Genomic DNA, 58796 nt, shown 5'->3' on the forward strand with positions numbered 1-58796 from the left:
ATGCTCGGGTATGTCTTCTTCTTCCTTCTTCTTCTTTCTTCTTTCTTCTTTTATCCTCTTAGTTTTTTTTAATTATTATGCTTCATGAATTTTTTTTTCCTTAGCTTCACTTACAAGTATATTAAGGTAAGATCTTTCTTTTTTCTTATTTTTTCATGATTTTTCACTATATTTGTTTTTTATTTAATTTTAAATATTGATTTTGTTCTTAATAATTGTATAAATGTTGTTGTGAGTTTTTTTTTTTTTTTTTTCATATGAGATCAATTTTTAGTTGATTTATTTATAGGATTTTTAATTTTTTAGCAATTGCAACTTCATTTTTTTCATATGAATTTTTAGTTGAATTAATTTTTTTGTTTTATTTATTTGTTACAAATTTGTTTGAGTTGATTTTCTTATTCTTTTTTCCAAGCATTTTGAGTATATATTATACAATGTTGATTTATGTTAATTTAATTATTTTATAATTTTATAAAATAATTTTTTTAAAATGTTTTTAAATAATTACCGACGGAAATTTTCGTCAGTAAATCCGTTGGTAAATCCATCGGTAATAAAAAAAAATTTACCGACGCGTCTGTTCCGCCAGTAAATCCGTCAGTAATATTATTACCGACGGAAAAAAAATTACCGAGAAAAGATTCACCGACGAAAATTCTCCGTCGGTGATTTAGTCGGTAAATTAATTACCGATGGAATATGTGTCTTACGCCGACGGAAAAAATCCGTCGGTAAAACTGTTAAATCTTGTAGTGTTTAATATGATAAGATGTGTTGTGATTCTTCATTAAAAAAAAAAAAACCCTAAGAAGAAGAGGAGGAGGGGGAGGGAGTGCATGATTTATAAACAATATTAACTTAAAACATGCAACTAAAAGGGACATGATTAATACGTTTAAGACCTTTATATATATAACACTGTGATGCGAACGTTGTAATAATGAGGTCCCACAAATAAGGTTGTCAGAAACGTTTTTTTAATACGATACGAAACATGTAATTTAAATTTAGATTGTAAACTCAAATTGTAAAATTATAAGCAAAATATTTTAATTAATTATATATTAATAATTTCAATCAAGTAGTAAATAATAACTTAATGTGGGGTTTAATGATTGTTTAATAATATGATAAATATTGTTTTTTAAAGTATTTTTAACTTTGAAATGTATTAAAATAGAATATTTTTTTATTTTTAAAAATTTATTTTTAATATTAATACATTAAAACAATTAAAAAAATTTAATTAAAACTTAAAAAATAATTAAGGATCAATCTCTATGACTTTACTAAAAAATCAACGCGTAATGTTTTTCTCATGTCTTTCCTTCTTAATTGATGTTTTTTATTCACAAAGCAATGGGCAGAATCCCAATCTCACAATAGGATAACAAAGAAAACATAAATGATAAAACCTTATATTTCACAATTTACAACCAATATCACCACCTCAGCCACAGTCAATAACCACTGGTTCACTACCTTATATTTCATATCCAACATCACCACCTCTGAATTTATCGACCAAATGGAACAACTTTAAATGTTTAGCAGCAATTAGCAAACAAGCCTAGCATTTCTTCATTGCAGTGTTGCCCAATGCCCACCATTACCACAAGATATACTTCAACTACTAACCGTTTGATCAAGAAATTTGTAGCATCATCACCGAAATCAACTACCCTTGATGCACTCTCTCATCTTCTCTCCCCTGACTCCACTCACCACCCTCTGTTGTATCTTCTCACTCTCCTTGTAATTAATAACTCAAGACTCATTAGATCTGCTTGGTAGGGACTTGATGTTGAGGGTTTTGAACAACCTCAATGCACGCAGCATGGCACGATGCACCGTCGTCTCTCGTAGCTGGAACCGTGTTGCTTTCAATAATCTTTTATGGACCTCCAAGCCTAGGTGTTTTTCTTTTGTTTGAGATGAACATAGAGATCAATAGAAAGTTGAAGAGTTTATCAGTTAACAAATACACAGAAAATTGAAGAATTTGTCAAACTCGTAAACTTGGTCCGAATGACCAAGTTTACTGGTTTTCGAGTTTCTAACCCGATTGTACATGGTATATATAAGTTAACTCATAAAATCAGGAGATTTTACGAGTAAACTCGCGAGTTTAACAACTTTCCACAAACTCATAATAAAATATGACAATAAATCTTGAAAACACTCGTAACATGATTAATAATACAAATGAAAACATGTTCTAATATACTATTATTTTTGGATTAAGAACTCTCCACACTCTATAAATATCAATTCATGAATGGAAAGTATATGAAATATACTACGAAACTAGTTAATCTTTGATAAGTTCATTTACTTTGTTAGAGAACCAAAGCATATAAGAATGTTTCTCACACAAGCTGAATAAATTTAGTAGTAATTATATTATCCAATTTGAAAATTTTATCCTTATAAAAAATATTTATACTCTTGAAAATAAAAACCCTAATAGATCTATCATTGTTCGTAAAATTAACCCACTTACAAAACTGACTAAAAATCTATACTAATAAACTCGAAAATATGAACTCAAACAAGCCTTCGGGCATAACTAAAAACTAATTTATAATTAATTTCATACAAGCCTTAAGCCTTCGCTGATTAATCAAACTCAAAAGCATAAATTAAGAACAAAAAGGTACATGTTAATATTCTCTCTAAGCTACTAAAACTTAAAGATGGACAAAATAAATAAAAGATAATTGAAACTAAAATATTCAAAGAGCCTATAGTCGCTGCACATATCATAAGAAAATATGAATTTTATTTTTTAATGAATCCAAACCACATTAAGAACCTTTATAGCCCAATTCATGCACAAGTTTAGTCCATAAATAAGCCTTGTTTAATCTTCATTTGTGGTCCAAAATTAACCCAATATTTAATTAGGCTAAAAATAATCAAGAAAAAAACACTTTGTTGGCAAATCTGTCAAAACAGTAACAACAACTTTGACCAATTTAAATAATATGTTCCCGAACTTTGATTGACCTGATATTGTACAAAAATATATTTACATGTGTCTAGCATCTCTTTATAACATTTCAGTGTGATTTGATATATAATTTGAAAGATATATTCAATCATGTAAAAGGGAACAATAAATATTTTAAGGTAAAATTCAAACCTAACATGGTTTCTTATCGCAATGTATACTATATAAACATTATTAATTTAAATACGTAGCTAAAACACACATTTTTCAAATATGTCTAAACAAATGACTAGTGATGGAGTAAAGTCATATTTTTTGCAATATTTGCATTCATTAAAAATTGTAATTCTAATTAAAAATATATATATATAACTTTTTTTATACAAGAAACATGAATTTTTATATGAAACATGAAAATGTGAAGATGTATAATTTATAAACATAATTAATTTAAAAAATATGATTGAAAGATAATTTAAATCATAATGAAAGAATATAAAATTTAAATAATATATTGTTATCAAATATAAATAAAAGTTTTGAACCAATTTTAAATAATATATAATGTATTTAACATGTAGAATATACATAGATTATATATATATATATATATATATATATATATATATATATATATTTCATTATATCTCAAAATTTACAAAATAGAAGGGGTGATTTTAGGAGTTCACAATAAATATAATTTTTTTTCTAATTTAAAAAAAATGTATAAAAAAAAACTATAAAATAAAAAAAAAATTCAATTAAATACTTTTTTAAAGTATAAAAAATTAAAAATCATAATTATATTTTTAAATACTTTTGTATCAAAAAATAAATTATTTAAATATTTAACAAGTCTATTGGTTTGCGCTCTAATGCTAGTCAGGCTAAAAGTTTTTTTAAATGAATGTCAAGGTCATGTGGGATTTTTTTGGCTATGTTATTAAACTCGGCCAAGCATGCAAATCTTGAAATCTCATGTCTTAACTCTTTGCATAGCTCAAGTTTTAAATTAAATTGTATGGAAATTGCCTCGACATGAATTGGTTGATTTCACATGTCCAAAAGGCAATTCTAATGATTAATAAAAACATGATTAGTTTTTTTTTTTAATAATTCAACAAGATGACCTTTTTCAAAAAATATTAAGATGATGGCATATTGGATGTCAACTTATGTCTTAAGTCTTAGACTCTACTAGGTTTAATAATTTTATTTTAAAAAAAACTAATTTTATTTAATTATATGATATAAAAATAAGCCCTTGCAAAATCAAGCACCAACACAATACCTAGATGTTTGTTTGAAACCACAATAACTCCATATATATATATATATAAAACAAAATAAAATGAAGTCAGATTCCTAACAAAATCAATATTGAAGAATGAAATAAAAATAAAAAATTAACATACCAAACTAGTTAAATCTTGGTTAATCCGCCAAACTCATGAACTAATTCATGAACTCTATGAAGTTTAATAACATGGATTTTTTTCAAAACTATTTTTTTAACTATATGATTAAAAAAAACACGATCACTAAATCAAGTTTAATTAAATAAAAAAAAAAGGCTATCCTTCCAAACACGAACCAAGGCAACATATGTTACCTTATCAAACCCTGCAAACTAGATCATGGATTCCACAAAGTTAAATAAATTGAATTTTTTAACAGTTTTTTTTAATCGTATTTTTTAAAAATAAAAGATCATAAAATCGAGCATCAACTTAATGTCAAGTTTTTTTTTTTTTGAAAATGTGAAAACCATGTAGAAAGCAAAACAAAACAAAACAAATTATGAAATTTAATTTTTAATAACTCAATATTGAAGGATGAGATTGAAAAGAAATAAAAAAAATCATTTTAAAAAAATTTATGGCTAAATCAAAGAGATTTTAAAAATCAAGGGACTAAATTGAAGGAAAAAGAAAGTACCCAACATGTAGAAAACATGCCCTTTGACGTGAAGAAGGCCTTATAGCCTCCATGCGGCGTATGATAATTCCTTTGAGCTCCAATCAATTTTGTCTTTGGAAACATCACAATATTTTTTTTTTATAAGGTGGTGCATGTTATAGAAGAGGAGGTTTGGTATGACTCAAACAACTCATTCTTTTTCCTTTTTTTTTTTTTTTTTTTTCTTCTCATTGCCTCAGGTTTCATGACTAGTATGCTATTCTTCCCTATGCACTTCAATGTTTTTTTCTAATTTTTTTTTAATTTTAGTCCCTTTACTCTTAATCTTTAGAAAAATGAAGAACCAAACAATATCTCACAAAATCAATCACTAACTCGATATCAGGACAATTATTTAATATAGTGGTGAGCATATAAAAAACAAATCTTAATAAATTATATATAAAAAATCTTAATCTAATTGATATAACATCAAAAGATAAAATTGAAATAAAAACTCGATGATTGATAAAAAAATGGAGGAGCAGACTTGGGAAACACTTTTTTTAAAAAAACAACAAAAGGGTTTTTTTTTTCTCTTTTTTAATTTGTCCCTTGATTTTAAGTTTCATCCAAACAACAAATGTTTTTATTTTTTGATAAAAAGCATCAATTCGATGCTAGAATTCTTTTTTAATATCAAAATAACTATATAAAAATATAAATTAAAACAAATTATCAAATGTAAATCCTAATAAACATATAAATTATGGACTAATTTAAAAAGAAGAAGAAAAGATCAAAACGAAAAGAAAAATAAAATCCAGCGTGTTATAGATGTGGATAAACAGTATTTCTCCACGCACTCTAGTTTTTTTTTCTTAATCTTAATTAATTAATTAATTAATGTGACTTAGGGAACCTAGATGCGGGGAGTAATTTGGGATGTTCCCCATCGTAGATATTATAATTAAACAATCGCAACCGTCAACAGTTTTAGAGAGCATCCGAACTCTAGATTGGAAAGGAACAATCGTAAATACCCGTTCTACCCCCCTCACCGTCCTCTTTCGCGCGCTCTCACTCTCTCACGAGTCACGTCTCTCTCTCCCTCTCTATTTAACTCTGATATTAACCTCAGTTTTTTGTATTTCAATTAATTTTATTCTCCTTAATCCACTCTTTCACACTGTTTTCTTGGTCGCTTCAGTTTATTTTAATATGCTAATGTGAGCTTGCTTCTGTTAATTAATTCTATTTTTCTTTAGCTTGTTTTGCAGCCACGCTGTGAAGGTAACCAAATTGTTTTGCTAGAAACCTACATAATTTATTTATTTTTTAACTGTTTGAGATCTGTTTATGACATTCTAAATTATACAAATCTTGATAAATATATTAATATTATTTAATGGTAGTTTGGGGGATTCTGATTTTTTTCTTCACAAAGTGTAGATTTCGGTTTATGGGTTCTTATTAAGGAATTGATTAAAGTAGTATAATAATCTATGTAGTTTCTGTTCATTATTGGCAATACCAGTTTATCTAGCAGCTATTCTTGGTCTAAATAGATTTTGTTTTTTTTTTTTTCTGTTTCTTGTTTCTGTTTCCAGGAAGTAAATTGGGCTCTTGTGCGATTGAGGAAAGGAACAAGCTAAATAATATTGTCATTGCTAAACCTTTCAAATCAATGGATTCTAAGGGTATCAAGAAACCTGATAACTGTTCCAAATCAACTTCTGTATCTCAGGTTCGTGTTCATGAAACCATTCTTATTTTAATTTTGAATGAAATAGTCTAACAATGAGATGATTTATCAAAGAATTATTTCTAACATGTATACTACACACTCATGAACGTGTGGATTCATATAGTTCAACCATTTAGGGGTTTCCCTTGAGGGCCATGTTTAAGTGCGTGTTTGTTAATGCGGTGCACCGTTAACGGCCTAAATGGTCTGAACGTGGTGGTTGTTGACAAATGAATGGGCGTGTCTTGTAGCTGGAGATGCTTCCACCCATGTTTTCAGCTTAAAATGCTTGATCTTCTTTATATTTCCTTGCTTCGTGTGGTAAAACCAGTTAATTCTCTTCAAATTTAAGTGATCCTTTTGTGGTGGTTTAGTTGCGTCAGTCTATGACAAAAGGAGAAACGATTAAATTGTTTTCTCTTGATGGTGTTCGAGTCAGCCGCGTTGGAACTTCACTTAATATACAGGGGACTTCGTTTCATATCCCTATCATCATCTACGCATTCCCTTTTGTTTATAGGAACACTACTGGTCACATGGCCGTTCTATATGTTTTATCATGGATGGGCTTATGGTGGATGTCATCTTCAATGCGCCCATCTTGTAAAACTATTGGCTCCTCGTCTCATCTTGTTCTCAGCTTCAAGCAGGGTGGAGTGGATTTGGGTCCCAGAGCCCTGTCCCTGCAAGAGTTGCAGGCTTGCTGTATAAAATCCATGCACCCACTGGCAGATTATTGACCTTGTTATCAGTCAAAATCTCTTGCCTCGCTTATTTCAATTCGGTTCTAAACTTTCTTCTTTCATATGTCACATCATGTGGATGTCAAGCACAAGAAAAAATTCCAGACCCAAGGGGGAGGTGGCTTTTTATGTTGGCTTCTTACGTTATCTGCTAACAATGTTCAGTACAGGTTTTACATTTCACCGGTACTTCCCGCTTCTTATATACAATTATGGCCTAAGACGGGTAGTAAACATGAAATAATTATGTGAAACCAATAATGCAAGTCTGCAAAACTCAGTCATTAGTTTTAATGATGATAGCTTAATGTATTCAACAAATCTTAGTGCAAGGTGATTAAACAACCTCATTTTTGGTAGGCGAGCAACTTGCTGGCAAGCCACTAGTCTCGTCAACATTTCTTAGAATGTCACTAAAAAGAGAGAAGAAAATAAAAGACAAATGTTGAGAATTTTTTTTTTTTTTAACTTCAGATTAGAACTTTTGGATTCTATATTCGAATACTGTCATTTGTTAAAATTAATATTTCAATTTTGTGTTTTGTATGATGCAGCGAGAATGTGAAAATTTACAAGCAATGGCTGTGGGATTGAGAACTGAGTGGTCTAAGCTTAAAGCTGAGATGGACAATCTTCTTAAGAAATGTGAAAGAGTTAAAGATGAAAATAAATCTATTATGGTTCACCCCCTAACCCAGCTTCTTTCATATTCTTAATCTGTCTGTTTTTTCTTTTTCAAATGAAGTCTATTACTCAGTACTAATGGGGCTTGGAGTTAATTCATTTGTTCGCATTCCCCCTTTCCCCTTCGACATCAAAATTAAATAAGTTGCTGCTGAAAGAATATGATTGATCAATGAAACAGGAGGAGCTAACCAAGATATATGGGCGAGACGCAATCTCAGATCTTATAGCCATGGAATCCGATGCTGAAACTGAAAGTGACAATGACGAGGAAACCACTTTAAGTGAACAGAACCAAACTGCTGACTCTCGTATGTTACTTGAAGTCAGGAGATAATTGTTTCTGTTGAGGCAAATCAGATATTAGATGAAGATTCAGGCATTCAGAATAAATTATGTAGATTTGAAACTTAATCCACTCAATTTGCTTTAAATTTACTATTTGGTGGGCTATGGTTTTTATTACTTATATACTAAAATGCTGGATTTTCATTGTATATTTGTTATTATGCAAATTTTTTTTCAATTTGATCCTTAAACTTTGTTTTCAGACGATCAAGTTCTATTTAAGGAACATTTGATTTCAAATTCTTATTAAAGGATGAGATTGGAAGAGGGAGGATCGAAATGAAAAATGAAACAAATATCGGTGATGTGTTATAAGTTTTGAAAACATTCACTTTGGTCCTTCAACTTAAACAATCATATAAATTATACAATTGCGGTCCCTTTAAATTGTTCCAATTCTATTTTGGTATATAAGTTTATTTTTGTTGTTTTTTGGTCCCTAGTTGAAAGAGGAGAGAGAGAGGAGTTGTTGGATTCTGGCTGTAGAGAGAAAAACTTGTTATTGACACTCATTTAGGTCACCAAAATAAAAGATTGTGGTGTTAAATTGTTTTATTTGATGTGGGAAGTTTATATTAGATTTTTTTATATCTTAAAAGTTCGTGAAAAAATAGATATAAACTCAGGTTGATTTTTTGTTTCAATTTGAGTTCGGTTTTTGGGGCTGTTTTTTGAAGCCATGAATGAGTTTGTCATGATTTTTAGGGTGTTTTGGGTTAAAAACAGGTTGCAAAAAAGGTTTTTGAGTTAAAACAACTTAGGCCTAGATTTTCTGGCCACCACTATGACCGGAATCTAGGCAAAACACATGACATGTCATCTACCATGACAAGCATTATATTTTTAACATATGTAGCTTTATATGTTTTTTTTTTATTTTATTCAATCAATTTAATGTTTTATTTTTAAGATTAAATATTTTAATCTTCTTTTATATTTAGCTTTTCAAGTTTTGTTTTTAGATATTATTAATGATTTTTTATTTATTTTAATAGTACACATAACTCTTACTAATTTTGATTTGTTATAATTTTTTTAACTACAAAAATACATTAAAGTTTTTTTTTTTTTTTGTATATATATTCTTTTATAAAAAATAAAAATATTTAAACCTTGATGTAGCGCAGGTCACGTTGATTGTCAATATCATAAATTATGTACCATAGGAACGTGCTTGTTGTCATCCATACAGTTTTTTATTCTATCTATTGAGGCATGAATACTGAATGATGATTTCATAGTCAGCAAGATTTATAAAAGTCGAAGTGGAAAGCAGTCAAAAAGCAAGCTACTCTATATCTTCTTTATGAAATTAACTCCATGTGATTATTTTGATGATCTAAGAGGGTCCATTAACGGACTTTAACATACCATATATTTATATATTATTCACTCATTCATCACGAAAACATAAAAACGATAATAAAATAAAATAAAATAAAAAAACCTTAATTACAAGATATTACCGTGTTGTAGGGACAACAATGTTGGAATTAAGTAGTGAAAGAAGCAGTCTCAAGCTAACCTAGAAGAAAGACAGCAACAGAAAGCAGCAGCAACGCCTCCTTTAATAATTATTTTTGTTTTTTTTTATTTTTCTGGCATGTGTTTCTCTAACAAGACAAGAGAATTCATGTTTTTATGGTAATTAAAATTAGGTTTATACATTCAAACAAGAATAGAAAGACACAATGAATTATTTTAATCATGATTTGTAACTCATTTGAGCCTACTTTAGGAGAAAATCAAGTGTTGAAACGGGACAGAGAGTAGCGGATGCAAATAAATACAAGTCAGTGACTGTGAAAGTAGTAGAGAGCAGAAAAGTGTTTAGAAGTGTGGATTCTTACCTCTCCTTGAAACGCCATGGAATTCGATTTGCAGAGACAGAGTGCGTGTTAAATGCAGGGGATGCAGTTTATACGCGAATGAAATCCAACGAAGAAGAGGAAAACTAAATTGAACTAATTAACTTACAGTAAATTTTAGCAACGAGAGGTGTCGTGGTGTAGTTGGTTATCACGTCAGTCTAACACACTGAAGGTCTCCGGTTCGAGTCCGGGCGACGCCAATTGTTTTAATTCACGTAAATAACTTGATTATCAATCTCTTCACTATCGCTCTCAGCATCACACACTCTTCAGCTGCCTTTTTTTTCTTCTTCTTTGGCTTTGAGGTATTCATTTCATTCACATAAAAAAATGCGGAAGACGAGATATTCTGGAGGCACATCAGTTCATGAAACAATTTTGTGCCCAATCAAAAGGATTTATCTATAAAATTCTCAAAAAACAAGGTGGTGTTGCTGAAGCATACAAAGCTCAAAAACAAGGTAGTGCAGCTGAAGCTTTGCGAAACCATGCTAAAACTGTGGCTTAACTCCTTGCCGAAGCATGTTACCACACTTTCAGTTTATAAAATGAGCATAGTATGTGGGAAGGATAGCCTAAATGTGCCGTTCAAAATCCTTGTGAGACTTGACCTCGGGCTTGGAAGAATTTCGAGTCCTAGAAACAGAACAGTTGCGATGGTTGCTTCTACACTAAACATCTTGCTCTACAGCATTTCTTCGTCTGGATGTTTGCTTTGGTTTCAGTGACAGTTCTCCTCAAAAGCTTCAGTTATTTATCTGTTTCAGAACCACCAAAATTAATTAAACTCCTACATGTTATTGTATCTGAAAAAAAAAAAAGGGTTATTTGAAGTACAAAACAATCTTACATGACTATTAAGATTGATATTACTCTGGTGGTAAGCCATCATTGACCAATGCACTACGGAGTTTGTTTCTTAGCATGCAGGGATAAAGCATCACGTGAGAAATCTGACACTGCCGTATGCACATACCAGAAGGGGCCATTGGAATTAGAACATGATCTTCTCATCCTTCCCAATAAAAGACAATCATGAAGTGCTCTCACGATAGACTAGCTTTTGAATATTTCAATATACCTGCTAAACATCTGCGGCTACTCGAAGTCTCCAACTCTTCATCCTCGGTGCAGGTTGTGCAAGCTTTTGAACCATGTTACCATGCCAACATTCAAAACATTATCTAACGGAACGCCCCAGCGATTTCATATAATTCTGCCATCAAGAACTCCAGCATCGAATAGATAGACTCTGCTTTTGTATGGGTTCTATCACCAGAGGTAAATGAATGGACTCCATTATCCAAGTATACCCAACTGCAACCAGCAAACTTCTTGGCCTCCTTTCCTCTCATCTCCCTCCTAATCCTCCCCATCTCAGCCCAGTTCCCTTCTGCAGCATAAACATTAGCCAACTGCACATAACGAGCTCCACTATCACCTTCAATATTTAACAATTTCTCCTCTGCCTCTTTTGCTAATTCTGTGTTATTATTTAGCCTGCATGCATTAAAAAATGCCCCAACGACAGCAGCATCCTGATGCTCCATTGGAATTCTTTGCATGAACAGTACCATCTTTTCTAGTTGGTTAACCCTTCCATAAAGATCAATCATGCATGCATAGTGATCAGTTTCAGGCAGTATGTGATAATCTTCTGTCATGGAATAAAATGTTTTTTCACCAAAATCAACCAATCCACGGTGACGGCAAGCTGACAGAAGTGCAACAAAAGTAACGGCATCTGGTCCAACTCCTCTCTCCAACATTTCCTGAAACAAATTTATAGCTTTAATCTCATGCCCGTGATGAGCATAACCAGCAAGCATAACATTGTAAAGGACTAAATCTCTTTCAATAACTTTCAGGAACAGTTTTTCTGCGTATGGTATACTTCCACATTTTGAGTACATGTCAATCATAGCTGTAGTCGTCTTCATGTCCATTTCAATTCCCATTCTGAATACATAACCATGGATTTGCTTCCCAGGACCAAGGGCAGCTTGGAATGCACACACGTTAAATGCACTGATAAGGATCAAAGCACCAGGAATCGTAGCTTCCTTGGCTATATACTCTCGTAGAAGTTCAAAAAAAGCTTCACATTGCTTCAATTTGACATAACCACTAAAAATTGCAGCCCAAACAATAGAATTCTTCTCTTCCAACGAATCAAAAAGCCTACAAGCTTCCACCATGTTTCCTTGTGACGAATACCCCACAACCATTGAAGTGATGGAAAAGGAACTTCTGACCCCCGTTGTCAAATGCAATGACTCTGCATACTTCATATTCCCACACTTGCAGTAAACATCAACAATGCCACTTTCTACAAAAGCACTCGAACCCAGTCCATTCTTCAAAATCCAAGCATGCATTTCCTTGCCAATCTTCAAGCTCCTTAAATCAGCACAAGCACTTAAAACACTACCAAAAGTATGTGCATTCCATTTAACACCATTCTCCCCCATACACACAAACAACTTCAGTGCCTCCACTGGATAACCATTTTGAACATAACCCGAAATCAATGTATTCCATGACACCGAATCACTCAACTCACTTTCCCTCCAAAACAACCTCAAAGCCATTTCCATATCCCCTTCTCTACAATACGCTGCCACCATCGCATTCTTTGAGACCAAATCAAAACCTCCTTCTCTTTCACAACCTTTAAATACCTGACAAGCCTCTTTAAAACACCCACATTTAGAATACATGTCAATCAAAGAACTCACAACAAACCCACTTCTATCATTACTGGTTTTCACCATATATGAATGCAATTGACTCCCATAACACGAATTACATAACTTAGCAAACAAGTTAACCATGCTTGTAATAGTAAGATCATCAATCTCAATCTCATTTCTTTTACTTTGCATTTCAACAAACAATTCAAGGGCATTTCTTTCATATCCATCCACACTAACATAACCCGATAACATAGAATTATAAGTGACCAAATCCCTAACAGAAGCAGAATCAAAAATGGATTTTGCTTTTGCTAAGTTTTGGGATTTTATGTGGGCAGATATTATAGTGTTCCAGGAGTAAGTGTTTCTTTGAGGCATTTCATCGAACAGTTTCTGGGCTTCATTTATAAGACAATGCTTGGAGTATAAATGAATGAGTTGATTTGAGGTTAAGATTGGTAGTGTGAAACCAGACTTTATGGATCGGACATGGCGCATCAATCCATCTTTTAAGGACCTCATTTACTGAGACGCATCGAAGAAGACAATGCATGAACGGAATTGCAGAAGCGATTTTGAACAGTTTAGAGAGTGAGGCTTAAGAAGGGGAAAACGATAGCTCCTGCTACACGTTGTCCAGTTGCGAACTAGGTGTCGTGTATGAAAAATGACACGTTGTTCATTATAAGCAAGAGGGTAACAATGTAGGGTTCCTCTGGGCTCCAACGGGTCTGGCCAGGGAGATCTTGTAAACATATTGGCCATATTTTCACTGATATGATTGAAAACGATAGCTTCGGCTTGTATGTTTAATGTGATGTTTTGGGCATAAACATATTGGCCAGATTTTCACTGATATGGTTGAGTAATGCTAATCTTACCCTCAATATTTTTTTTCTGAAATCACTTCCCCAAGTATTTTAATCCTTGAAATTATACAATTCATTTGTGAATTTCTTCATAATTATTGAACTCAACTTGGTCCACTAAATCCATAACTCAATTAACCAGCTATTCAAACAGACATAATCAAAGTCAATTTCAATGATTTTTTTGTATTTTTATTTAAAAATAAACTAAAACGTAAAAAAAGAAATAAAAAATTCTAGGAACAACATTGTTTTAGAGTCGACTCAAATTGACTGCACAATCCAAAAACCCAAGCTATTAACCGGTCTGACAACTAAGGATTCCAATCTTTGAATTTATAAAATCCACTTATTCAGTGCTTGAGGATCTTCTGAAAGTGATTTCAGTAGAATTGACATTACTGATAGTTGATGGGCTTGGCCCTTTCATGGTCTAAATAGTTAGATAGCATGGATCTGAGCAGGAAAGGGTGCTTTTTTCATTAGATTTCTAACTTCATAACCAGCATGAAAAGAAAACAGAAACGTTTCCCTTCATACAAATCAAGCAAGAACTGACTCAAAACTTGTGAGATTGACATCATTCTTAGAAAGGTGCCCTTACTGTGTAGGGCATGCTGAAGCTTCAATTCCAGTTTGATTTACAAAAATCTGAGTGGTTCACTGCTTCGACTTTGTGGTTTTTCAACATACAACAATAACTATCACATGGATTAAAGCGTTGATTGATGAAACGGAATTTTGGCAGCAGAATATATGGACCTTGCGTCTTCTGCACAAAAAGAAACTCAAAAAAATCACTACTTGCAGTCTTAATGAGATGATCTGATTCAAGATATTATTTGTAAAACCAAAAGGGAGTCGAGTTTATTGGTCAGATTGACTATCTGCACTGGGCTTGCACTGGCAAAGGAAGTGGATGCCCCTTGGAATGGTCACAGGATAGTTTCCTTGGCATTTGGAATGTGAGTGTTCTAACTTCTAAATGTGTGAAAATTATGCCTTGGATAACATAAGTGGCAATACCACCTATCTTCAGAATAATTTTGATAATGATTGCTATTAGAAAGTCATAAGATGATAATAAATATTTGTTTGATTCCTTTTACGACAAAATATATCATGAAACAAAATGATTCAGCTTAAAAAGCATACCTGTAATAGTGGCCAAACTAAATTCTGAAGGCACATTCGCCTCTCCCTCCACTGCAGATTTGGCTGCTGCTATACCGACTGCAATGCTCTGCATAATATCTAAACCTGAACAGAGAGAAGCAAGTGTACCACCAACCAAGCAGTCACCAGCCCCCGTAAGCCTCACAACTGATGCAGGAAGTGCAGGAAAATGCACAGAAAAAAGATGAGAGCTTCTCTCAATCTGCAGAGCACCAGAAAATCTACTTGAAGGGCAGCTGGATGCCACATTATCATATAACTGTCCACTGAATCCATATTTTTTGGTTCTATCCAAACTAAATCTCACTACGTTTGGTCCTCTAGAACATAAGAACACACCATCTGCACCAAGGGTCACAGCAACTATCTTGATACCCTTCTCTAGCAAAACCAGGATTGCCGGTTTCAAAAATTGGAACAAAGACTCGACTGAACACCTACTGTTGGAATCCCTTTCAATTTGACGAAACATATTTTCATGAGATAAAGCATTCGCCATGGCGATAAGCTCATCTTCATTAGGTGAAGCCAAAGTTACCTGTAAAAGTTTCCAAATCAGTTTGGGGTTCAATGTGTGATGAATAATAGAGGTATTGCAAATTCAAGAAGTTCCCTAACAATTCTTTCTGCTCTAAGGTATTAAATTACTGTTTCACTCATCAAGAATGATCAACCCTTTAATTGAAATGAGACAATAGACTGGTATTATTTTAAAAGCTTGCTGACACATAAGTTGAGGGTAGCCTTAATTTAGCAGTTACAGAGATTAGCTTCTGTTGAAAGGTAAATTAAACATGAGCAATACATCAAGGTGGAAGTGGATCAGAACTTACAATGTATCCTACCCAACCTACTGATCAGAATGTCTCCATCTATGTCCTACTCATTCTAGAAAGTAGAGCCTTCCTCAGGTATCCAAAAAGGATACTGATTACGAAATAGAAAGCAGCCAGTAACACTGATCTAGCTAATTTCTGATGCACAACAAAATATTACGAAGTTTTATTCACAAAGAAAAACAAAGGGGCTGACCTAGAAAGCACTATTGGTATTAATTGATGATAGGACATAGGTAATTGAAAACATTGAACCACTCACATAATTAGCAACTGAGACAATTCTTCTAGATTTAGCCACTGAAACAGGCTCAAACCAAACTGGGGTGTTGGATTCTGCTGCCACTGAGTGGAGAAAAAAGAGTAACAAAACAAGAAAGTAGAAACAGGGAGATTTATGATTAGCATAGAGTTGATCATTCACCAATGCCAAGGATAGAATGTGCGTAAGAGAAGGAAAGGAGGCGAGGGGAGGGGGGGGGGGTCTACAGTTATATGCTACAAGTACATTGGCAAGAAGCTTCTAAAGCTGCGAGACTTAGATTTGCATCAACCATCATGACAGGAGCAGAAAATATATTTTGCTTTGATTGCTGAATCCACGAAGAAGTTAGGAATTTTTCCTGGACAGAGTTATCATACAAGCAGTAAGTTTCTCAAGGTATTCTGTTCTTGAGCATATACAAGTTTGCAGCAAAAGAAAAGGAAAAAAAAAAAATTCCTATTTCAACACAATCCACATCAAAAAATCAACTCACAACTGCTTCCACACTAGCAACAGCAGCTGCCAACTCTCCTTCAGTGTCAAATATGTTGCATATGACAGGAGTCTTGATATCTTGGTGCTTCATAATGCCTACCCACAGATGATATTATGAAAAAATGGAGCAGATATCTTAAATTAAAGCATACCTAACTTTTCATTACTGTGCCAATTGATTTCCGAGAAGAAAGTTTAAAAAGAAATAAACTTGTCTGATTACTGTTATTCAATTCTTAAGTACGGTTGAGAGAGCTAGTACATTCATAGAAAATGGAACAGGTCTCAATAATGAAAATCTCTCAGACATACATAATTGTGGAACGACACTGAAGGCGCTTTAACATAGTTTTCCTTTATATTAGCTCCTGTGGTCTCTGTTTTTCTTTTTATTGCATTTTAATTCATAGCTCTCAAACACAAAAGAGTTCTGATGCTTAAATGACTTTTTAAAGTTTTTTCAACAGATGCATAACGGGCCAACTGATTTATTTTTTGAAATCTATGTCGTTTCCTCAGGCAAACAGTATCTCATGATGTGCCGTTGTCATTACAGATAATTTTGGTATATAAATGCAGTAAATATTAACAAACAGCAGTATATAATGTGCCATTGTCATTACAGATGATTTCGGTGGCAAACAGTATCTCATAACCAGCAACTATATAAAAGATTAGGAACATGAAATAAAACCAACAGTGCTAGCAAAGCTTTAGTCATTACAGATGATTTTGGAGGTAAATATTAAGGTTTAACCTTCTGTAGATAGGCTCGCAGAATTCCAATGCTCCAACAGCAGCTTGCCTGCCAAAAAGAAGATTTTTTTTTTTTTTTCACTTTGACAAGTTTTTTTGACCATTGAAACCACAAAACCTCTTCCAAAGAAATGGTTATAAGGCTCTAGCCATGCATCACAAGGAATAAAAAAACAGAGGTGGTATAATTACCTGCCATGTCATTGCCCAGGGCACTAATCATATAAGGCTTAGTTCCTAGCTTTGACATACACTCAGCAATATTCCTTGCTACACCCCCTAGTACATAATGGACCTGAATACAATTAAACCCTTCATGTGACAACGTTTTTCTAGCATCACAACCTCTACCAAAAACACAGATTATTATCAACATAAATAGAAAAGAAGAAAAGGGTTTTGAGAAGATAAATACAAACCTTCCCAGGAGTGGTGGTTCTAGGATTTAGAGGGAGTGAAGGGGTGGCATGTATATCCAATACCATGCCACCTATAACTACTGGGTCTCCTTCCTCCTCATGTTTTCTATGCCCACCTTTTATTAAAACCTTCAAAACAGAAACAACAGTAATAACCAAAAGTAGCAGACATTTTAGTCTACCAGAACACACAAGCAGAGACAGAAAAACACTAAAACATGAGTAAGAAAACAAAGGCAATGAAATAATCTAACCTGGGAAAGACCATTATTGACTTCAATCGGAGACAACAGGTGCCCAGAAACACGTTCCAATCTCCTCTGTGCACTGTTTTCCATTTAGTCTTTGTCGTTTCCTTGGATGGGTATTGGATTTTGTTCCACTAGCAAGAGTTAGGTCTTTTACCCGTCGGAACAAACTACCGAGTGCTGTCTTCGCACTGTAATTATGATTGCACTTTGTAGGTCTGTTCCATTTTTCCAGTCATGTGGAAGCCAGCGATGTTTTTTCAGCCCAGTAGTTTCCGGCCTGGTTGAGGAAGCTGTTTGGTTGGGATAGAAGAAAAGATCCAATCTTTGTGTTGGTATTCACTATTCAGCAACCCACAAAGTATGACATGTGACCTTCCCTGACTTCAATCCGTGGAAAATAATTAGTGTATATGTGCTTAAAAAAGCAATGATGGAGTCCATGATTCATCGACAAAGCTAGTATTCTAAAATATTTTCATTTTTAAGAATAGTAATTTTTTTTAAAAAAACTTATTTTTAAAAAAGATATTTTGATTTTTTTTAAACTTACTTTTTATTTGATAGTAAAGAATTTTATATTCAATAATTCAATTCAAGTATAAAAATAAAATATTTTATATGAAACAAAATAACATTGGTGTTTGAAAGTGTAATAATAATTGTTTTTTAAATTATTTTTTTATTATTAAAAAAATTATTTTTGACATTAACACATTAAAATAATATAAAAACACTAAAAAAATTTAATTTCAAACAAAAAAATTATTTTTAAAATTTAAAATACAAAAATAAACCGGTTTAAAAAAACCGTTTAAATAATCTAATAATGATTTCCTACCCAGAATTCTTCCCGAAACCAATTGTTGAAGAATTCCAATCATCAAGTTACCAAAATATATTGATTCACTTATTTAACATATGAAATTTTTTGAGAAAAAATATTTAATACAATTATCATTAATCATGGCATTATAATGTCAGACCAACAACCTGCCTAAAAGAAGTAGAGAAGACATTTTTTATTCGACTCGAAGGTGATTAAATAAATTCAAAACTAAATAAGTAAATAAATAAATTATTATTAACAATGTCTAAGAATAAAACTTAAAATATTAAAAGATGTAAGTAGATTCAGATATTTAATCTTTAAAAATAGGGTATTTATTTAATTGTTAAATTCGCTTGTTAAAATAATCTTTTATTCAAGCAAAAAATAATTAAAAAAAATACAAATTAAATTATATTGATAGAATAAATAAAAGAGGAAAATAACACATTGCAGTGCTGCTCATATAAGAAATAATGTTTGAAAATATTTTTTTTTTTATTTTCAAAAATAAATTTCATCTATACAAAAGATTTTAAAAAAATTATACATAAATCATAAAAAAAAAACTCTTCAAATTTAAAAGCATAATTAAAAAATAATTGTCATTTGAAAAGTATTATCCAAACAAAATAAAAGAGATAATGAGTACTAATTTTATTATAAATTTAAAAAATAAAAAAAAACCCATAAAAAACCATTAATTTAAAAAAAAAGAAAAAAAAAGAAGCAAAGGTCAGGTATTGTTGGATCTAGCATGTCAGGCCAACCCGTCTGGCCTATTTTTTAAGGGCCCCCATGCAGGCCTACCCTAGTAGGCTCGTGTGACTAGGTCTTGAATTTTTTTTTTCTTCTGCAATTGTTGTTCACCTCAAAATTTTTTGCAAAAAAATTTTAGATGACGCGTCATTGGATTTACCTAAATTCCAGCCGCTATAATGGCTGAAAAATCTTGGCATAAGTTTTTTTTAACCCAAAAAATCATTTTCCAACCCATATTTAACTTAAAAATACATATAAAGCACTATAAAAACCATGATGAACCTATCTATGACATAAAAAAACCACCTCAAAAACTGAAATCAACCTGAAACAAAAAAAATCAACCAGAGCTCAAATCGGTTTTTTCACAAGCTTTAAAGGTAAAAAAAAAACCTGGTATGAACTCTCCTCATCAAATAGAATCATTTGACATAAATATTGTCTATTTTGGTAGCCTAAACCAATGTCAACGACACTTTTCTTTCTCTACCACTTGAATCCAACAATCTCTCTCTCTCTCTCTCTCTCTCACTCTCTCACACACACACACACACACATCTCTCAACTAGGGAATAAAAGATAACAAAAATGAATTTTTATATCAAAATTAAATTGGAAACATATTGAGGTACTAGAATTGTATAATTTGCGTGATTTTTAAGTTGAAGGACCAAAGCGTATTTTTTGCGAAACTTATATCATGCCATTCATGTTCGATGCCCTTTTCATTTTGTTCCCTTTTTTTTCAATCTCACCATTTCATAAGAAATCAAAAGCAATTGGTCTTCGATTAAAACTAAATTGTCAGAAAAAAAAAAGTTTGAGGACCAAACTGAAAAAACAAAAAAAAATTACAAAGCCTATCCACAATAATGTGTGACAAGATGAATAATGGAGCCTTATATAGTGAAAAACCCATGTCTTTTAGAATTATACTTAATTAAGTAGAAAACTAAAAGGAGTATGTTTTTCTATGTAAAAGTTTGCGCTATTAATCATTTCAAACATTATTATGGATGGATTGTGCAAATTGTTTTATTTTTTAATTTGATCCTCAAAATTTTTTGTCATGCAATTGCATCTTTTGTGGGCCAAATTCATGGGCAATAAAATAAATTTTGTTGGATAAGGATGAAATTGAAAAATTGAGGATCAAAATAGAAAAGACGCTATAAATGGATGATGATTATAAAGTTAATACAAAAGGTTTAATTTGGTCCTTATGTTTTAGAAACTATAAATACTTGGTACCTTAATACTTTATCAATTTCATTTTGATATAAAAATTTATTTTTGTTATTTTTTAGTTATTGATTTGATAAAGAAGAGAGAGAGATCATCGGATTCTAGCGGTGAGAAAAAAACTGTTGTTGACATCAACTTAGAGCACCAAAAAGATCAATCTTTGTATCAGATGGTTCCATTTGATGAGAAGAATGCATATTGTGTCATTTTTTTTTACCTTAAAATTGCCTAAAATAATATATTTGAGCTGCGAAGATCTTTGATCTTTAAAGGTGATGAATAAATTTATCACGACTACTAGGATTTTGTTTCTAGGTGTTTTAGGTTAAAAAATGATTTAAATTTTGTTTTTGAGTTAAAAAACTATTTAATGGCTGGATTTTTTTTTTTTAAATAGAGGCATGTTGTTTAATTCTTTTTCTTTTTCTTTTTTTCAAAAAAAGGGATGACAGTCTTCCGTCGAAGATTGGAAGATAAAAAAAGGGCCATACATGTAAGCCCTAATGAAATGGGCTAGGTGGGCTGACAGGCCTAACAATATCTGATTTTTTTTTTTAAATAAATTCTGTTTAAAATTTCTATACACACACACACACACACACTCCTTCCCTCTCTTTTTTATTTTATTTTATAGAGCCTCTTTTAAATGACAATTGTTATTCGGCTTTTTTTTTTGTCCTCTTTAAAACACACACAAAACATTATTTAACTCGTTTGAGTTCATAACCCGATAATAGATTTGACAAGTTAAGACATAATTTTAGAGCTATCATTTTTTAAAAAAAAAATTATCGATACCCTTTTTTTAATGTCTTTTTTTTAAAAAATAACTTTAAATTATTTTTTGATTAATATCACTTGATTTGTTTTTAATTCTTTATTTAATATTTTTTGGATAGAGATTTTTTTAAAATTATTTTGTGTATGTTTAATTTTTGAAGCAATTTTTAAAAATTTATAATTTTTTAAATCTTTTATGTAAATGAATTTTATTTTTTAAAATGAAAAATAAATTCAAATAATTTTTTTAATATACATAACCTTGTATAATATTTTTTTTTCTTTTATTTTATTTAAAAAATTTAATATATATCTATTTCTGTTTCTGTTTGTAGGACTCGAAATTCTTCCAAGCCCAAGGTCAAGTCTCCCAGTGATTTTGAACAGCACATTTAGGCTATCCTTCCCACATGCCATGCTCATTTTATAAGCTGAAAGTGTGGCAACATGCTTCGTCAAGGAGTTATGCCACAGTTTTAGCATGGTTTCATAAAGCTTCAGCAACACCACCTTGGTTTTTGAGATTTTTATAGATAAATCCTTTGATTTGGCCCAAAATTCTTTCATTAACTGATGTGCCTCCAGAATATCTCGTCTTCCGCATTTTTTATGTGAATGAAATGAATACCTCAAAGCCAAAGTAGAAGAAAAAAAAAAAGTGTTAGTTTAATTGGTTAGATTTTGAATTTGTTTTTTTAGATATTATCAGTTCGAGTCTTATAAATCTCAAGTTACTGAAAATTTATATAATCATTAATTTCAGGACTATAAAATTAATTAAAATACACATAAACTGACCTAAATATCTATTTTAATTTTAAGAAAGAAAAAGAAGGCAGCTGAAGAGTGTGATGAAGTGTTGGTGATGCTCAGAGCTATATTGAAGAGATTGATAAACTCTGCCGATATGTCTCTTGAAGCGAGAACAACATATTACCGTGATGATTTGGAATTGTGGATGAAGAAGATGACTGACTCGGCTTGTGATGTCGGTGATCCAGAGGAGAAAGATCTTGACAAATGATGGTTTCAGTGGTTTTGACGAACTAAATAGAAAACTGCAGGCGCATCCCCATTTGCAGGTCTTGATTATGAGCATCGACTAAACGAAGATGGTCCAGCCAAAAGGAAAAGGGAAAGACAGAACAAGTGAAAATCACGAAAGAAGGGAATGTCGTCAGAACGAGTGCCTCCTTAACAATGCTGGCTTATGTGTACTGTTTGGAGCCCTCGAAAAGATCACAGTAGTGTTGTTGTATGGTAGTGATTTTTTTTGTGTGTACTTTTTTCAGTTGTTTACTTAGAACCTTGTGTCTTTGCTTGTGTTGTATACTGTCACTTACACGCACATCAACGCAAAAAACTTGAGTCACGAGCATTGAAGTGTGTATTTGTTAGATATAACTCCACTCAAAAGGGTTATTGGTGTTATCATCCTCCTTCTAAATGGTTTTTCATGTCCATGGATGTTATATTTCATGAACACGAGCTCTTATATGCTACAGTGGTCATTGATTTATCACTTGAGGGGAGCAGTACACATGAAGTTCATAATCACATTGATGAGTGTGTATTCGTTAGATATACCATCTCATGATAAGAACTTAGCTCGAGAAGTCGAATCAACCTCAGTTTGATGTGAAGATGAAAGATGTAAAGAACGAAAGGCAAGCGTGGATGGAAGATGAGAAGAGCAAGAACAAGTCCATTAGAGTACAATACTCCTAGCTATCCGCTAATCCAATCCTCTATGGGAAACTCACTAGATGAATTTTCATTTTTTGATTCCATTCCTTCTTCTAATTTCATTCTTGTTCGTTCTAAAGGATTCTATGTGGATTCATGCTATGACAAAAGAAATGGATATACTAGAGGAAAATGGCACTCGGGAACTTGTCTCTTTGCATACTGGGAATAAAACTGTGGGGTGCAGATGGATGTTTACTATTAAACACAAAGTATATAGAATTGGAGAGAGATATGGTGTAGATTATCAAGAAACTTTTGTTCCAATTGCTAAATTCAAGAGTACTTTTATTATTAGAAGCCAACCGAGATTGGCCACTTCTTCAGTTTGATGTAAAAAATATTTTTTATATCGTGACTCAACTAAAAAGGTATATATATAGATCCTTCTCCGTGTGTGTCAGCTTATTCAAGTTCCATAATGATAAGTAAAAAAGACACTACATGGATTAAAGAAATCTTCAGGAGCTTGGTTTGGTAGACTTACCAAGTCTATAAAGTAATTTAGATCACACTTTTTAAAACATAAACAAGGTAAAATTACTGTTTTAATTATCTATATTGATATTGATGATATGGTGATGACAAATGATGATAATGATGAGATTCTTAAGCTATATCAGTATTTAGCTTTCGAGTTTGAGATGAAACCAGTTGGCGATCTTAAATACTTTTTTAGGATTGAGGTAGCTTGATCAAATCATGGTGTTTTCTTATCACAATGAAAATACATCCTTGATTTACTATATGAGACAATCATGTTTAGATGTAAACTAGTTGAAACTTCTATTGAATAAAATCATAAGTTGTTTTAGTGTTCAAGCTCAAATTCAACAGATAAAAGAAGATATTAATGACTTATAGGAAAGTTAATATATCTATTTTATACTACATCAGACATTGTATATACAATGAGTCAATTTATGCATGATCCACGAAAGCCTCGTATAGATATCGTAAAACATATATTGAGATATTAAAGTATGCTCCTAATCAAGGATTATTGCTCACAAAACATGGCCATTTAGAAGGGTTTACTTATGCTGATTGGGCAGGTTCAACTAGTAACAGATGATCTAATTCAAGATATTTCATCTTTGTAGGTGGAATCTTGTAACTTGGAGGAGCAAAAACACAATATAGAGGTATGGCTTTTAGGATATATGAGCTACCGTGGATGAGAAATCTGTTGAGTCACTTGGGATTTAAACCATAAGAGGCAATGAATCTATTTTCTGACAATAAGCCGGCCATAAAAATTGTTCATAATCCTGTTTAACATGATTGAACAAACCATGTGAAAATAGAAAGATACACACACTTACTTGTAAAATCAATAAAAATAATTAGAGATATTCTCTACAAAATCTTTGTTTTTAATATTTTATATATAGGGTTTAGCAATGCGATTATGTTTATCCACAAAACCTGCACTTGGATATGAATAAGTTAACGTAAACTGGTAAAGGTTGGCTGGCTGATAAATTGTCCACGGATTCAACTCCCCCGCCAGTTGTTCAATGGCCACCTTTTAACTAGTTAATGATAGATCAGTGCAAGATTAGAAAGCAGAATGACATTCGGAATTGAAAAGGAGTCATAATTAGACACAATTAAGAAGATATTTAATTTAGCAGTGAGTGTGTTTACTTTGAAGTCAAATTCTACATCACGTGTGTCTTTTGATGACGATCCATGGTCCCCTCCGGGCTCCGAGGACAGTCCAAGCTCAGTTTCTAACCATGACGAAGCTCTTTTTTGGAGTGATTGGATACAGATGATTACAGCAGAGCCCCCTCCTTTCTTGGAATTTAGCAGGGCAGAGATCTGTATCGGATTGGAGAAGGAAAGTGATGATGGAGCATTGTGAGGTTGTGGGATTTTGTGTTTCATTTCTAGGAAAATACTTGGGTTCATGGAGGACAGAAAGCGACTAAAATCATATAGCCTTCTTTCTTGTGGTTAACATGGCCGCCCCCTTGCATCATGGCTAGTCTATCGGTATTTATTGGATTTTTTCTCCGTTGGTATCGTCTTTGCTATCGGTAGCATAATGTAAGCAAATAATCTAGTTATAAACTATAGTCCCAAAGATGTTGCCATGCATCTGTATTGTGCATGTTCCGGTTAATGATTTCATATTTTTTTGAACGTCGCTTCAAAGAGCCAGGTGATTCAATCAGGATCCGAGTCCAAGCTAGTTTTGCTTTGAACTGTGTTGGCAATTTACTATTCAAACTCGGTAAAAACCAAATTGCTTAAAAATAGGATTTTAACGTTGTATTTTTTTTTATTATTATTATTAACTAAAAATGCCTATTAGACCACCCACTTCAACGTACAACCCAAATTAGTGTTTAGCTATGAACCAAGATTAGCGTTGTTTGCTTTGGAACCAGCTAGACTGGTCACCAGATTGCCAGAATGATGATGTCAACCTGTTGGTCTCTATTTAAGCAGCTCCAGCCTCCCACTTATGGCTGCATGAGTTTATCCAAAATAAGGGTACAACACTAGCACTGCTAAGCTTAAACCAACTCTTTGTCTCTCCCTCTCTTTGTTTAGGCGTATAGATCATGTCTGCAGGTCTAAACTTAGAAAGGGATGTCAATCCTAGCCAACCCACAACAGAGAAAACACTAGCAGATTTTGATCCTGTAAAGAAACCAAAAAGAAATAAATTTGCTTTTGCTTGCGCAACCCTAGCTTCCATGGCTTCAATCTTACTTGGTTATGGTGAGGACTCAATTAATTTTCTCTCAAACCATTCTTTTCATCACTTGGAATACTGCTAGTGAAGATTCCAAAAAACTAGCTCTGTTAACCCTAAACGAAGAGTGAGACTTGCAGCGAAAAAGATTTTCTTTTTTTCCAAGAAAATACTTCTTTACATAGAACTTTGATCTTGCCTTCATTTTTTACATTATCCTAACAACTTGTTTCACAACATGTATATTTGGTGATAGACATCGGAGTAATGAGTGGAGCCAAGGACTACATCCAAATTGACCTTAAACTCAGTGACACGCAAGTAGGATTACTTGTGGGAACTCTCAACTGGTACTCTCTTGTTGGCTCAGCCGCTGCTGGCGTGACCTCTGACAGGATTGGTCGTCGATACACTATTGTGGTGGCAGGAGCCCTTTTTTTTGCTGGAGCTCTGCTCATGGGATTTTCCACAAATTATGCATTTCTCATGGTTGCTCGCTTTGTTGCTGGTATTGGTGTCGGTTTTGCCCTCATGATTGCCCCTGTTTACACCACTGAAATCTCGCCAGCTTCTTGTCGTGGATTTCTCGCCTCATTCCCAGAAGTAAGTATTCATATACGTTTTCTTTAATTTTCCAAAAGAAATTGTTGTTTTTTTAGACCATTGCTTTGCAATTTCCTTACTAGACAAGAGAGAGAGTAAAGAAGAAGTGCAAATAGAATGCTATTTTTACTAATTTAATTTCCAGTTTCTTAAGAGTATTTAATTCGCAGTTATGTACCAAAAATGGAAGTAAGACTCGATAATACCCCTAAAATGTTTAGTTTGAAATCCTAATTAAATCTTAATAAACGCACAAGAATCCCACTTCTAGCAATCTTAATGTCAAAAAACATTTTAAGAATATACGGGGATTAATTGATATTAACATAACTTCTGTGACTCTGTTTCTTGTGTAGGTATTCATCAATGTTGGGATCTTACTAGGATATGTATCCAATTATGCTTTCTCTAAGCTCCCAACTAACTTGGGTTGGCGAATCATGCTTGGAGTTGGAGCAATTCCTTCGGTTTTCTTAGCTTTGGTTGTTATAGGCATGCCCGAGTCTCCTCGTTGGCTAGTCATGCAAGGTCGACTCGGTGATGCTAGGAAAGTTCTTGACAAAACCTCCGACACTAAAGAAGAATCTCAACAGAGATTGTCAGAGATAAAAGAAGCCGCCGGAATCCCTCAAGATTGCAACGATGACGCTGTCCGTGTGCAGAAAAAGAGTCACGGCGAAGGTGTTTGGAAAGAATTATTCATTCATCCCACACGTCCTGTTCGTCACATCCTGCTTTGTGGGATCGGTATTCATTTCTTCCAGCAAGCTTCAGGAATAGACGCGGTCGTTTTGTACAGCACCAACATCTTCGAAAAGGCCGGAATCACGTCATCCAATGATAAATTACTGGCAACTGTAGCGGTTGGATTCACCAAGACAGTTTTTATCTTAGTGGCCACATTATTACTAGACAGGATCGGGCGACGGCCGCTGCTCTTAAGTAGTGTTGGTGGTATGGTACTATCCCTAGCAACCCTCGGATTCGGGCTGACAATAATTGATCATTCACATGAGAAACTACCATGGGCAGTTGCCTTATCAATCGCTATGGTGTTAGCTTTTGTTGCATTCTTCTCCATAGGAATGGGACCGATAGCTGGGGTTTATTGTACAGAGATTTTCCCGTTGAGATTACGCGCTCAGGGGACAGGTATGGGAGTGGCCGTGAATAGAGTGACAAGTGGGGTAATATCTACAACTTTTATTATGCTCTACAAGGCTATATCTATCGGTGGGGCCTTTTTCCTGTTCGCAGGAATTGCAACAGTGGCTTGGGTATTCTTTTTTACATGTTTTCCTGAGACACGAGGAAGAACCTTAGAGGACATGGAAATGCTTTTTGGTAATTTTTTCAGCTGGAGGTCTGCTTTAAAGGATGGGAAAAAGGAGGAGGAAGTTCACGGTGGAAACGATGGTCAAATCCAGATGGGAACTAAAGCTTAAGAATAGTGTGATAAATGTATCTCTTCTTCTTCTTCTTCTTCTTTTCTCAAGATGTAAGATTAATTTTTTCTTTCCTTCTTTTTTTAGCAAGGATGGGAGACTGGAGCAAAATAATGCTTGAGATGGTGTGAAGATGAGAAGCTTGTGGACGTTCATGGAAAAGAAGAAGAACAAAAATCAGATATCTAATGAATCGAAAAGATAATATAGTGAATATCCCTACTTCTTTTTATCTTAAACACTTCTCGCAATCAGCTAATTATGGAAACAGTAATGTGTTTGGAAAACAGAATTCACAGGCTTGTGTGTAAGAGAGGTTAAAAAGATGGATACCTGCCAATGATTGAAATGAACATGTATAAAATGAGCTTCGTGTAGTAGCCTTGGATTGGTTGATACCTGCCATATAATTGGGTTCCCTTTTATTCATTGGTACGTGTTGTCTTCTTCTGTTTTACTTTTCTACACATTTCCCTTTCTTCTTCTGTTTTATTATCCTTTTTTCCTGCTGTTTTGATTTTATTAATTACATAATCTTTTTTACTTAGGCTGAAATGCAGCGAAAACAACGGGTTAGAAGAGGTGGTCCAGCTGTAATTGAAAAAGTATTAAAATACAAGATGTGTAAATAAGAGGTTATTTAATGTTTGAGATGGTGGCTAATTAATATTTCAAGTGCTTGAATTTTTTCTTTTTAAGCTAAAGGAACTCCACACTTATAAATAGAAACTTGAATATCTGCAAAAATAGCTCCATTCAGGGGACTTGACTCTCATATAATAAAATAAGTATATTTATAACAAATGTATTAAATAACTTAATCAATAAATAATTTAAAAGAGCATTGCAAATATGTTTGTTATTGAATTTTAAATTAGTTAATACTCTGAAATCTATATATTTTTATCTTAAAAGATGAAAAATTCTAATCTTTTAGCTAGATGGTTCAGAGTATTTATACCCCTAAATCTTGTTGTTTATAAAGATTAATTGAATGACTAAAAAGTCCTCTACTTTCGACGACATTAATGAAAAACAAAAAATCTCTTATATAACATTATTGAGATAACAAGTATAACATGTCTTTTAAGAGACCTTGCTTATACCTATGAGTATAGACATGATAGTTTATCATGTCCACAGTGGCGGAGCCACGTGGGTGCAAAAGGGGGCAATTGCCCCCTTAATTTTTTTTAAAATGTTTATTATATTAGGATATTAATATAATAATTTGGGAAGGATTTGATACATGGAAAGTGGAAAGTTATTGTTTAATTATATTTTAATATAATATATAATATATATTTTCAGCTCATTTACTTAAATTTTTTCCTTTTTTTTTGTTTTTTTTTTTACTAATTAACAGAGAGTTTTTTTCCTATTAAGTTGTTGTTGCCTGCTTCTTTTTCTTATGTAAATTTAGTTTCAAGTCCAATTATAGTTTATCATGCACATAATACTTTTATGGTAGAGAATCATATCCACAATCAGCCAATATAGCCTATATTTTACATTTGAGCTGTTGGAAGATGTTTGAGATTTGTCAAATCATTAAGCATGAGCGTTGAGAGTCTATATGGATGCAATCACTGAATGCGGCTTGTTAATGTGTTGGTTTGGCAAGTAATTAGGATTTTTGTAAAGAAGGTAGCCTTTTTACGCTGTTATTAATGGATGAAATAACATCCATGCCTCCTATCCCTTCAAGGTTCAGGATTCGAGCAGCCTCTACTTTGTACCAAAAAAAGACAACCACCACATCATCTTAACCTTGACCTCGCTCTCTACTTCTGTTTCATCTTAATTTTCTCATCTTTTTTCTGTCTCCTCGAATGCTATTTAGTTTTTCACTAAGACTCCTGTGGATGGATGTTGTTATCAGAAAGAAAACGAGGAAATTATTTCTAGCAGGGAAGATAAAGAAACTGGGTTAACATGGAAAGAATATAAATCCATGACCTTTACAATGCATGCAAGTAGAAATAACATTTGGATTCTTTTTTTTTTTCTTTGTTTTTTATTTATTTGGTTGGTTGGTTTACTGGAAATACAGGTTATCAATGAAGCCCTACGGATTAGTGGTGGGGTTGGGATCCTAAGAAGAACAAAACAAGACATGCAAGTAAACGGTACATAGCAAGTTCTGTTTTCCTGCATTAACCTTTAGCCCTTCAGTTTTATTATAGTTCTGAGCACCACAGATTCAATTTTTACAGGATACACGATTCCAAAAGACTGGTCAGTTTTTCTCTTCTCATCTCCAGACATATATAAAGACCATCTTGCCTTCAATCCATGGCGATGGAAGTTATTTTATTTTATTTTTTGAACGGGATGCAAGGTAGTTTGTTGTCAGGATATATATAGAAACACACAGATTCGTACAAAACTTCTTTTATCGTAGCATGGCCTGATGCACGTATATATAGCCATGCGGGATTCATTAATTTAAAATATACTTAATATCGTTAACTTTGGTAAATGTAGTAAAATTTAAAATGACCGTCAGGAATCGGAAGCAAATCTAGGTGTGATCTCCATATATATTGCAGTGTTTAAATTAGGTGAGGAGATGTATAATAAAAACATATCGCAAGAATGGCACTAGATACTTTTTTTTTTTTTTAGTTTAACGTGGGTGTCCGGGCCAGCTTGCGTGTACCTCGACTAATCCCACGGGTCCTGAAATTAACGATCATGTAAGTCAACAATGGCGTCATCATATAAGTAACTACAGGGCTTGAACCTGAGACCACAAAGGGAACAAACCTTTTGGTCCCAAGCTCTTACCACGGGCCACCACTTAGATGGTTATGGCACTAGATACTTATGTTATAACTTGGATAGCTAATTTTTCAGGTGGACTAAAGTAAAGGGAGGGGGACTTGTTAGAGCTCCATTGCTAGTGCTCGAGAATGGGTATTACATCATGGTCTCGGGAAGAAAAAAGAAGAAGACAGAATGAAGGCAGAAAAGAGGAATATCAAATATAGATTATCCAATATATAACAAATGCAAGGGATACATCAACTCTGTTATTCTTTATTCTAATTACCTGAACTTTTAAAATGATTGATGCAATCTTCTCTTCTTCTTTTTTGGATATTTGACATAAAACACTTCTAAATTGTTAATAAATAAAATTTAATAGAAGGTCACATTAATCATATTAAAAAATTAATTAGGAATAACAAAATTGATTGTGAAATTAGAGCCATAAGTTTTTGTTTTGGCAAGTTTGCACTTTTAAGGATTCGGCTTGTATGTTTAACGGGACGATCGTGTTATGGATTTTTCCTTGACGCTTTACCTTGGAGGGATTGCATGTCCACTGTCGCTGCAAGAGTTGCAGGCCTGCTGTATAAAATCCATGCACCCACTGGCAGATTATTGACCTTGTTATCAATCAAAATCTCTTGCCTCGCTTATTTCAATTAGGATCTAAACTTTCTTCTTTCATATGTCACATCATGTGGATGTCAGGCACATGAAAAAATTCCAGACCCAAGGGGGAGGTGGCTTTTTATGTTGGCTTCTTACGTTATCTGCTAACAATGTTCAGTACAGGTTTTACATTTCACCGGTACTTCCCGCTTCTTACATACAATATGGCCTAAAACGGGTAGTAAACATGAAATTATGAGAAACCAATAATATAAGTCTGGAAAAATCAGTCATTAGTTTTAATGATGATAGCTTAATGTATTCAACAAATTTTATTGCAAGATGATTAAACATCTTTTTTGGTAGGCGAGCAACTTGCTAGCAAGCCACTAGTCTCATCACCATTTCTTAGAATGTCACTAAAAAGAGAAGAAAATAGAAGATAAATTGTTGAGAATTGTTTTTTTTTTTTTTTTTTTAACTTCAGATCACAACTTTTGGATTCTATATTTGAAAACTGTCATTTGTTAGAATTAATATTTCGATTTTGTGTTTTGCATGATGCAGTGAGAATGTGAAAATTTACAAGTAGTGGCTGTGGGATTGAGAACTGAGTGGTCTAAACTTAAAGCTGAGATGGACAATCTTCTTAAGAAATGTGAAAGAGTTAAAGATGAAAATAAATCCATTATGGTTCACCCCTTAACCCAGCTTCTTTCATATTCTTAATTTTTTGGTTCTTGTTTTTCAAATGAAGTCTATTACTCACTACTAATGGGACTTGGAGTTAATTCATTTGTTCGCTTTCCCTCCTTCTCCCTCAACATCAAAATTAGATAAGTTGCTACTGAAAGAATATGGTTGATCAATGAAACAGGAGGAGCTGACCAAGATATATGGGCGAGACGCAATCTCAGATCTTATAGCCATGGAATCCGATGCTGAAACTAAAAGCGACAATGAGGGAACCACTTTAAGTGAACAGAACCAAATTGCTGACTCTCGTATGTTACTTGAAGTCAGGAGATAATTGTTTCCGTTGAGGCAAATTAGATCTTTGCTTAAGATTCAGGCATTCAGAATAAATTATGTAGATTTGAAACTTAATCCAATCAATTTGCTTTAAATTTACTATTTGGTGGGTTATATGGCTGTAAGAATAGATACAACATGTACTGAAGCTTGTCTCCAGAAGATTTGAGGATGGGATTGGATATAAGGTTTTGGTTTTTATTACTTTTATACTAAAATGTGTGGAATTTTCACTATATATTTGTTATTATGCAAATCTTTTTCCAATTCGATCCTCAAACTTTGTTTTTTGGCTATTAAATCCTATTTAAGGAGCAGTTGATTTCAAATTCTTATTAAAGAATGAGATTGGAAGAGGAAGGATCGAAATGAAAAATGCAGCAAATATCGATGACGTATCATAAGTTTGGAAAACATTCTCTTTGGTCCTCCAACTTAAACAATCATATAAATTATACAATTGCAGTCCCTTTAAATTGCTCCAATTCTATTTTGGTACATATGTTTATTTTTGTTATTTTTTGGTCTCTAGTTGAGAGAGGAGAGAGAAAGGAGTCGCTGGATTCCGGCGATAGAGAGAGAAACTTGTCTTTGATGCCCATTTAGGCCACCAAAATAAAAGATTTTGGTGTTAAATTGTTTCATTTGATGCAACAAGTTCATATTAGATGTTTTTGCTCTTTAAAGGTTCATGAAAAAATAGATCTAAACTCTAGTTGATTTTTTATTTTGAGTTGAGTTTGGTTTTTGGGAGCGGTTTTTTGAGGCCATGAATGAGTTTGTCATGGTTTTTAGAGTGTTTTAGGTCAAAAAGGGGTTGCAAAAGAGGTTTTTGGGTCAAAAGAGTATAGACCTCAATTTTTCAACCACCACAGCAGCCAAAATTTGGGCAAAACATGTGACATATTGTCTGCCTCGGCAGGTGACGCATCGTCTGTTGCTGGCATGGCTACAAGACCCAAGATGCTTGGGATTCGTATGACTTCCAGATCCAAGCGTCTTAGGTCTGACATGGTTACTATAAAAATATAACTTTAAATAATGTAATTGAAATAAGATAAAATGGCGTAACTGGTTAAAAAACTAAAAACAAAAAAATAGACAAAACATCCTCTCTTTTATTTGTTCAAATGACCTCTTTTAAATAATATTGATTTTTTTTTATGTGTTTAATTTTCAAAGAGGTTTTTCTAGTTCGTCTATGGTTTTATTTTTATCTTTTATATAGATAAACTATGTTTTTGAAAATAAAAAAATATTTATTTTCAGAAGATATTCATAACATAACAGCCTTACATATTATTATTTTAATTTTATTCAATCAATTTAATGTCATATTTTCAAGATTAAATATTTTAATCTACATCTATCTCTTGGCTTTTCAAGTTTTGTTTTTAAATATCATTAATGATTTTTTATTTACTTATTAGTGCATATAACTTTTAATTTATTTAATTACATGTATAGATAAACTTTTTGATCTGATATAATTTTTTAATTACAAAAATGCATTAAAAAAATCTTGTATACATATTCTTTTATAAAAAAAATAAAAATATTTAAACCTAGATGTAACGCAGGTCATGTAGCTGGTCAGTATCGTAAATTATGTACCATAAGAACGTACTTGTTATCCATACAGTTTTTCTTCTATCTATTGAGGAGAATCTATGAATGCCTACTTCACTCGAGTTTTATCTATAGCCAACAAAATGATGGCTCATGAAGAAAATCTAAATGAAACAATGATCACAAAAAAGATTATTCGATCATTGATTTCTAAGTTCAATGACGTGGTATGTTCGATTGAAGAGTCAAATAACATGACTACAATGACCATAGACGAACTTTAGAGCAGTCTTCTTGTGCATGAGTAAAGAATGAAGGGTCAAGGAGAAGAAGAACAAGTCCTTAAGGTTACCCATGAAGACAAAGAAGGAAGAGCTTTTACTAATGGCTTACGTTTAGGACAAGAAAACAAAAAAAGAAGATGTCTGGTTCCTAGACTCAGGATGTTCTAACCATACGTCAGGAAATAAGGATTGGTTCGTAAAGCTGGATGAGCAGTTTAGGCACTTAGTCAAGTTAGGCAATGGTGCAAAAATGATGGTGATGAGAAAAAGGAGCGTTAAGTTTGAGATTGAAGGATTAACTTAAGTGGTAAGAGACGTGTTTTTCATTCCTGAGCTCAAGAATAACTTATTAAGCATTGGATAGCTTCAAGAGAGAAGACTTGCTATTGTCATGAAGGATAAGGCTTGTAAAATATATCATCTTACGAGAGGCCTTATTATACAAACTTTTATGGTAGCAAATAGGATGTTTGTTTTACTAGCCACTATGATTACTTAGCCTTCAAAATGTCTAATAGCAAGTGAGGATGACATATCAGATCTGTGGCATTGTCGTTATAGCCATGTGAACGACAAAAGTCTCAAAACCTTGGAGAGCAAACAACTTGTCAAAGGACTTCCTCGACTCAAAGCCACAAATAAAGCATGCACAGTGTGTCATCGTGGTAAACAATAGCGAGCAGTTATTCCTAAGAAGAGTCAATGGAGGGCTTCAAAAAGACTTCAACTAGTATATGTAGATTTGTGTGGTCCAATTACTCTAACTTCAAGTAGCCTCAAAAGGTACTTATTGTGCTTTATCGATGATTTCAACAGAAAGGCTTGGATTTATTTCTTAGTCGAAAAGAGTGAAATATTTTCAATGTTCAAAGTATTTAAAAGCCTTATTGAAAAAAAAAAAAATAGAGTGCGATATAGGCTTGAGGATAGATATGGGAGGTGAGTTCATTTCCAAAGAATTCAATGTGTTTTGCATTGATCATGGCATTATGAGGCAACTTACTGCCGCCTAAACTCCTTAATAGAATGGAGTGGCAGAGTGTAAAAATCAAACTATATTAAACATGGTTCGATGCTTGCTTTCAGAAAAGGAAATGCCTAAACTTTTTTTGCCAGAAGTAGTTCGATGGGGATTGCATGTGTTAAATAGGAGTCTAATTATGGTTGTGAAAGAAAAGACTCCTGAAAAGTGTTGGAGTAGAGAAAAACTCAATGTTGAGCACTTTAGAATTTTCAGCTATATTGCTAATGTGCATATTCCTGACAAGGGGAGGACAAAGTTAGATGACAAGAGTCATTGATGTGTATTTTTAGGTGTTAGTGAAGAATCTAAAGCCTATCAGCTTTATGATCCTACAACCAAAAAGGTGATTGTTAGTAAAGATGTAGTGTTTGATGAGAATGAGGGTAGGAATTGAAGGGGGAGTGATGTCTTTACTTGGGTAAATAACGATTATGGTGGAGATATCAGTAAAAGGAGATTATTCGGGTACAAAAGGATTTAAAAAGGATAATGATGTACTAGAAGGTAGAGATGATGGTACTGCACCAGGGGAGAATATTTTTGACACACCAGGAGAGAATGATTTTACTGCACCAGTGAATGATTTTGATACACCAGGGGAAAATGATTCTTCTACACCGAGGGGAAGAATTAGAAGGACACCTAGATGGATGGAAGACTATGTTCATAGAGCTTGTTTTTTTGACGAATCAATGTGCTTTATGGTACATGATGATCCAATATGCTTTGATGAAGCAGTAAAAAAGAAGAAATGGAGGAAAGCAATGAATTTGGAAATGGAAGCTATAGAAAAGAATAAGACATGGGAACTTGTAAATCCGAAAGGGATAAAGAGAATTGGTGTAAAATGGATTTTTAGAACAAAGTTGATTGAAAAGGGAGAAGTAGATAAATACAAAGCACGTCTAGTAGTAAAGGTTATGCTAAGAGATATGGGATCGACTACAATGAAGTTTTTGCACCTGTGGCTCGTTGGGACACTATAAGATTGATATTGGCTCCAACAGCGCAGAAAGATGGACTGTTTTTCAGCTAGACATCAAGAGTGCATTTCTTCATGGGGAATTAAAGGAGGCAGTCTACGTGGAGCAGCCAAAAGGCTATATTTGTAAAGGAGAAGAGCATAATGTCTTGAGACTTAAAAAAGCTCTCTATAGCTTGAAATTGGCTCTAAGAGCTTGAGATAGCAGAATTGAAGGATTCTTCATGAAGGAAGGTTTTGAGAAATGCAATCATGAACACACATTATTCCTCAAACATGAAGATGAAGGTAAATGATTAATTATTAGCCTCTATGTGGATGATTTAATTTACACAGGAAATAATGTGCAGTTATGTGAGAAATTTAAGGAGTCAATGAAGCTAGAATTTGACATGAGCGATTTAGGGAAATTGAAGTATTTCTTAAGAGTTGAAGTTCAGCAGAGTTGTGAAGGAATACATTTATGTCAAATGAAGTATGTAGGAGAAGTTTTAAAAAGGTTTGGAATGGAAAGCTGTAATCCAGTGAAAAACCCCATCGTGCCAGGCACGAAATTAATAAAAGATGGTGGAGAAGCAAGTGAGAATTCAACCTTGTTCAAGCAAATAATTGGTAGCTTAATGTATCTGTCAATTATTAGACTAGACATTGTGTTTGTTGTCTACCTGTTAAGCAAGTTCATGGCTGATCCGAAATCATCTCATATGGCAGCAGCAAAAAGGGTCCTCAGGTATGTGAAGGGAACTGCAAACTTACAGGTGTTTTATAAGAGAAGTGCAGAGAATTTTGAAGATGATCTTAAAGTCTATACCGACAGTGACTATGCCAGCGATATAAAAGATAGAAGAAGCACTTTTTGATATGTGTTTTTTTTTTAAGTGGTGATGCAATTGCATGGAGCTCAAGAAAGCAACTAGTGGTGACTCTCTCCACCAACGAAGCAGAATTTGTAGTTGCTGTTGCGTGTGCACAACATAGTATTCGGATGAAAAGAGTGCTCAACAGGCTTGGTTTCTCTTCATGTAAGTGTGTTAAAAAATTTTGTGATAATAGTTCCACTATCGAGTTATCAAAAAATCCAATTCTTTATGGAAGAACCAAACGCATAGATATGAAGTTTCACTTCCTACGTGATCTGGTAAAGAAAGGTGTCGTGGAGTTAATTCATTGTTGGACTAATGAGCAGATGGCAGACATCATGACAAAGCCTTTGAAGTTAGAATCAGTTTTTTAAGTTGTGTGACTTGCTAGGAGCGCAAAGCATGAAGAACATAAACTGACTTGTTTTTAGCAAGTACAATTTAGGGGAGGATATGCAAGAATCCCGGTGTTTTGTTTAAGAATAAGCTATTGTATTTCAGGAGCCAGCGATTCATTTTTGTTAGAGTTGATTAAGTCATTATTCTTTGTTTCTGTTACCATAATTTTCGGGATATGAAGATATGGGTTGCTTTCTTTGATTCCAAGTTATAATGGCTATTTAAGTCGAAGGCATTTTATTAAATAAAACTACTACACGGTTAAAGTTATGCAAGATCATTGGTATTATAATATATATATGTGTGTGTGTGTGTGTGTGTGTGTGTGTGTAAAAGGGTAAGCACCAACCGGCCCAATAGAGAAGCCAGTGTTGTTGCTCAATTTGATCTTTCTTTTCAAGGGCTTTAAAAGTTGAGTAAACTGGAAAGACAATCTGATAAGCCACCATGTAGATTTGAGAGAGCAACAAAACCGAATCCCAAGTATAGTGAAATGCAGTGAAAGGCAAGCACAAGACCAGGACAAACATGAGTCATGCAGGATTGATGATAGCAACTTAAGGCGTGAGGTCTTCACCACGTCAGCTAGTTATGAAGTAGTGTTAAGCATCAGTTTTTTATTTAGTTTCCATTCAGTATTTATTCTGTTCTATTTTGCAGTAATTTAAATAGTGTAACCGTTATAACGGGTCCTTATATTTCAGCTGCATATCCAAAATATTGATTAGTTTCCATTTAGTATTTATTGTGTTCTATTTTTGCAGTAATTTAAATGTTGTAACCGTTCTAACGGGTCCTTATAATAAGGCTGGAAAGAAAGGAAGAAATACAATATTTTTTTATCATAAATTTATCTTGTGGTACGTTCTCACTCGAAGAGAAACAGTGTGAATTCTGCTATTACAAATCAGCTCTTGACTAACAAAGAACGAATTGAAATGCTGGAGGCGGGGCTCGGTGGAGTGCAAGATGGAGTACATAGAATGAAGATGAGCATGACTGGAAAAATGCATCAGCTAGAAGAAACTATCAATAAACTTTCAAAGGCGTTGTTATCCAGCAAGGCGTTGTTATCAAGCAAGGGAGAATCAAGCCATAGCAACACAAACCGAGAGGGCAATTCTCGTTCAATTCATAAGGAGAATGAAGGAAACAGACAAGTTTTTTCTTCTAAAATGGCCAAGCTTGAATTTCCACGATTTTCTAGACAAAACTCGACAGAATGGTTTAATCGTGTGGACCAGTTCTTTGAACTTCAAAATACTCCAGCCAACCAAAAGATATCACTAGCTTCTTTCCATCTGGAAGGAGAAGCAAATCAATGGTGGCAGTGGGCTCGTCGAACATATAGAGAGGAAGGACGAATGATGACATGGGAGGCCTTTGAAGAAAAATTATGGGCGAGATTTGGACCTACTGATTGTGAGGATTTTTATGAAGCTTTATCACGTATAAAACAGGTGGGATCCTTACGTGATTATCAGAGTGGGTTTGAAAAGTTGGGGAACAGAGTTCGTGGATGGACCCAAAAAGCTTTAGTTGGGACATTTATGGGAGGACTTAAACCAGAAATTGCAGAAGGAATTCGTATGTTCAAGCCACAGTCACTAAAGGAAGCAATTAGCCTAGACCGCATGAAGGATGAACAGATGAAAAGACATCGCCAATTCCTACGACCAACTCAAGTTAATCGAATGCCACTGACACTACCAACAACGACACGTGCAACACCAAATGCACCCTTTCGTAGATTACCATGGGAAGAGATGCAGAAACGTAAAGCCCAAGGACTCTGTTTTAATTATAATGAGAGATTCATTGCCGACCATAATGCCAAGGAATGCAACTCTTGCTTCTGGAGGGTCCAACCGGTTTCAATGAAATCACATATGAAGAAGTTACTGAAGAAGCTGACGCAAAAGAGGTGACAAGGGAAAATGATGAACCTGAGATTACTCTGCATGCTTTAACTGGATGGTCTGCACCTAGAACCATGCGTGTAGATGCCAAAGTGGGGTTCTTCAATGCAGTGGTGCTAATTGACAATGGTTCTACCCATAATTTTATAAGCACTCGCATGGCTGATCAACTGCGGCTTCCAGTAGTTCCAACAGAGACATTTACGGTTTGGGTTGCTAATGGGGCACGGTTACAGTGTCAAGGAAAATTTGAAAAGGTACAGGTTCTTCTTCAGGAAATTCCTTTTTCCCTTACCCTTTATTCACTTCCCCTAGCAGATTTAGACATTGTTCTGGGTGTCCAATGTTTGGAAATCTTAGGGTTTGTGATATGTAATTGATGAACTCTCACCATGAAATTCTATTGGGAGAACTTGGCCAAATAGCTATAAGGTTTTTGTGATCAGCCTATTCAAGCCGCTTCCCTGAAGGAGATTTCCAAAGAGTTTCATCAAGGACATTCGGTATTTGCAATTTGTCCACAGTCCACCATGCAGGACACAGAAGAGATTCAGTCATCGAGTATGTGCCAGGTCTTAGCTAAATATTCGGAGATCTTCGATGAACCTACACAATTACCACCCAAATGTGAGATTGATCACACTATTTCCCTCAAGGAAGGAATTGAGCCAGTCAACGTTCGACCCTATCGTTATGCTTATTTCCAGAAGGCAGAGATTGAAAAACAAGTCCAGGAAATGCTGAATTCTAGACTCATCAGACCTAGCACCAGTCCCTTCTCCTCTTTGGTGTTGCTCGTTAAAAAAAAAGGATGGTAGTTGGTGTTTTTGCACCGACTATCGATCTCTTAATGCAGTCACCATCAAAGATCGGTTTTCAATCCCTACAGTGGAAGATATGTTGGATGAATTGTATGGGGCAACATATTTCACCAAACTAGATTTACGAGCCGGTTACCATCAAGTACGAGTGCAACCTTCAAATATTCATAAGACTGCTTTTCGTACACACAACGGTCATTATGAATATCTTGTTATGCCATTTGGCTTGAGTAATGCATTCCAAGCTATTATGAATGCTATTTTTCGGCCCCACTTACAAAAATTCATATTGGTATTTTTTGATGACATCTTGATTTATAGCCCTACTTAGGAAATGCATTTACATCATGTCACTCAAACCTTGGATATTTTAAAGCAACAACAGTTTTATCTCAAGGCTAGTAAATGTGCTTTCGGTAAGTAAGAGCTGAAATATTTGGGTCATATTGTCTCTCATCAAGGGGTGAAGGTCGATAGCAACAAAATTGAGGCCATGGTGGCGTGGCCACGACCTGCTAATATTTCTGAGCTGCGTGGATTTTTGGGGTTGACAGGTTATTACCGCAAGTTTGTTCGGAATTATGGTCTAATTGCTCGAGCTCTTACAAATCTTCTCAAAAAGGGGCAATTTGGCTGGAATGCAGAGGCAAAAGAAGCTTTTCAGACACTTAAGAAGGCCATGACAATAACGCCTATCTTAGCCATGCCCAATTTTAATGACACTTTCATAGTGGAAACCGATGCTTCAGGTAATGGAATTGGGGCAGTTCTGCAACAACAAGGCAAGCCTATTGCTTTTATGAGTCGAGCTCTCGGTGTCTCAAAATGTTCATGGTCTACTTATGCAAAGGAAATGCTGGCAGTGGTGGAAGCCATTCGTATGTGGCGTTCATACTTGCTAGGATAATATTTTATCATTCAAACCGATCAACACAGTCTTAAATATCTACTGGAACAACGAATCACTACGCCAGAACAACAGAAATGGGTTGCTAAATTATTGGGGTATGACTATGAGATTCAGTATCGGCCAGGACATGAAAATTCTGTTGCGGATGCACTTTCTCGTCGACTAGCCAATCCTACACTACATAATTTGTTCGTGCCACAACTTGCTATATGGGAGGAAATTAAACACGCAGCCACTACAGACGACTATATGGCTGTTGTTAGCAACCTGGTCCAAACTCAACTCGAGGGACCCTTTACTGCACGCAATGGATTATTCTTTTTTAAAGGCCGAATTGTGGTTCCTTCTGATGTCACTCTACGCAACAAATTAATTTATGAATCCCATGATACCAAAATAGGGGGTCATTCGGGCATCTTACGCACCTTTAAAAAGGTGGCCACCCAGTTCTACTAGCCTTCCATACACAAATCAGTTCAGGAGTACGTGAAGAGCTGCGACACATGCCAAAGAACTAAATCTGAAACTTTTCCACTTGCAGGTCTACTCCAACCTTGGTCTATCCCATGTCAGGTATGGGATGATATTACTATCGATTTTATTACCAGTCTGCCACTTTCACAAGGTAAAGATACAATCTTTGTGGTGGTGGATAGACTGAGTAAATATGCTCATTTTATGTCATTATCTCATCCTTTCACGGCTAAAGTAGTGGCAGACAAATTTGTTAAGGGCGTGGTCAAATTGCATGGCATGCCAAGATCTATCATCAGTGATCGTGACCCCATTTTTATCAGCAAATTTTGGCAAGAATTTTTTACAATGTCTGGCACAAAGCTGAAAATGAGTTCCGCATATCACCCTCAAACCGATGGCCAATCAGAGGTAGTCAATCGATGTCTGGAACAATATTTGCGCAGCTTTGTCCATCAGTGGCCACGTAAATGGCATTCCTTCTTGCATTGGGCGGAGCTCTGGTACAATACTACTTTTCATGCATCCACGGGTATGACTCCATACCAGGCACTTTATGGGCGTCCACCACCGACTCTTCCATAATATTTTAATGGTACCACACCAGTTCACGAAGTGGACCAAGCACTTCTCCACCGTGATGAGCTTTTGTTGCAGCTTAAACAGCACTTGACCACTGCCATCAATCGCATGAAATAGACTGCAGATAAAAATCGGAGGGATGTGTCTTTTGCAGAAGGTGATATGGTTTTCCTCAGATTACAGCCTTATCGTCAAAGCTCAGCATTCAAACGGGCACACCAGAAATTAGCCAGCAAGTTTTTTGGCCCTTATCCTATTCTCCAACAGGTGGGTAGGGTGGCTTATAAACTTCAATTACCTGAGGGTGTTCATATTCATCCTGTTTTTCATGTGTCCTTATTAAAGAAATATGTGGGAGATGCTTCCAATACTCAAACTGATCTTCCACCAGTATCAGATGATGGTGCAATTATTTTGGAACTTGAAGCTCTACTTGATCACTGCTGGGTGAAGTAGGGTGGTAAATTCATCACTGAAAGTCTTGTCCAATGGAAGCACTTACCACCAGAGGACGCTACGTGGGAACTGACTGAGTTTCTGTGTCAACAATTTCCTAATTTGAACCTTGAGGACAAGGTTCCACTTTCTGGGAGGGGTATTGATAAGCCACCACGTAGATCTGAGAGAGCAACAAAACCGAATCCCAAGTATAGTGAAGTGCAGTGAAAGGCAAGCACAAGACCAGGACAAACGTGAGTCATGCAGGATTGATGATAGCAACTTACGTGAGGTCTTCACCACGTCAGCTAGTTATGAAGTAGTGCTAAGCATCAGTTTTTTATTTAGTTTCCATTCAATATTTATTTTGTTCTATTTTGCAGTAATTTAAATAGTGTAACCGTTATAACGGGTCCTTATATTTCGGCTACATATCCGAAATATTGATTAGTTTTCATTCAGTATTTATTCTGTTCTATTTTTGCAGTAATTTAAATATTGTAATCGTTATAACGGGTCCTTATAATAAGGCTGGAAAGAAAAGAAGAAATACAATATTTTTCTATAATAAATTTATCTTGTGGTACGTTCTCACCCGAAGAGAACCAGTGTGAATTCTGCTATTACAAATCAGCTCTTGACTAACCTTATCACAATCCCAACAGAACAGCTGCACGTACCATATATTTATATATTATTCACTCCTTCATAACGAAAACATAAAACGAAAAAAAAAAAAAAAAAAAAAAAAAAAAAAAAACCCTTAATTACAAGATATTACCATGCTGTACGGACAACAATGGTGGAATTAAGTGGTGAAAGAAGCCGTCTCAAGCCAACCTAGAAGAAAGACAGCAACAAAAAGCAGCAGCAGCGCCTCCTTTCAATAATTCTTTTTGTTTTTTTTTTTTTCTGGCATGTGTTTCTCTAACAAGACTAGAGAATTCATGGTTTTTTTGGTAAATAAAATTAGGTTTATACATTCAAACAAGAATAGAAAGACACAGTGAATTTTAATCATGATTTGAAACTCATTTGAGCCTACTTTAAAAGAAAATCAAGTGTTGAAACGGGACAGAGAGTAGCGGATGCAAATAAATACAAGTGAGTGACTGTGAAAGTAGTAGAGAGCAGAAATGTGTTTAGAAGTGTGGATTCTTACCTCTCCTTGAAACGCCATGGAATTCGATTTGAGACACAGAGCGCGTGTTAAATACAGGGGATGCAGTTTAAACGCGAACGAAATTCAACGCAGAAGAGGAAAACTATATTGAAGTAATTACGTTCCAGTAAATTTTAGCAGCGAGAGGTGTCGTGGTGTAGTTGGTTATCACGTCAGTCTAACACACTGAAGGTCTCCGGTTCGAACCCGGGCGACGCCAATTATGTTAATTCACCTAAATATCTTGTTTAACACCTTCGACCCATTCTCCTTCCAAAACAACCTCCAGTGGCCGTTTTAAATGGTATTTTATATTTTTTATATATTTTTAGATTATATGAATATATTAATATTAAAAAATATTTTTTAAAAAATAAATAATATTATTTTAATATATTTACAAATAAAAAAACAATCCCTGCCGTATTTCCAAATATTCTCCAAGCCATTTCTATTTCACTTCCCGGAAAAGCATTCAAGCTTGAAATCTATAGCACAACTGAAAAAAAGGCTTAGAATTTTCAGGTTCTGCAGAGCAGTACGGAGATGGCGTTTCTGAGAACCCCAGAAGAGCAACTATTTATCAGTTTCCTTACCAGGCAATTGATTCGCGAGATTGAAGGAATATTATTTATTCAGGAAGAAAAGAAAAGGCATGGCGAGTAATAACATACATGCATCTTCTCAATGATAAGCTGTGACCAATTCTGTCATATCTTGCTCTACCGACCAAACTTGCCTAATTAAGCAGACCTTGCTTATAACTGAGCATCAGTTTTCAGTTTCCAAGTGGACAGAAGAAAAATCACTACCATACTGCGACAACACTACTATGATATTTTCCGAGGCTCCAAACAGCACATAAGCCAGCATTGTTAAGGAGGTACTCGTTCAGACGACTTTCCCTTCTTTCGTTTGGTCAATACTCGTATTCAAGACCTGCAAATGGGGATGCGCCTTTCGTTCGTCGAAACCACTGAAACCATCTTTCATGCTCGTAAACTGGTCTGGACATCCATTTTAATCTATAAAAAAATTAAAAAAAGAAGGCAGCTGAAGAGTGTGATAAAGTGTTGGTGATGCTACGAGCTATAGTGAAGAGATTGATAATCCTTTAGACTCTGCCGATATGTCTCTTGAAGCGGGAACCAGATATTACCGTGATGATTTGGAACGAGTTGTGGATGATGACTGACTCGGCTTGTGATGTCGGTGATGCAGAGGGGAAAGATCTTGACAAATGATAGTTTCAGTGGTTTTGACGAACGAAATAGAAAACTGCAGGCGCATCCCCATTTGCAGGTCTTGAGTATGAGCATTGACTAAAGTTCAAGGGGGCGTAGCGTGGTGGACAAAGGATTTGGAAATCTGCACAGCAGGTTCTCGAGTTCAAGTTAAGAAGTGCACCTTCTTGTAAGAACCTGGACAACCAGGATTTTATTCACTATCTGGACCCATAAAATGCGCTTTCTGAAAGGTGATTTCCTCGAATAAAAAAAAAAAAAAAATTGACTAATGGAAGATGGTCGAGCAAAAAGGAAAAGGGAAAGACAGAACAAGTGAAAATCATGAAAGAAGGGAATGTCGTAAGAACGAGTGCCTCCTTAACAATGCTGGCTTATGTGTACTGTTTGGAGCCCTCGAAAAGATCACAGTAGTGTTGTTGTATGGTAGTGATTTTTTTTTTTTTTTTTTTGTCCACTTGGAAACTGAAAAATGATGCTAAGTCCCCCACAAAAACTAGGAGTGATATTAATTAGTAAATCAATAAACATAGAATGGCATCTAGCCATCTAGTCACAACTGGGTTAGCAACCCTCATCACATTCTATTGGTACGGATTATAGCAATGTTACAATCACAATTCACCATCAACAACGCAACAATGGCCTTCGCGTCTCTGGTAGAGCTGGCTATAAAAATGACAAGTCAAAAACTACCTCAGCTTCTTTAATGGACACAAGTAATATCTTACACGACCCACGACGGCCAAGGTAAATCATTAGCTCTCAAGCATAAATTCAAGATGCACATTAATCTGCTGCTAATTTGGAGAATAATAAACCTTTAATCGAGAGCAAAAAATGCACAAAACCTGTCCAATGACCCACCTTCAACGCTCTCTGCAACCTCTGGCACTTTTAGACAAAAAATTATTCTCTGTTTTTAAACTTATGTAGGCACATTTTGTCGAAATAGAGACTCCCATTAGTAGCCATCTCCTTTGCTTGGGATGATGTGGAGGGGATTATGTGATCATAGTAAATGATTGTGTTGAACAATGATTATGACGAGAAAGTTGTATAATGATAATGACTAGCACTAAAATTTGGTGTCTGAAAGTTTGGCTGGTTCACGTTGGGATATATCAAGAAGAACTCCGGCATATCATTAGGATTGCTGCAACGTCGGTTGGTTCAAGTTACTTGAAGTGTTCATGTAAGGAAAAACATCGTTCACGTGTAGTCACTGTCAGAATATTATTGATCCAGTAACTTCTACGAACCAATTTGATGTCTGAAAATTACGTGTACCGAAATTAATTTCTTCTTTTCGATCCATTAAAAAACAAGCTATCCATATACCAAACATGAAGAATTAATAATAAAAGAAAATTTACGATCGTTGCGTCTATGTATAACTTAGAAGCAAACATTTTGACAGTGATCTTAAAGTTGGCTGTTCTGTCTAACTTTATTCAGTTCGACATGGCCAAGGAGAGATTTCGTAAAACCTTTCACTGAGTGGATAATTTATTTTAGTCAGTCAGTCCCCAGTAAGAAAGAATCCCCAGCAAGAATATGTATGAGTTAAACCATTATGAGAATCCTGAGTTAGCAGAAATCGAATTTTTTTATGTTGAAACAAGACAGCGAACCTTACAGTATCTTTTATATTTATGAATGGTACATCTTAATAACGTCTTTAGGAATATCTTCTAGTTATCGTAAATCTTCTAAAATCAAGAAGATCTTCTGTGAATCCCTATAAATTATAAGGGTTCTTGTTGTGTATGTGTGTGTGTAGAGATATCCACTACAAAACCTTTGTTTTTGACATGGACAGAGCCAGCTAGGATTTCATCTCTACTTTCATAGAAAATTAGAGCTGGGTTTTGTCTTTTTTTTATCACATAATATTTTAATAGCTGCATATTGTTGCGACTAACATCCCTTTCTTTCTTTTTTTGTCCTCTCTCTTGATCTTGCTCTTTGTTCATCTTAATGGCATATTCAATTACAAATAAAATAGGATCTGCTGCAGAAATAGATAAGTCTGGTTCTAGTACTCTGCCTTCTCTTCACATGCAAGATGTGTCTTCACTTATTACTCCAGAAAGACTTGATGATACCAACTACATCAAGTGGTCCTTGAATGAGAAAAATAAAGTAAGAGATGGGGATTCATTTATGGAACTAAGGTTGCTCCAAAGAATAAGAATTCAGAGGAATATGAAGCTTGGGAGGATTAGAACTATATGGTTAAATCTTGGCTTCTTGATGCTACGACCAGGAAAATCAGGTCACTATTCAATCGTTCACCTACCGCCAAGGAGATTTGGGACACCATCAAACAAACCTACTCAGACTGGTTCTTGCAAGTCCTTTAATCCTGAGGCAGAGGATTCGATTTCAAAGAGCCATTTAGTCACTGCTGAAGCCTTTGTTGCCAAGATAGATCTAACAAACTCTACCCATAAATCTCTTGCTTGTACCATAAATTTAGTTGTTAATCTTATATTTATTCCAAAATAATTGTTACAAATGCTAATGGTAGTGGAACTGTTCTTTTCCTTTTTTTTCATTGATCTCTGAAGTTCTTTCTATGTATTTCATCGTCAAACTGTAACCTTCTCTCTGTTAGCAAAATATCCAAGTCTCATAATTGTTTTGTTTTGTTTTGTTTTTCCCTACTCGTTGTATTTTATAGAACATCCATGCCAAGAAGAGGATTGACAGTGGTTAAAGAAGAGGAGACTTGTACTCTTTGGATGGCGGATTTCAGCAGCCTACTAAAAAAGCAACAGCAATTGTTATGAGTGACACTATGCTGACATCAAAGCAGAAAAGGATTTGGATTTGGCATCGAAGATTCAATCACCCTTCATTTGGATTTCAGCAGCCTACTAAAAAAGCACCAGCAAATGTTTTTATTTTTTTAATTTTTTTTATCAGATGGTACTCATATAATTTAGTTTTTTTTTATAAAGGATGTTCGTTCTTCTGATAATAGAGGAGAGTAATTCAAGAAAGGAGTGACTAAATTTATGAATTCAAATGGTATTTTTCATAACATCATATCCAGGTTTTTTCACGTCAAACTAGAGTTATTGAAGGGGGAAAAATAGATATTTGTTGGAGGTCACTAGGTCTTTATTAATTGGTGATAATGTTCCATTTTATTTATGGGGTGAGGCCTTGATGTTTGTTGTTTATATAATTAATCACACCATCTAGTTTTTTGAAAGTTAGAAGATATTTGGATGTGATCCCTGAATACTGTACACTTTTTTCAGTTGTTTAATTAGAATGTTTTTTTTTTCTTTAATTAGAACCTTGTGTCTTTGCTTGTGTTGTATATTGTCACTTGCACGCACATCAACGCAAAAAACTTGATTCACGAGCATTGAAGTGTGTATTTCTTTGATATAACTCCACTCAAAAGGGCTATCGATGTTATTCTCCTTAGTTTTATAATTAGAAGCCAACCAAGATTCGCCACTTCTTCAATTTGATGTAAAAAAATATTTTTTATATCGTGACTTAACTAAAAAAGTATATATATATAGATCCTTCTCCGTGTGTGTCAGTATATTCAAGTTCAATAATGATATATAAACTTAAAAAAATACTCTATAGATTAAAGAAATCTTCAAGAGCTTGGTTTGGATTACTTACCAAGTCTATAAAGTTATTTAGATCACACTTTTTAAAACATAAACAAGGTTAAGTTATTGTTTTAAATATCTATCTTGATATTGATGATATGGTGGTGACAAATAATAATGATAAAAATAAAATTTTTAAGCTACATCAGTATTTAGCTTTCGAATTTAAGATGAAACAATTTGGCAACCTTAAATACTTTTTTGGGATTAAAATAGCTTGATCAAATCATAATGTTTTCTTATCACAATGAAAATACATCTTTGATTTATTATCTGAGACAATAATGTTTAGATGTAAATCAGTTAAAACTTCTATTAAATAAAATCATAAGTTCTTTCAGTGTTTGAAGCTCAAATTCAACACATAAAAGAAGATATCAATAACTTATGGGAAAGCTAAGATATCATGGATCATGCATGAATTTACAGCTAATTTATTTATTTTATATCTAATTTATCTATTTTATAAAAGAAGATATCAAATATTTATTTATCAACAACAAAAAAAGTTATGAAAGCATATACAATGAGTCAATTCATGCATGATTCATAAAAGCCTCGTATAGATATTGTAAAACATATATTGAGATATTAAAGTATGCTCCTAATAAAGGATTATTGATCACAAAACATGGTTATTCAAAGATAAAAAGGTATATCGATGTTGATTGGGCAGGTTCAACTGGTACCAGATGATTTAATTCAAGATATTTAATTTTTGTTGGTGGAATCTTGTATAGAGGTGTGGCTTTTAGGATATATGAGCTACCGTGGATGAGAAATCTGTTAAATCACTTGGGATTTAAACCAAAAGAGGCAATGAATCTATTTTCTGACAATAAGCCAGCCATAAAAATTATTGATAATCCTGTTTAACATGATTGAATAAAGCATGTGAAAGTAGAAAGATACACACACTTACTTCCACTTGTAAAATCAATAAAAATAATTAGAGATATTCTCTGCAAAATCTTTGTTTTTGATAATTTATATATAGGATTTAGCAATGCGATCATGTTTATCCACAAAACCTGCACTTGGATATGAATAAGTTAACGTAAACTGGGGAAGGTTGGCTGGCTGATAAATTGTCCACGGATTCAACCCCCCCACCAGTTGCTCAAAGGCCACCTTTTAACTAGTTAATGATAGAGTGCAAGATTAGAAAGCAGAATGAGATTCGGAATTGAAACGGAGTCTTAATTAGACACAATTAAGAAGATATTTAATCTCAAGAATATTCAAAAGAACTTAAACATAGCCAAGTTGATGCAAGAAACGGGTGGTGTGACTTTGGTTCTATGAAGTGATAAGATTGATTGAGAAATAACACCGCCCCTTGCTCAAATGATAGGATTGTTGAACAACAACCCGTTCTTTCCATGAAACCAGCACTAGTTGCCTTGGAGGACTGCCAGCTTTCGCCTTTGGACATTTTAACACCTTATTATATAAAAGAGAACCAAGACCAAGCAGTCAGTGTGTTTACTTTGAAGTCAAATTCTACATCACGTGTGTCTTTTGATGATGATCCATGGTCCCCTCCGAGGACAGTCCAAGCTCAGTTTCAAACCATGACGAAGCTCTTGTTTGGAGTGATTGGATAGAGATGATTACAGCAGAGCCCCTCCTTTAATTTTTGGAATTTAGCAGGGCAGAGATCTGTATCGGATTGGAGAAGGAAAGTGATGATGGAGCATTGTGAGGTTGTGGGATTTTGTGTTTCATTTCCAGGAAAATTCTTGGGTTTGTGGAGGACAGAAAGCGACTAAAATCATATAGCCTTCTTTCTTGTGGTTAACATGGCCGCCCCCTTGCAATTTTTCTATCGAGAGAAAATGAGGTGATAAATACTTGGGTTTGTGGAGGACAGAAAGCGACTAAAATCATATAGCCTTCTTTCTTGTGGTAAATGTTTCTCTCCAAATTCCAAGTCCTACACCACGGCACATGGAGATGGTGCATGTTACAGCACCAAACTTGAAATTATAAAGCGAGAGTGCACTTTATTGTCAAAGAAGCAGAGTAATTCCAAGAAATGAAACAATTTTACCTTAAAACTACTTATTGTCAAAGAAGCTTGGATTGATGCTGTGGATTATGTGGATGGGGGTGGAAATGCAATTGCAACTCTTCGAAAAGTGAGGTTCATATAAGATAAATCTAAGAAGCAGCTTGGAATTGTGTTGAAAAAAATAATTTTAAATTAATTTTTTTATATTTTTTGAATTGTTTTGATGTATTGAAGTTAAAATAAATTTATTATATTTTTTAATCAAAAATAGGATTGCTGGAATGAGAATGTAATATTTGTGGTTAGTAGAAAAAAAAATAAAGGGGAAAAATAAAGTTCGCCTTTAATGAACTCGACTGAGTCCAGATTTACAAAAACTTCGAATTGAACTGTGAATCTCAAGCTGCCAAAATCGGCAGTGTAATATTCGAATGATGCAAATTAATCAAGGGGAAAAAATGCACGAAAATGAATGAGTTGCCAGAATGCTCGACTCTTTAGTTAAACTATCACTAATTACCATGACTTCTGTCAGATTTAATATATTTTTTGTGGTAGTTGCTCGCTGTTGTCAAAGATTGGTAGTGTTCTGTTCTGTCACGAGGCCAATGGGAAAATTCGAAGTGACGTATCTCGAGCTGTTTCCAAAGGCAGACGGGGACCCATCTCCAGAGCCGAAGGTCTCTCTGTTCAATTATTTGTCCAAGCTCACTTTCAGTACAACAGTGACATCTGCTAGTGTCGATTCGAAATAGAATTGCAGAGGTGCTATGACTTTAAGTAAGACGTTGAATGTTTAAACACAGACTTAACAAAATAAAAGGTGCATGCACCCGTCGAATGCGAAACATGAACAGAGTGCAGGATTTTTGCAAGATTTATTAAGTTTTTCTTCTTAAAATGACCCGTGTCTTGTCTTCTCTCTACTCTTCAGCTCATGCCAGGCTGAAAAGGGTTTTTTTTTATTATTATTAATTGAAAAGGGATCGTTTCAGAAAGCATGGGATCATGAGCTAATCTGGAGAGAAAACTCTTCACAATTTCTTTTTGTGGGAGCAACTGTGTTTGAGGTATTGGTTTTTCCGAATAATATCAGATGGAGAGATCTCCTCGAATCTCCTTTTATGACCATTGAGATAATCTGGAGAGAAAACAGGTCACTGACCCTATTTTACCACCATCCGTAAGCTCGACCCGAGATATTTAGTCTCGAATTTTATTTTATTTTTTTCTGGGTGAAATGACTAAAACATTTTAAATCAATTGTGTGATGAATTCTTTTAACATGTTTCCTATATTCTTTGTCAGGATAGTGTTTTATTATTAAAATCCCATCTTATCTCTGCTTTTCCGTACGTATTAATATAATCGGACACAGGATTCCACAGTGAGCAAAATGTTCACAAAAGTGGAAAATGAAAGTGCATACTTATCCTCATTAAAAAAAATTAAAAAAAGAAAAAAGAAGATGGAGAACCCAATTTCCTCTGGAAGATTGGTTTCTAACCACAGATAACCAAACCTATTTTTTCAAACCAACCCTGCTTTAGGCAAAGTGTAAAGAAAGGAGAACGGAAACCAAAGAAATGTGCATCTCATCGGAAAATGGAAAATCTAGGCACGAATTAGTTTAACGGCGAATACCTTTCTAGAGTAGGCATGAATGCCAGAACTTGTCAGCATTAATTTCCTGCCGAATTGGTCGTTATCATAGTACACAGAGTCGAGATGGATGATATGAAGACGGCAGAGAGTTCGGCAAGCACTTTTCCCGTCAACGGTTATTATCATGTTACTATAATTGTAATTATGAACATTAATAATAATTATAATAATAACAACAACTAGAAGGGGAGAGGATTCTCCTCTCAAAACTTAATTTGGATTTCATCTTCTACATGAGTACTTTATATTTTTTATATAATGATTTTAATAGATTAACTTTATTAAAACAAGTCTTTTCATCTTTCTTTTTTTATTGAATTTTTTTTTTAAATTTAATCCTTTAATATTGAATTAATTTAGAATTAAAATTTGTGATTTGTTTCAGTTTGTTTTCTTTAACATTATTTTTATCTCATGACTTGAATTACATGACTTGAATTACATATTTATTAGAAAATGTGTTTTATAATTTGTATAATTTTATTATTCAATATGTGAATTGACAAGTTAACTCATGTTGACTAAAATTGATTTAATGTGTGTTGTCTTAATATTTATAAAAAAATTCATTTAAAATATTTATTTTAAGTCAAACTATATTTTTACATATTATTCGGATTATCTTTAAATCTACCAAAAAGATCAAATCAACATTGAATCAATTCCCACACAACTTAAATTTTTTTACTAGAAAAAATATTAATAATGTTTAAATATTTTCTTTACATCAAAAAATTAATATAACTCGCAACATAAAAGAAGCATAATCTAGTTATAAACTATAGTCCTAGGTATAAACCCAAGATGTTGCCAGGCATATGTATTGTGCATGTTCCAGTTAATGATTTCATTATTTTTTGAATGTCGCTTCAAAGAGCTAGGTGATTCGATCAGGAGCCTAGTTCAAGCTTTTTTTTTTTTATTATTTATGTGGGTGTCCTGGGTCAAGCTTGCACGTACCACGACTAATCTCACGGCTCACTGAACATCCTGCAAACCCGGTAAGCATGTAAGGCACTACGGGGGTGACAGGCGTGCACGGTGAGGTTTGAACCCAGGATGCAGAGGAAGAAAACAAGTCCCTTCAACCGCTGGGTCAAGACCTCAAGTGCTAGTCCAAGCTATTTTTGCTTTGAACTGTGTTGGCCATTTACTATTCAAACTCGGGTGACTAAGTTAACTTATGATCTAACATGATATTTAAACTCTAATAATTTTTTTTTTTAAAATAATTTTTTTTATCTAACAGGATTATATAATCAATTATTTAATAATTTGATTATACTATCATAATGTTAGTTGGTGTTATTGTAATTTTTATAATTATGTATTTGAACAGAAGAAATCAACAAATCTCATATATACCCCTGAAAAGATCTAACCTCATTTTTGTATAACTTTTATGGTGTTTTATTTTTTTCTAATTTGATATTAAATTTTAAATTTCTTTATAGATTGAAATTAAATTCAGAAGATTTCTATCTCGAAATTAAAATCAAAAGTAATAAATTCTTTATGAAAATTATATTTTTATTTTTATCTTGCATGTCGAATTTAGATTTTTAATTATTCTTGATATTTTTAAAAAAATGTTATTGTATCATTTGAATTTGTAATTTTATCAAGAAAAGGACTTAAATGAAAAAAAAAAAAAAAAACTCCTATACTATCATAACTTTTTGAATAACTTGAAGGACATCGATATGGGTTGATCTACTATATAAAAAAATAAATCCCGCTCTGTAGTGTATGGTTGATTTCAACATGTCTATCTGGGAAGGCAGTGGATTTGCTTAACAGCATGCAAGCTCTGAAGGGATTTTAACTTGTTACTCAAAAAATTATGAAGTGTAGAGCGAGCACCTTTCAACTTTTTTCTCTTTTCCCATTCTTCATACTTTTTTTTCATTTTTTAAAGAGCATGCCTAGTTGTATAACTTGACTAATTCAACAAGTTGATCTGGTTATGATTATTAAATTTAAATTTTGATTTAATTGAAATCTGATCAACTCAATTAAAATCTGATTGACTTGACAAAAATCTAGTTAAGTAATTTTTCCAAAGGCAAAAATCAAATTGTTTAAAAATAGGATTTTAACATTTAATTTTTTTGTTTTATAAACTAAAAATGCCTATTAGACCACCCACTTCAACGTACAACCCAAATTAGTGTTTAGCTATGAACCAAGATTAGTGTTGTTTGCTTTGGAACCAGCTAGACTGGTCACCAGGTTGCCAAAATGATGATGTCAACCTGTTGGTCTCTATTTAAGCAGCTCCAGCCTCCCACTTATGGCTGCATGAGTTTATCCAAAATAAGGGTACAACACTAGCACTGCTTAGCTTAAACCAACTCTTTGTCTCTCCCTCTCTTTGTTTAGGCGTATAGATCATGTCTGCAGGTCTAAACTCAGAAAGGGATGTCAATCCTAGCCAACCCACAACAGAGAAAACACTAGCAGATTTTGATCCTGTAAAGAAACCAAAAAGAAACAAATTTGCTTTTGCTTGCGCAATCCTAGCTTCCGTGGCTTCAATCTTACTTGGTTATGGTGAGGACTCAAATTTCTCTCAAACCATTCTTTTCATCACTTGGAATACTGCTAGTGAAGATTCCAAAAAACTAGCTCTGTTAACCCAACGAAGAGTGAGACTTGCAGCAAAAAAGATTTTCTTTTTTTCCAAGAAAATACTTCTTTGCATAGAACTTTGATCTTGCCTTCATTTTTTACATTATCCTAACAACTTTTATATTTGGTGATAGATATCGGAGTAATGAGTGGAGCCAAGGACTACATCCAAATTGACCTTAAACTCAGTGACGTGGAAGTAGGATTACTTGTGGGAACTCTCAACTGGTACTCTCTTGTTGGCTCAGCCGCTGCTGGCGTGACCTCTGACTGGATTGGTCGTCGATACACTATTGTGGTGGCAGGAGCCATTTTCTTTGCTGGAGCTCTGCTCATGGGATTTTCCACAAATTATGCATTTCTCATGGTTGCTCGCTTTGTTGCTGGTATTGGTGTCGGTTTTGCCCTCATGATTGCCCCTGTTTACACCACTGAGGTCTCGCCAGCTTCTACTCGTGGATTTCTCACCTCATTCCCAGAAGTAAGTATTCATATGCGTTTTTCCAAAAGAAATTGTTGTTTTTTAAGGCCATTGCTTTGCAATTTCTTTACTAGACGAGAGAGAGTAAAGAAGAAGTGCAAATAGAATGCTATTTTTACTAATTTAATTTCCAGTTTCTTAAGAGTATTTAATTCGCAGTTATGTACCAAAAATGGAAGTAAGACTCGATAATACCCCTAAAATGTTTAGTTTGAAATACTAATTAAATATTAATACACGCACAAGAATCCCGCTTCTAGAAATTTTAATGTCAAAAAACCTTTTAAGAATATATGGGGAATAATTGATATTAACGTAACTTCTGTGACTCTGTTTCTGGTGTAGGTATTCATCAATGTTGGGATCTTACTAGGATATGTATCCAATTATGCTTTCTCTAAGCTCCCAACTAACTTGGGTTGGCGAATCATGCTTGGAGTTGGAGCAATTCCTTCGGTGTTCTTAGCTTTGGTTGTTATAGGCATGCCCGAGTCTCCTCGTTGGCTAGTCATGCAAGGTCGACTCGGTGATGCTAGGAAAGTTCTTGACAAAACCTCCGACACTAAAGAAGAATCTCAACAGAGATTGTCAGAGATTAAAGAAGCCGCCGGAATCCCTCAAGATTGCAACGATGACGTTGTCCGTGTGCAGAAAAAGAGTCACGGCGAAGGTGTTTGGAAAGAATTATTCATTCATCCCACACGTCCTGTTCGTCACATCCTGCTTTGTGGGATCGGTATCCATTTCTTCCAACAAGTTTCAGGAATAGACGCGGTCGTTTTGTACAGCACCAACATCTTCGAAAAGGCCGGAATCACGTCATCCAATGATAAATTACTGGCAACTGTAGCGGTTGGATTCACCAAGACCGTTTTTATCTTAGTGGCCACATTCTTACTAGATAGGATCGGGCGACGGCCGCTGCTCTTAAGTAGTGTTGGTGGTATGGTACTATCCCTAGCAACCCTCGGATTCGGGCTGACAATAATTGATCATTCAAATGAGAAACTACCATGGGCGATTGCCTTATCAATCGCTATGGTGTTAGCTTTTGTTGCATTCTTCTCCATAGGAATGGGACCGATAGCTTGGGTTTATAGTTCAGAGATTTTCCCGTTGAGATTACGCGCTCAGGGGACAGGTATGGGAGTGGCCATGAATAGAGTGACAAGTGGGGTAATATCTACAACTTTTATTATGCTCTACAAGGCTATATCTATCGGTGGGGCCTTTTTCCTGTTCGCCGGATTTGCAACAGTGGCTTGGGTATTCTTTTTTACATGTTTTCCTGAGACACGAGGAAGAACCTTAGAGGACATGGAAGTGCTTTTTGGTAATTTTATCAGCTGGAGGTCTGCTTTAAAGGATGGGAAAAAGGAGGAGGAAGTTCACGGTGGAAATGATGGTTAAATCCAGATGGGAACTAAAGCTTAAGAATAGTGTGATAAATGTATCTCTTCTTCTTCTTCTTCTTTTATCAAGATGTAAGATTAGTTTTTTCTTTCCTTCTTTTTTTAGCAAGGATGGGAGACTGGAGCAAATAATGCTTGAGATGGTGTGAAGATGAGAAGCTTGTGGACGTTCATGGAAAAGAAGAAGAACAAAAATCAGATATCTAATGAATCAAAAAGATATTATACTGAATATCCCTTCTTCTTTTTATCTTAGATACTTCTCGCAATTAGCTAATTATGGAAACAGTGATGTGTTCGGAAAACAGAGAGTTCACCGGCTTGTGTGTAAGAAGATGGATACCTGTCAGTTATCGGAGATTGAAATGAACATGTAAAAAATGAGCTTCGTGTAGTAGCCTTGGATTGGCTGATACCTGCCATATAATTGGGATCCCTTTTATTCAATGGTACGCGTTGTCTTCTTCTGTTTTACTTTTCAACACATTTCCCTTTCCTACATGACAAAGAAAACTGGATGTTTGAGTGGTCGGTTCACGTATTTGAATAAGTGGTTCCTTTTCTTGGATAGATTGCATGAACTTGAATTACTTGCAACCATGGCTAAAGGGATCTTTCCTTTTCTTTATTGTCCTTTTTTCCTGCTGTTTTGATTTTATTGATTACATAATCTTTTTAAGTTCAGGTCGAAATGCACCGAAAACAACACCTTAGAAGAGGTGGTCCAGCTTTAATTAATAATGTTATAAAATAAAAGGTGTATAAATATGAGATTATTTAATTTTTGAGATAGTCACCTATTATTATTGAGATGTTATATTATTGAAAAACAAATATATTTATGCTTTTAACGACATTATTAAAAGACAAATATATGTTACATATCATTATTGAGATAGTAAATATGATATATCTTTTAAGAGACCTTGTATACACTTATAAGTATCATGTATAAATATAAGATTATTTAATGTTTGAAATAGTCACATATCATTATTGAGATGTTACATTATTGAAAAACAAATATATTTATGCTTTTAACGACATTATTAAAAGACAAATATATGTTACATATCATTATTGAGATAGTAAATATGATATATCCTTTAAGAGACCTTGTATACACTCATGAGTATCATGTATTTAATATTTTTATTTTAGAGAGCCGTCCACAATCAGAGCTTAGTAGAGGTGGTAATGTATAAATATGAGATTATTTAGTGTTTGAGATAGTCACATATCATTATTGAGATGTTGCATTATTGAAAAACAAATATATTTCTATTTTTAACGACATTATTGAAAGACAAATATATGTTACATATCATTATTGAGATAGTAAATATGATATATCCTTTAAGAGATCTTGTATACACTTATGAGTTAGATATTACAATTTATCATGTATTTAATACTTTTATTTTAGAAAGCCGTCCACAATCAGATATATATAGCCTTGAAATTTAATAATATTCAAGTTCTTTAAATTTGACATGTTTATCAAACTCATGTTATCTTAAACTTAGTTGACAACCAAACCTAACTGCTTTAAATTTAACATGCTAACCAGATCTATTTTATTTAAAATGATTTTTATTTATAAAAATATCAACTAAAAAGTAAATTTATTAGCGATGATGATTTATGTAACCTAATTTTTCTGATCATAAAATCAGGTTAATTTTAATTTTTTTTATTTGTAACAATTCTAAATTAGGATGTCACCCAGCTAAACAG

At 34.1% G+C, this 58796-nt stretch overlaps 6 protein-coding genes and 2 non-coding genes across 9 annotated transcripts; 6 read left to right on the forward strand and 2 right to left on the reverse strand.

The window, feature by feature from the left end:
* The first annotated feature begins 5933 nt into the window (after positions 1 to 5933).
* Positions 5934 to 8472, forward strand: LOC118039788 (uncharacterized). Its single transcript, XM_035046587.2, has 4 exons — positions 5934 to 6148; positions 6466 to 6602; positions 7900 to 8025; positions 8211 to 8472. Exons 2-4 carry the CDS (start codon positions 6543 to 6545, stop codon positions 8364 to 8366), a joined length of 342 nt encoding a protein of 113 aa, XP_034902478.1. The 5' UTR covers positions 5934 to 6148; positions 6466 to 6542; the 3' UTR covers positions 8367 to 8472.
* Positions 8473 to 9951: 1479 nt separating this feature from the next.
* On the reverse strand, positions 9952 to 14366 carry LOC118039787 (putative pentatricopeptide repeat-containing protein At3g18840). Of its 2 annotated transcripts, XM_035046586.2 has the most exons (3): positions 11330 to 14366; positions 11099 to 11207; positions 9952 to 11006 (listed from the first exon to the last, which is right to left on the reverse strand). In XM_035046586.2, the coding sequence occupies exon 1, from the start codon at positions 13464 to 13466 to the stop codon at positions 11433 to 11435; it is 2034 nt and encodes a 677-aa protein (XP_034902477.1). In that variant the 5' UTR covers positions 13467 to 14366; the 3' UTR covers positions 9952 to 11006; positions 11099 to 11207; positions 11330 to 11432. The 2 variants fall into 2 exon arrangements, with proteins under 2 accessions (XP_034902477.1, XP_034902476.1); XM_035046585.2 differs by having other exon boundaries at positions 11099 to 14366.
* TRNAV-AAC (transfer RNA valine (anticodon AAC)) lies at positions 10375 to 10448 on the forward strand. Its single transcript has one exon. It is a non-coding gene; the product is annotated as a tRNA-Val (tRNA).
* A 30-nt stretch (positions 14367 to 14396) lies between the features above and the next one.
* On the reverse strand, positions 14397 to 18400 carry LOC118039786 (pseudouridine kinase). The gene is made up of 9 exons (XM_035046583.2): positions 18015 to 18400; positions 17761 to 17889; positions 17534 to 17636; positions 17343 to 17390; positions 16584 to 16681; positions 16334 to 16448; positions 16088 to 16170; positions 14969 to 15527; positions 14397 to 14585 (listed from the first exon to the last, which is right to left on the reverse strand). The coding sequence occupies exons 1-9, from the start codon at positions 18096 to 18098 to the stop codon at positions 14527 to 14529; spliced, it is 1278 nt and encodes a 425-aa protein (XP_034902474.1). The 5' UTR covers positions 18099 to 18400; the 3' UTR covers positions 14397 to 14526.
* A 7432-nt stretch (positions 18401 to 25832) lies between these two features.
* LOC118039782 (polyol transporter 5) lies at positions 25833 to 28367 on the forward strand. The gene is made up of 3 exons (XM_035046580.2): positions 25833 to 26106; positions 26337 to 26683; positions 27040 to 28367. The coding sequence occupies exons 1-3, from the start codon at positions 25947 to 25949 to the stop codon at positions 28126 to 28128; spliced, it is 1596 nt and encodes a 531-aa protein (XP_034902471.1). The 5' UTR covers positions 25833 to 25946; the 3' UTR covers positions 28129 to 28367.
* A 10233-nt stretch (positions 28368 to 38600) lies between these two features.
* Positions 38601 to 42824, forward strand: LOC118039803 (uncharacterized). The gene is made up of 10 exons (XM_035046596.1): positions 38601 to 39438; positions 39501 to 39838; positions 40028 to 40352; positions 40438 to 40632; positions 40957 to 41280; positions 41377 to 41582; positions 41854 to 41885; positions 41969 to 42197; positions 42486 to 42635; positions 42714 to 42824. Exons 1-10 carry the CDS (start codon positions 38601 to 38603, stop codon positions 42822 to 42824), a joined length of 2748 nt encoding a protein of 915 aa, XP_034902487.1.
* A 1290-nt stretch (positions 42825 to 44114) lies between these two features.
* TRNAV-AAC (transfer RNA valine (anticodon AAC)) lies at positions 44115 to 44188 on the forward strand. The gene has a single exon. It is a non-coding gene; the product is annotated as a tRNA-Val (tRNA).
* A 10618-nt stretch (positions 44189 to 54806) lies between these two features.
* Positions 54807 to 57506, forward strand: LOC118039784 (polyol transporter 5). The gene is made up of 3 exons (XM_035046581.2): positions 54807 to 55088; positions 55301 to 55647; positions 55993 to 57506. The coding sequence occupies exons 1-3, from the start codon at positions 54929 to 54931 to the stop codon at positions 57055 to 57057; spliced, it is 1572 nt and encodes a 523-aa protein (XP_034902472.1). The 5' UTR covers positions 54807 to 54928; the 3' UTR covers positions 57058 to 57506.
* The last annotated feature ends 1290 nt before the right edge of the window (positions 57507 to 58796 follow it).

This window comes from Populus alba, chromosome 4 (assembly GCF_005239225.2).
Source record: "Populus alba chromosome 4, ASM523922v2, whole genome shotgun sequence".
Lineage (NCBI taxonomy): Eukaryota > Viridiplantae > Streptophyta > Magnoliopsida > Malpighiales > Salicaceae > Populus > Populus alba.

Bases quoted from the DNA above. Each gene is read 5' to 3' on its own strand.
- LOC118039786 (XM_035046583.2), bottom strand. From the start codon at position 18,098: ATGGAAAACAGTGCACAGAGGAGATTGGAACGTGTTTCTGGGCACCTG. The intron at 17,890-18,014 runs GTTAGATTATTT...TCTGTTTTGAAG, and splicing joins TCAATAATGGTCTTTCCCAG to GTTTTAATAAAAGGTGGGCA. The intron at 16,171-16,333 runs GTACTTGTAGCA...TTCTCCACTCAG, and splicing joins TTTAGAAGCTTCTTGCCAAT to TGGCAGCAGAATCCAACACC.
- LOC118039782 (XM_035046580.2), top strand. From the start codon at position 25,947: ATGTCTGCAGGTCTAAACTTAGAAAGGGATGTCAATCCTAGCCAACCC. The intron at 26,107-26,336 runs GTGAGGACTCAA...ATTTGGTGATAG, and splicing joins TTCAATCTTACTTGGTTATG to ACATCGGAGTAATGAGTGGA. The intron at 26,684-27,039 runs GTAAGTATTCAT...TTTCTTGTGTAG, and splicing joins TTCTCGCCTCATTCCCAGAA to GTATTCATCAATGTTGGGAT.
- LOC118039788 (XM_035046587.2), top strand. From the start codon at position 6,543: ATGGATTCTAAGGGTATCAAGAAACCTGATAACTGTTCCAAATCAACT. The intron at 6,603-7,899 runs GTTCGTGTTCAT...TGTATGATGCAG, and splicing joins AATCAACTTCTGTATCTCAG to CGAGAATGTGAAAATTTACA. The intron at 8,026-8,210 runs GTTCACCCCCTA...TCAATGAAACAG, and splicing joins ATGAAAATAAATCTATTATG to GAGGAGCTAACCAAGATATA.
- LOC118039803 (XM_035046596.1), top strand. From the start codon at position 38,601: ATGCTGGAGGCGGGGCTCGGTGGAGTGCAAGATGGAGTACATAGAATG. The intron at 40,353-40,437 runs GTCCCTTCTCCT...CTCTTAATGCAG, and splicing joins ACTCATCAGACCTAGCACCA to TCACCATCAAAGATCGGTTT. The intron at 41,886-41,968 runs GTATGGGATGAT...GGTGGTGGATAG, and splicing joins CTTGGTCTATCCCATGTCAG to ACTGAGTAAATATGCTCATT.
- LOC118039784 (XM_035046581.2), top strand. From the start codon at position 54,929: ATGTCTGCAGGTCTAAACTCAGAAAGGGATGTCAATCCTAGCCAACCC. The intron at 55,089-55,300 runs GTGAGGACTCAA...ATTTGGTGATAG, and splicing joins TTCAATCTTACTTGGTTATG to ATATCGGAGTAATGAGTGGA. The intron at 55,648-55,992 runs GTAAGTATTCAT...TTTCTGGTGTAG, and splicing joins TTCTCACCTCATTCCCAGAA to GTATTCATCAATGTTGGGAT.
- LOC118039787 (XM_035046586.2), bottom strand. From the start codon at position 13,466: ATGAGGTCCTTAAAAGATGGATTGATGCGCCATGTCCGATCCATAAAG.